The 72,089-nt window shown below is 40.9% G+C and overlaps 1 protein-coding gene across 1 annotated transcript; it reads right to left on the bottom strand.

Moving 5' to 3' along the window:
• Positions 1-12,580: 12,580 nt before the first annotated feature.
• Positions 12,581-66,748, bottom strand: copz1 (COPI coat complex subunit zeta 1). Its single transcript, XM_028798597.2, has 9 exons — positions 66,648-66,748; positions 41,617-41,685; positions 41,384-41,465; positions 35,115-35,206; positions 32,880-32,935; positions 20,418-20,495; positions 20,276-20,327; positions 18,833-18,871; positions 12,581-13,167 (listed from the first exon to the last, which is right to left on the bottom strand). The coding sequence occupies exons 1-9, from the start codon at positions 66,663-66,665 to the stop codon at positions 13,120-13,122; spliced, it is 534 nt and encodes a 177-aa protein (XP_028654430.1). The 5' UTR covers positions 66,666-66,748; the 3' UTR covers positions 12,581-13,119.
• Between the last annotated feature and the right edge of the window lie 5,341 nt (positions 66,749-72,089).

The raw sequence follows: 72,089 nt of genomic DNA, 5'->3' as shown, positions 1-72,089 counted from the left end.
CCCCTAATCAGCCGTGATGGATGGCAGGAGGAGCGGAGCCCGCGGCCGGGGAATCTGAGGCAGAGAGGGGCGTCGAGCCAACAGGCGAGAGCGGGCACATCCAGGGAGGGGCGGCGGTATGTGAGCGCAGCAGGCTTGGGGGGGTCGTATTGGCTAGGGGGGCGTGAACGAGCGCGTGAGAGTGAAGACGAGTGAGAAACTGCCAAGAAAGTCGGGGAAACTGTGAGCATACAAGTGGGTCACAGGGTGGGCTTGAGGGACTTACAAGATACTTGTGTGATACAAGTGTGTGAAACTCATTGAAAGTGTGGGCATAAATGTCTGGAAAAGGATGAGTGGGCACGCGTGTCCCCGCGTGTACGCATATGGGGGGTGAGGGACTTGGTGCCTGTGAACACGCGTGTGCAGCCGCTAAGAAAGTCGTAGAAATGTGAAGTGTGAGTAGAACTGTGGACGCACGCGCACGCGCACTCCTGTCAGGCTAGCGCTCCGCGAGACCACACGAGTTGTCCTCCAAAGTCGGCGGTTTCCTCAGATGTCGGGCCAAATAAACAGCGCCGCTTGGAGGAATCTCAGAAGAAACGAGATATGATCTCCCTGACATTAATGAGAGGGTGAGAGCGCCATGACAGACTGCCAAGGTGCCAGGGGGCGAGCCTGAGGCACGGGGTCTGTAATGTGACTCGTCTGTCATGGAGCTTCATGGAGCAGCCAATCAGGAAAGTGAAAACAGAAAAAGAAAAAAAGAGAGAAAAGGAAATCAATCAATCAGCCTGGCAGTCTGTCCGTCAGCCAATCCATCCATCAATCCATCCGTTATTAGCAGCCGCCCGGCCTGCTTCTGTGCCACCAGCCTTGTGAGTACCTGGCGCACCTCACACGGATGATCAACGCGAGACGCTGGCCGGCCTTTGTCCACTTCTTTTTTTTTACCGTCTTCTTCTTCTTCGCTCAAACCCGTGTCCCGTCTACTTTGGTGTTTCGTGTCATTTCGAATTACGACGCTCATGTTTCCAAAGCGGCCCCGCCGGACTTTCTGGGCTGTTCTGCAACGTTTTCCGTGGTGCTGGCCGACAGTACGCGAGTATAAAACACCGAGTGGATGCCGGGCATATTGTGGCTTTGCGCGTCTATGTGAAAAGAACAAGAGGAGTCAGCAGGGTGGCGCAGTGGTTAGCGCTGCTGACCCCCCAAACCCGAAATGCGACTCGATCACTCACGCATGCGAGTCCTGTTAGCTAAGCCACATTCTGGGACACGTTTAGCCAAAGTCTGGGGGCGCGTTGAACCTTGGTGGGCGTGCGCGTGCTCCGCAATAGCTCGTGCCCGACGATCCTAGATGAAACGAAAAGGGCGGCACGGTGGCGCAGCGGGGAGCGCAGCCTTCTAAGATCGGTAGGCATGTTCTCCCCGTGTCTTCCCACTCCGAAACAAGCGCTTGTTTGTTGAACTTTCGATGAAATTTCTAAACCTCCACTGCGATGTTGCTTGCTTTGCACTTCGAGTTGCCTGGGTGGGCTCCGGCCGCTTGTGACCCAGATATGGTGTAGACAGACTTCAGAATGCCTACTGTGACCCTCAGCGGTATGAGATGGGATGCTGTGGGTCAAGAGAATGGACGAACGCATTGTGAAAGGCACTCTTGGTTCTCCCAGGCACTCCCAATGCGATTTATTTAGCGCTCTCCGCTGAGCGCAGGCGCACAGGTAAAATGCAAGTATAGATTAAAATAATCGCTAAATGAAGAGCTAATACTTAAAAAGATACAGAACTGTTCATTAAAGCACACAGAAGACAAAGTAGAAACTGATTAACATAAATGGAAACTAACAATATGCGTTCTTTGATTAACTGATGAACTGCGGCCGGCTGGCAACGCAGAAGATGACATTTGTGATAAGAGAAAGTCAACGACAAAGTCAGACAACGGTCACACCTCGGCCAACTGGCCACCCGCCCCCTGCTGGTCATCCTACTGTCTGCTTGCTGTCCAGTCTGATCACAGACCCTTTCCATCCGAGGAGTCCGAGGCTCCTTTATCTGCAGGTAGCTATTCCACGGCCAGGAGAACCGCTTGGCAGTATAGAAGTGGCATCAAGTGCCACATCACGATACCTAGAAGAGAAACAGAACAGAGGAGTGCCATGTGACAAGTTTCATGTAGATTGCGGGCAGCAAGACAAGCACCGCTTCAAAAAATAACAAAACTAATAATAATGAGCGCTGTTTTTCTAGACCACTAGGGGGCAGCAGCGTATCGCAAATGAAAGGAAAGCCGAACGGCGACCTCAAATAGCGACATTGAGATTGAAGCTGAGAGGGGGGTGGGAGATGAGACGACCACAGTGACAGAAGGAAAGGCGCTTGCCGTCCAGCCCGGGATGAGTTCCTTATGGCTGGATACCCTAATGGTGTAATGACCGTCAGATATTACCGGGCCACTGAACAACTCTTCTTCTTCGTCTTTCGGCTGCTCCAGTTAGGGTTCCCACAGCGATCATCTTCTTTCATGTCTTAATTGTCCTCGTCGTCTTGCTCTGTTACCCCCATTACCTGCATGTCCTCTCTCACCACCATCTCTCAGGCCTTCCTCTTCTCCTCTTCCCTGGCAGCTCTATCCTTAGCACCCTTCTCCCAGTATACCCAACATCTCTCCTCCTCACAGGTCCAAACCAACACAATCTCACCTCTCTGACTTTGTCTCCCAACCGTCCCACTTGAGCTGACCTTCTAATGTCCTCATTTCTAATCCTGTCCATCCTCGTCACACCGAATGCAAATCTTAACATCTTTAACTCTGCCACCTCCAGCTCTGTCTCCTGTGCCACCGTCTCCAGCCCATATAACATAGCTGGTCTCACTACCGTCCTGTAGACCTTCCCTTTCACTCTTGCTGGTACCCGTCTGTCACAAATCACTCCTGACACTCTTCTCCACCCTGCCTGCACTCTCTTTTTCACTTCTCTTCCACAATCCCCATTACTCTGTACTGTTGATCGCATGTATTTAAACTCATCCACCTTCGCCAACTCTACTCCCCTCATCCTCACCATTCCACTGACCCCCCTCTCATTCACACACATGTATTCTGTCTTGGTGGTCCTACTGACCTTCATTCCTCTCCTCTCTACATAGAGCAGATCTCCACCTCTCCAGGGTCTCCTTAACCTCCTCCCTACTATCGCTACAGATCACAATGTCATCAGCAAACATCACAGTCCACGGAGACTCCTGTCTAATCTCATCTGTCAACCTGTCCATCAGCATTAAAATAAGAAAGGGCTCAGAGCCGATCTCTGATGTAATCCCACCTCCGTCACTCCTACTGCAGACCTCACCACGGTCACACTTCATATCCTGTACCACTCTTACATACTTCTGTGCCACTCCCGACTTCCTCATACAATACCACAGCTCCTCTCAGTCACCCTGTCAGATGCTTTCTTCAGGTCCACAAAGACGTGATGCAACTCCTTCTGGCCTTCTCTAAACTTCTCCATCAACACCCTCAGAGCAAACATCTCATCTGTGGTGCTCTTTCTTGGCATGAAACCACAATGCGGCTCACTAATCATCACCTCACTTCTTATCTGAGCTTCCACTACTCTTTCTCATAACTTCATGCTGTGGCTCATCAGTTTTATCCCCCTGTAGTTACTGCAGTCCAGCACATCCCCCTTATTTTTAAATATCTGCACCAATACACTTCTTCTCCACTCCTCAGGCATCCTCTCACTTTCCAAGATTCTGGTTAAAAACTCCACTGCCATCTCTCCTAAACACCTCCATGCTTCCACAGGTATGTCATCTGGACCAACAGCCTTTCCCTTCTTCATCCTCTTCATAGCTCTCCTTACTTTCTCCTTGCTCATCTGTTGCACGTCCTGATTCACTATCTCCACATCATCCAACCTTTTCTCTCTCTCGTTCTCTTCATTCATCAGCCTCTCAAAGTCCTCTTTCCATCTGCTCAACACACCCTCCTCGCTTGTGAGTACGTTTCCATCTTTATCCTTTATCACCCTAACCTGCTGCACATCTTTCCCAGCTCGGTCCCTCTGTAGCCCACTGGTCCTTTTCTCCCTCCTTAGTGTCCAACCTCTCATACAACTCATCATATGCCTTTTCTTTAGCCTCCGCCAGCTCTCTCTTCACCTTGTGCCTTATCTCCTTGTACTTCTGTCTACTTTCCTCATCTCTCTGACTGTCCCACTTCTTCTTTGCCATCCTCTTCCTCTGTATACTCTCCTGTTTTTCCCCATTCCACCACCAGGTTTCCTTTTCCTCCTTCCTCTGTCCAGATGTCACGCCAAGCACCCTTCTTGCTGTCACCCTTACTACATCTGCTGTAGTTGCCCAGCTGTCTTCACTGCCACCCAGTGCCTGTCTCACCTCCTCCTTGAACTCAACCTTTCAGTCTTCCTTTTTCAGCTTCCACCATTTGATCCTTGGCTCTGCCCTCACTCTCTTCCTCTTCTTGATCTCCAACGTCATCCTACAGACCACCATCCTATGCTGCTTTAACTACACTTTTCCCTGCCACCACTTTGCAGTCTTCAATCTCCTTCAGATCAAAGCTAAACCTACAAATGGCTGCCTGCTCTTTTTGGCAGGACAGGGAGATTGGTTTAAGAAATTCAGACCGCAAAGGATCCTCTGCCTTTCAAGCCGCACAGGAGCTGAAGTGTCAGTCCTAACGGAGACAGCAAAGAGAGGCAGCCCTGGCCATTCTATTTTGAGGACTCCGCCAACTCATTACATCGTAACGTGCCGTGTGCAAACTCGACCAATCCAGTTTGGGGTTGTTTGGACTGGAGCCCCGCCTAGCAGCACTGGAGACCAAAGGAAATGGGACTGTGCGTCACAGACAAAAAAAATCAATATACCTTTATAGCGCCTCACAGGGACCCAGTGCTTGAAGCGCCAGCAAGGAATACCAGAACTTGCCCTCTTTTTGCAGCGGAGAATTTATGAGCCAACTGGCAGATAATGTAACAATTGAAACTCCAAGAGGTCCATCGCTCTTCAATCGAGTGTTAAAGCAGCGCCACACTTCTTCAATGAGGGAAGCATTTCCCTCAACTGTTAAAACACTGCAGCCTGGAGTCTCTGCCTTGGAGATTTTATATACAGTATATATCTAAATGATAAAATAAGGATAAAATAACATCACACTGCAAAATGATCAGGAGCATCCATCCATTCTCTTCCGCTTATCCGAGGTCGGGTCACGGGGGCAGCAGCTTGAGCAGAGATGCCCAGACTTCCCTCTCCCCGGCCACTTCTTCTAGCTCTTCCAGGAGAATCCCAAGGCGTTCCCAGGCCGGCCGGGAGACATAGTCCCTCCAGCGTGTCCTGGGTCTTCCCCGGGTCCTCCTCCCGGTTGGACGTGCCCGGAACACCTCACCAGGGAGGCGTCCAGGAGGCATCCTGATCAGATGCCCGAGCCACCTCATCTGACTCCTTTCGATGCGGAGGAGCAGCGGCTCTACTCTGAGTCCCTCCCGGATGACTGAGCTTCTCACCCTATCTTTAAGGGAGAGCCCAGACACCCTACGGAGGAAACTCATTTCAGCCGCTTGTATTCGCAATCTGCCACTTTATCGTGGTGGAGGGGTTTGCGTGTCCCAATGATCCTAGGAGCTCTGTTGTCCGGGGTTTTATGCCCCTGGTAGGGCCACCCAAGGCAAACTGGTCCTAGATGAGGGATGAGACAAAGTGCGGTTCAACATAACCTCCTATGACGAATAAAATAATTTGGACAGCGTTTTCCCTTGCCCGGACGCGGGTCACCGGGGCCCCACTCTGGAGCCAGGCCTAGAGGTGGGGCTCGATGGCGAGCACCTGGTGGCCGGGCTTGCACCCATGGGGCTCGGCCGGGCACAGCCCGAAGAGGCAACATGGGTCCCCCTTCCCATGGGCTCACCACCTATGGGAGGGGCCAAGGAGGTCGGGTGCAGTGTGTGAGTTGGGTGGTGGCCGAAGGCGGGGACCTTGGCAGTCCGATCCTCGGCTACAGAAGCTGGCTCTTGGGACGTGGATCAGGAGCATTTCTATGCTTTTTTTTGCCACTCTCATGTAACTCATCCATATTCATGAGTGGGGTGGAGCCTTTCAATCAAAACACAATGGCGTGTAGATGACACTGTAACGGCAGTTTTAGAACAAACTGAAACGGACGAGGAGCATTGGACAAGCCAAACAAGAAGTCATGACGATGTGAATTGGTACGGGATTCATAAAAGCAGTGTTCATGTTTGTGATGCGCCATCTGTTGGAATGGCTAATGCAATGCTTTTTATTGCTACCTGCATTACAAAAAATACATTCCAATTGATGGTGCGCTGCAAATATTAATGCGGAAATCTACTCTAATTACTTAAATTTCAAGATTTCAACCCAACTTAGATGGGTAGCAGTTATTTTTATTTATACATATATATATATACACACATATATACATACATACATACATATATACACACATATATACACACATACACATACATATATACATACATACATATCTACACACATATATACATACATACATACATATATACACACATACACATACATATATACATACATACATATCTACACACATATATACATACATACATACATATATACACACATATATACACACATACACATATACATACATACATATATACACACATATATACACACATATATACACACATATATACATACACACATATATACATACATATATACATACATACATATATACACATATACACATACATATATACATACATACATATCTACACACATATACATACATACATATATACACACATATATACACACATACACATACATATATACATACATACATATCTACACACATATATACATACATACATATATATACACACATACACATATATACACACATACACACACATATATACATACATACATACATATCTACACACATATATACATACATACATATATACACAAACATATATACACACATACACATACATATATACACACATACCACACACATATATACACACATACACACACACATATATACACACATATATACATACATACATATATACACACATATATACATACATACATATATACACACATATATACACATATACACATACACACATATATACACATATACACATACATATATACATACATACATATCTACACACATATACACATACATATATACATACACACATATATACACACATACACATACATATATACATACATACATACATATCTACACACATATATACATACATACATATATATACACATACACACACATATATACACACATACACACACATATATACATACATACATATCTACACACATATATACATACATACATATATATACACATACACACACATATATACACACATACACACACATATATACATACATACATATCTACACACATATATACATACATACATATATACACACATATATACACACATACACATACATATATACACACATACACACACATACACACACATATATACACACATACATATATACACACATATATACATACATACATATATACACACATATACATACATACATATATACACACATATATACACACATACACATACATATATACATACATACATATCTACACACATATATACATACATACATATATATACACATACACACACATATATACACACATACACACATATATACATACATACATACATATCTACACACATATATACATACATACATATATACACACATATACACACATATATACACACATACACATACACATATACATACATACATATATACACACATATATACATACATACATACATACATACACACACATATAATATATATATATATATATATATATATATATATATATATATATATATATATATATATAGTGAGGAACATAAGTATTTGAACACCCTGCGATTTTGCAAGTTCTCCCACTTAGAAATCATGGCGGGGTCTGAAATTCCCATTGTAGGTTCATTCCCACTGTGAGAGACAGAATGTAAAAAAAAATTCAGGAAATCCCATTGTATGATTTGTACAGAATTTATTTGTATTGCACTGCTGTACATAAGTATTTGAACACCTGAGAAAATCCGTGTTAATATTTGGTACAGAAGCCTTTGTTTGCAATTTCAGAGGTCAAACGTTTCCCGTAGTTCTTGACCAGGTTTGCACAAACACTGCAACAGGGATTTTGGCCCACTCCTCCACACAGATCTCCTCTAGATCTGTCAGGTTCCGGGGTTGGCGCTGAGCAACACATAGTTTCAGCTCCCTCCAAAGATTTTCGATTGGATTTAGGTCTGTAGACTGGCTAGGCCACTCCAGAACCTTGATATGCTTCTTACGGAGCCACTCCTTGGTTATCCTGGCTGTGTGCTTCAGGTCATTGTCATGTTGGAAGACCCAGCCACGACCCATCTTCAGTGCTCTGACTGAGGGAAGGAGGTTGTTGCTCAAAATCTCACAATACCTGGCCCCATTCATCCTCTCCTTAATACAGTGCAGTCGTCCTGTCCCCTTTGCAGAAAAGCACCCCCAAAGCATGAAAAAGTATAAAAAAGCAAAAAAGTATAGAAATGCTCCTGATCGTTTTGCAGTGTGATGTTATTTTATCCTTTAGATGACAGCAGCAGTACACCATCCCAAGCATGACTCAGGCTTAACCCCATAAAGTGGATGATTACACGTCACCCAGAGTTTGACTCGGATTTAACCGTTATTTTAGAGAGAATTACAAGCCTGAGAAATGGTTAGGGTGAACTCTAAGAAGGTTAACATTTTTGAAATTGGAAGCTGTGCTGAAAAACCACAAGACAGTCGTGTAGTTCATACCACCTGCAATTCCTAAACGTGTAACCGGACCCCCTCAAAGTGACACAATCAGCGACTGCAGTTGGTAAGCCGGATGTTCCCTCTGCCTAGAAGTCACGTAAGGTGCCGCCATTTTTATTCTGCCTTTAGTCACGCACAGCTGTATGAGATTTACATTTATAAAGGAAATGTTTCTCTTTTTGCCATACTGCTCAACTCCCTCATGTCACGGCCTTATTTCTGCTCCCGTAATTGTAACCTAATAACAACAATCGAAGGCGAGCAGAGCAGATCTTGAGGCGAACGCGTCTGAGTGACAAAAGTCCACAGCTACCCCAGCGTCTGACCTGCTGTCGCGCTCATTAGTCAGTAGGGGGCTTAAATAACCAGGACCAGTGGAAAGAAAAGCAGGATGAGAATAATAATTCTTTACATTTATATGGCACTTCACACAGTGAGTGTGGAGTCACATCACACAGCACCAATGTGCAGTGCCCACCTGGACGATGCGACGGCAGCCATTTTGGTGCCAGTGTGCTCAGCACACATGAGCTGTTAGGTGGTGAAGGGGTGAGAGAGATGGTTAGCCAATCAGAGACAGGGGGATTATCAGATGGGCAATTTAGCCTGAATGGAAATCTTACCAAGTTCTCTTCATGTAGTAGCCAGAAATGCTTGGTATGTTCCAATAAAAATGTAGAAAAGTCCCTGTTGTAATTTGTACGTTGAACCCATCACATAGAAACTGGGAAAAGAGCAGCTTGATAAATCAGATTAGGAGTCCAAATCAAAAGAGAACACAAGACCTGACAAATGAGAGGGGACCACACCGCCCACTTGAATCGCTAAGCTGTCCTGATGTTTCATCCTTTGGTGTTAACCCTCTGAGTGCAGAATTCAATATCAATATGGTGAGCCCCTCACCCCCACAAAGTTAGAATCGTGAACGCTGCCAGGGCAGACTTTCTCTGTGTTTGGTTGCATTCATCCTTCCCTCATTTCTGAGCAGTGCCCCCTTGTCCTCGACGTTGTCACCACAGAGCTGGCACTAGGCAGGTGACGAGCAGTGCCTGCTCTTAACCAGCCATAGTGCTTGGAGTTCTGCGACTCATCAGACCAGAGAATCTTTCTGGCCAAGTTCTCAGCCTCCTTTAAACCGTCATATGCTTTTACCTTCAACAATATGTAACAGCAAGAAAAGAGGGAGAGAAAGATTTGGGGGTCTGCCTCGTCTATCGTAAGGTAAACGAAAGCAAAGTTAGTGAGTAGTCACAAAACACTGAGTCTAAATAGCAAAGAATGGGGAGGAGGAGAGGGGTGGGGCTTTTATAGGTGGTGTGGAGGAAGAGGCGGGTCTGTGGGGAAGTGAGGTCAGTAGGAGGGCGTGGTCTGGACAGGAAGTTGATGGCAGTTTAGCTGGGATTCCCTTCTGATGATCTGTCGAAGAGGAAAAAAAAGGTTGGTGCACTACATCAACCCCCTGAGCTGAGCCCTTTGACTGCCACCTATGCACGTGTGTGTGACAAGTGGCTCCCATCTAGTCAATCTACCTTCTCTGTTAGAGTGACCCTTTAGTCCATGGCCCTTCTTTTCCAGTTACTCAGTTTGGTGGGACAGCCAGCCAACTCTAGAAGAGTCCCAGTGATTCCAAATTTCTTCCATTTCCTAAATTTTTGAGGCCGTTGGGCTCCTAGGAACACTCCAAGCTTTACAGATGGTTTTAGTGCCCCCTGCCCTGATCGGCACCTCACCACAGTTTGATCACGGAGGTCTACAGAGAACTTGGGGTTTGTCTTTGATACGCAGAGTGAATTGTAGGACCTTCTGCACAGGGCTACACGTGTGCCTTTCTAAATGATGTCCAATGAATTCAGTGGGCCTCAGGTGGCCTCCAGTCAAGTTCTAGAAACATCTCAAAAGATGATTAAAGAAAACGGGGGACACCTCCGCACAATTTGCAGAGCAACAGTAAAGGGCCTGAATACCTCTATAATAAAAGATTTCCATTTCTGACTTTTAACACATTTGCAAAAATTTCTGAAAAGCTTTTTCTCCCATTATGGGTAACCGAGTATAGACTGATGGGCAAACACAGCAAATGTATTCATTTAACATTCAATATACATCACAGTAAAGTGGGCAGAAAGTGAAGGTGCCAGAATACTTTCTGAATCTACTGTACTTTGAGACTTACTGTTTAGGTTAACTCACTTGTTCAGATTTTGAATCCTCTATTGCTTGTTTTAGTTTTAATCAGCTGCATTCAGGTTGCATCCCATTTTTTTAGCAGTCCGCAGTTCTTAATGAGATGCCACCCGCTCTCCAGCAAATGCAGTCCGATTTAAAAATTTCTATATGCGTCACGAGGCACCTGTGTTAAAAAAAATGTTTAGAAATAAGAGAAAAGGGAGATCAAAAACAAAAAAAGTACAAATCTGTTCTGGTCCAGAAAATACATGGATAATCCATCTTAATGAAAAAGGATAAGTGTCTGTGCATGGTGGATATGTCTATCATTCCAACAGATGGCACAACACAATGTGGTGGATATGTCTGTCATTCCAACAGATGGCACATCACAAACATTAGCACTGCTTTTACAAATCCCGTACCAAATGTCAATAACAGAAGTGCATTGGATAGTGCACTGCAAATGTTAAACACAGAGGTCAACATGTTTAGACTGGTACCACACTTAGCCCACCTTAACAAAAGGATAAGGGTCAGCGTGTCTGTCTGATTGCTATGTATGTCTCTATCATTCCAACAGATGGCACATCACAAACATTAGCCCAGCTTTTACAAATCCCATACCAAATGTCTATAAGTGCATTGGATGGTGCCATGCAAATGTTAAACGTGGAGGTCAACGTGTTTAGACTGGTAGCACAGTTAGCCCACCTTAACAAAAGGATAAGGGTCAGCATGTCTGATTGATATGAATGTCTCTGTCATTCTAACTGATGACACATTACAAACATTAACACTGCTTTTATAAATCCATTGCCAAATAGCTTATAACAGAGACATGTGCACTGCGTTTGTCATTCCGAACAATAGTGCATCACAAACATTTGTAATAGTAAAATGCATTACACATTTGTCATTCCAACAGATGGCACATCATCAACATCAGCACTGCTTTTACACATCCCATACCAAATGGTGTATAATAGAGACATGTTCCTTGCAAGCTGCACTGCAAACATTAAATGCTGAAACATTGAAAATTGTAATTTCAAATCCATCTTAGGTGGGTAGCACAGCTAGAAAAGAAAATCTGCAATGTGGTAAAGAGATATTTAAATTGGCAGAATGAAAGCACCAACACGTCATAGACTTAAATACCAGGTTACAATAACAACAAGAACAAGGTGAGGCTTCTAATTAGGAAACCAGTTGAAACAAATACCTGTTGCCTATGCGGCCCCCCAGGACTGTGACAGGGGACCACTAAAGGTTCACAGAAAACAGACTCTGATTAAGGGCCAGTGACAATAATAAGTTAGTTGGGTGTCAATTTAAGGGCTTTAAAGGCAACCTGGCTAGTGGCATGAACTGTTAAGTTTGTTGCCCCGACACATGAGCTCCCCCTACTGCCTGACTTCCACACACCCCATCGAACATGGAGTTTACCACCAGTCTTTTGAGAGTAAAACATTTTTAAAACATGCAAACAGATCCAGACTTGAACACATTTTGGAGTTTCATAATCAGATTTATTTCCTAAAAGTCAGGTTTCTCAGTTCAGTTCCTCCACAGGCTCCTGTTAAAGAGAGACAGGGTGACCCCAAGAGAGGAACTGACATACACATTCAGAAAAAAAGAAATAAGACTGGAGAACATGGTGTAGAGTGTGTTTACTTAACTATTGGTGACCAAAAGCAGAATGATTTAAAAAAAAAAAAAAAAAAAAAAAATTAGTCCCACGCTGAGGCACCATCCACCACCTGTCATCTGGTCCACTGCAGTAGACAGCACCTCTGGGAAAGGAGGGCAGCCTGGCACAGTTTCATGTCAATCACAGGCCCCCTCCATCAAAACTGGAATGATTACTAGACAGACGAACATAAAAATCAAAAAACGAAAGAAAGCAGGCAGGCAGCCAGACAAGGATCTCCATGGTTTGGGTGTCTTGGGTGCCAGGAGGCCTTGCTAGCTGCTGTTCCATCAGTGCAGTGATTCACAGAGCCGCTGTTGCTCACCATGTCGATGAGGTTGCTGGCAAATCTCTTCCTATCGCAAGAGGGACCACTTGATCTGCTCCTTTGCCGACTGTAAAACCTGCAAAAGGGACAAAATTTGAGTAGGTGAGAAGGAGAACAGCATCACTCCTCTAATACCCCCATTTTCTTTTAAAAAAATTCCCCATTCTGTTGCAGCAGATGCAAATGCAAGTTAAAAGCAGGCGACAAGTCAACATCCAACCACTGCTGTTACCCATGTCCTGACTGCAGCTTGCATGTCAAGTACATGAAAAAGTGGGGGTTCAGGCACACAATTCACAGTGGGAATGTGTGCCATTATGAACAATGCTACACATCCTGTCTCTGTGCACTATCACTGAGGACTTTGAGCCAACAAATTATTTGGTAGAAGCGTGCAAAGAAATGCGATGGGGGCTCCTTTATACCAACGGCAATACATCTGTAGAGTGCCGCATGGGGACAGGGACAGCCAAGTCAGAACTTTGCTTGCTTTTTCATTTTCTTGCTTTATTGTCATTCTGGTGTGTGTTTATTTACTGTATTTACATATCTACCCATTTATATATTATTTATTTAAAGAGCTTCTGTAAAAAGCCAAATCTCCCCCAGGGGACAAATAAAGTTCTATGTATTTATGTACAGTCATATGAAAAAGTTTGGGAACCCCTGTCAGCATGCATAATAATGGACTCTCCTTTCAACAAAAAGATAACGGTGGTCTGTCTTTCATTTCCTAGGAACATCGGAGTACTGCGGTGTTTTTCCGGACAAAGATTTTTAGTGACGCAGTATTTAGTTGTATGAAGTTAAATCAAATGTGAAAAACTGGCTGTGCAAAAATGTGTGTCCCCTTGTCATTTTGCTGATTTGAATGCCTGTCACTGATTAATGCTGATTACTGTCAACACCAAATTGGTTGGATGAGCTCGTTACACCTTGAACTTCATAGACCGGTGTGCCCAATCATGAGATATAAAAGGTATTTAAGGTGGTCAATTGCAAGTTGTGCTTCCTTCCCTTTGACTCTCCTCTGAAGAGTGACAGCATGGGATCCTCAAAGCAACTCTCCAAAGATCTGAAAACAAAGATTGTTGAGTCTCCTGGTTCAGGGGAAGGCTACAAAAAGCCATCTCAGAGGTCTAAACTGTCAGTTTCAACTGTAAGGAATGGAATCAGGAAATGGAAGGCCACAGGCACAGTTGCTGTTAAACCCAACAGGTCTGGCAGGCCAAGAAAAATACAGGAACGGCATATGTGCAGGATTGTGAGAATGGTGACAGACAACCCACAGATCACCTCCAAAGACCTGCAAGAACATCTTGCTGCAGATGGTGTATCTGCACATCGTTCTACAATTCAGCACAATTTGCACAAAGAACATCTGTATGGCAGGGTGATGAGAAAGAAGCCCTTTCGGCACTCACGCCACAAACAGAGTCGCTTGTTGTATGCCAATGCTCATTTAGACAAGCCAGATTCATTTTGGAACAAAGTGCTTTGGACTGATGAGACAATAATTGGGTTATTTGATCAGAACAAAAAGCGCTTTGCATGGCGGAAGAAGAACACCGCATTCCAAGAAAAACACCTGCTACCTACTGTCAAATTTGGTGGAGGTCCCATCATGCTGTGGGGCTGTGTGGCTAGTTCAGGGACTGGGGTCCTTGTTAAAGTCGAGGGTCAGAGGAGTTCAACCCAAGATCAACAAATTCTTCAGGATAATGTTCAAGCATCAGTCACAAAGTTGAAGTTACGCAGGGGTTGGAAATTCCAACAAGACAGTGACCCAAAACACAGTTTGAAATCTACAAAGGCATTCATGCAGAGGGAGAAGTACAATGTTCTGGAATGGCTGTCACAGTCCCCTGACTTGAATATCATTGAAAATCTGTGGGATGATTTGAAGCAGGCTGTCTGCTTGGCAGCCATCACATTGAACTGAACTGGAGAGATTTTGTATGAAGAATGGTCAACAATACCTCCATCCAGAATCCAGACACTCAGAGGCTGTAGGAGGACAGCGTCTAGAGGCTGTTATATTGGCAAAAGGAGGCTCAACTAAGTATTGATGTCACATCTCTGTTGGGGTGCCCACATTTATGTACCTGTCTAATTTTGTTATGATGCATACTTTTTGTTAATCCAATAAACTTAATGTCACTGCTGAAATATTACTGTTTCCATAGGGCATGTCATATATTAAAAGGAAGTTCAGCCAATGAGAAACGTAAATCCAAAGAATTAAGAGGGGTTCCCAAACTTTTTCATATGACTGTATATACATATACTGTACATACACATGCAAACACACATACATATATTCAGACTCCTTTCGTTTTTCACATTACTATAAGCAGCCTTGTGCCTAAAACAAATTAAATTGTTTCCTTCATCAAAGAAAACTTAATACATCTGAATAACAGAGCAAAATATTTGACAAAAAAACTGAAATAGTACGCTGACAGACCCTATTTAAAGACCCTTTCATCGGCACTTAGTTGAAGCACCTTTACAATCTCCTTGGATCTGACTTGACAAGCTTTGCACACCTGGATTTGGGGATTTTTCTGCCATTCTTTCTCTGCAGGTTCTCTAAAGCTCAATCAGGTTGGATGGAGACCATCAGTGGACAACCATTTTCTGGTCTCTCCAGAGATGTTCAGTTGGGTTCAAGTCCAGGCTCTGGATGGGCAACTTAAGGACACTTCTGCCAAAACCACTCCTGTGTTGCCTTTGTTTTGAGCTGTTGGTAAACCTTTGTGCCAGTCAGATGTCCAGAGTGCTTTGGAGCAGGTCTTCATTCAGGATAATTCTATGCATTCCTCCATTCATCTTTCCCCTCCACCCTACTAATCTCCTTGTCCCAACACAACAGCATGATGCCGCCACCACCATGCTTAACTGCTGGAATGGTACTGAGCATGTGATGAGTCAGAGCTATCAGCTTCTTGGTCACCTCTCTTACCAGGGTCGTTCTCCCCCAAATGTTCAGTTTGGCCGAGTAGTTAGCTCTAAGAAGAGTTACAAATGTCCCAAAATTCATCCTTATAAAAAGGATGGAAACCACTGTGCTGTTGGAAATCTTCAATGCTGAAGATATTTCTCTGTGGCCTAAACACAATCTTGTCTCTATAAGCTCTGCAGGCAGTTCCTTCAACCACATGGCTCGTTTGCCTTCTAGACTTTCTATAGATAGCCGTTTGCCTTTTCTAAAAGGCCAATTGACTGAAACAACCACCTATGGATTCCAAACATCTCAGCTATGATCACGAGTAGTGCTGGGCAGTATGGCCAAAATTCTGTATCACGGTATTTTTCAAAATTATACTGGTTTCACGGTATTGGATGGTATTTTTTTTTCCCCATGCATGAGTGGATGTTAATCTCATTTTCCACTGCAATTACTGCAGTAGACTGGCTAAGAATAACCTATTCCACTGTCATGAGAACTGTACATTGTACAAAAAAATATTTTAATGTACATAAGTATTAATACAGGTTTGCATGGTCCCATAAAGTGATAGTTTTCAAGGGGGTGGCACTAATGAAGAGAAGGAATCACATTGCATGAAAGTTGCAGTCAAAATATAGAACTTTTTTACTGAACAAATTTTGCAAACAACTAAAACTATAATTTTGACAACATATTTTCAACCATCCAAAGAAGCATGTAGACTTAGTAAAATATCCAGAGGTGCTTGTCAAAAGTTGTATTGCACTGAACATGTCTTAGAAAAGGAATAAATAGTAAATAAGTTTTGTAAACCAACTACACTTTCTGTTAATGTTAACAATCTCTGTCCACTGACATGTTAGCTATATGGATTGATTTATTTGTTGTAGGCAGTACCTCTAGCAAACGCATCTACAAGCGACATCTGACTCGATTGTCTGCTAGCTTTTTCAGTTTTACCTGAGGACGTGGAGAGTGCCAATCTTGGTTCCATACATTCATGGTACTCCAAAGCATGTTTGCGGCTAAGGTGGTGCAGAAAATTGCTTGTGTTGCCGCCTCTGGCGACAACTTTAGCTCGACAGTATTTGCAGTAAATAGTTGTTTGGTCCACATCTGACCATTTAAAACCAAAGTATCTCCAGACAACAGACTCGGCAAAGGTCTTCTATGTCATCATACTCAACTATCATCTGCTACAGCTTCAGTTTCAAAATGTTCTCTGTCCATTTTCACCGCTCGATACCTCCACTAACGCATGTACTCCGTTGCATGCGTGTTTAGTGGTGTAGCAGTGAAAAAGGTCCCCCCTTAGACATTTTCCTGCTGTGCCATGTTCCGAACATTGTTTAGGCTATTTAAACCGGTGTTGCGGTATAAGAAAAATCCATATCATAACAAAAATAAACGGTTTTCGGTATGAACCAGTATACTTCCCGGCACTAATCAAGAGAATTGGATACGTTTGAGACTAAGCAAAATGTCTGATTACTTGTGTTAATGTGATATATTTTTTTATTAATATATAAGCAAAAACTTCTAAAATCCTATCTTCGCTTTGTCATTCTAGGGTATTGAGTGTTGTTTGACAAATGCAAAAAAAAAAAAAAAAAAAAAAACCACGCAAGCCTGCAATATAACAAAATATGAAAAAAGTGAAGGGATCCCACTACTTTGTGAATGCACTGTACACGTACACACACACACACACACACACACACAGAAACAATGGTTCATATTTAGTTCATTAGCAGTGGGAAATTATGGACAAAAATCTGTATCACAGAATAAGTAAAGATTCTGATGATTTCAGTAGATACCTGTGTAAATGTACTTGCATATACTTTTCAGAATGGAACATTTTATTAACAAACTAGGCAAACAAATTGCACTTTCCAGGATTTAACGTTTTTAGACTGTGTGTTATAAGACTTGACAACTATAAAGAAATCAACACGAATACTCAAGCACTGATGAAAATCAGCCAGTGTTCTCAGGAATCATGCAAACACTCAAACTGGCCTTAACCAAGTTTTAAACCTACAGGTTAATCATTCCTACAGGCTCAATTTTAGTGATGTCACACACGTCCGCATGGGAGGCAGCTAAAGGGCTTGAATGAGGGCAATTCCGAATTAGATCGGGATGTGGCAGAGTGTACGGATTCTTTTCTCACTTTCCTGCAGACCATTCACGGGAAATTCCACCTGGCCCTGTTGACATCACTTCCGGGTCCGAACCTATGGAGGAAGACCTTTACGGTTCCAGCCCCTTTAATGTCATGTTCGGACCTGAGCCTATGGTTGAAGATCCTTCCGATCCCAGCCCCTCTGACGTCACTTCCTATACTGACCTTTAAAAGCCTCCACCTTTTCCCTATTCCTTCAGTTCTGGACTCTGGTTTGTGCACATCAGTGCTATCATTTGTTTTCGCAATTTAGCAGCTAGAAAAACAATATACGGGTGGCTGCCCCAAACCTTGCTATGGCTCTTGTGCAAGTTTGTGACAGTGACCAATTCCAAGTGTTATGCAATACTTGACTTAACATCAGACGTTCTAAAGTTGAAGATGAGAACTAAAATCAGACCAGATGTAGTATGGTGTGATTGAGTTATTGTAGAACACATGTGCTACTTCTGAGGACTGTCTTGCCAGCTCAAGCCATTTAGTGGCAAGACACATTCATACTAATATTAAAAATAAAAAATAAAGGACTTGATAAACAAAAACAATGTCCACTGATGATTTTCCCAGTTTTCTCTCTCTCACAGAGTTGAAGCCTCTTACCTGAGTGACTGTCTGTTCTGTTAGAGGTACATCATCTCCCTATAATGCAAAGAAAACAGTGAGGCCATATGGTCATCACAGAACTGCAGCAACAAACACAGCTAAACCTGAAGGACTTACATTACATATTACATTATGTGCCATATTACATTAATATACCCTGAGCAGGACATGACAACACAAGAGGTTTCATTATCCTCATAAATATTTTCAATAGACTAGATATGGTTAAAGCAAAGGAATACTCCACCCAAGCAGGCAGGCAGTGCCTTTCTTCAATTCAAAAGCTTGAATCGGTTTCAAAGCACTCCCCAATTATTCCGCAAGTGATTTAACAAACAATATTTTAGCAAAAATACACGTGTTTGGGATGTTGTGAGCCTATGAGTGCCATACGACATAAGGATTATGCAACAGAAGTAAAGAGATTTTATTCATGAGTTTTTTGGATATTGCTTGCTGGTTGTTCAGATTTGTTAACCATAGAAGGATAGGCTTTTCATTATTTTGGTTCTTCATAAGAAAATGAGATTAAATTTGTCTTGGCTAGTGCAAAAAAATATTTTTGGGTTGTGGACGCTGAAGTTGAAAACAACGGGAGACAAAAACACCAATTTAAAATAAAAAGCAATTTCTTTAGACTTGGTGAATCAAAGAGACTATCACCCCCCCAGCTCAGTGCCACTGACTGGTCAGATCAGACAGCCTGCCTAAAAGAAAGAAATCCTCTCTTTTTATGACCCAGCTTATTCATTAACCAAAGAGAGAAAAACATGGCAGTTCATTTTGAGGTCATACACAGATTGCTGTAAGTTACGGTTACATCCTCATTTATTACATGCAGGAGTGCACAGAGTTTCTTACCAAAATAAAGAGTTATCAGGGCACTCTCATTCCTAAGAAATACGCCCTTATCAGCACACACACACAAGACCAGTTTAAAGCAGTTTCTTATAGTTCAGTACATTAGTCATAAGGAAATTACATTCTTATAGCTTTAATATCTTCATTAGATTTTGTTTGGTTAGATTAATAAATCCTTATAAAGTAACATGTTTCTTATAGTTTTAAGCAAGAATTCAGAAACTATCACATTGATTTATAATATCACAGGGTGTTCCTGTTAGTATCAAGAGATCAGCATTTTCTTATAAAAGATTGCAAGTTAATCTAATAATTCTGAGCACAAGCTTAATTCTTTTTCTACCTAACTGAAGAATAAATCATATAGAAGTAAAAAAATCACATAGCTCTCTGCAGCATGATTAATATTGGTATTTGTGAGTTAAATACTTATAATCATTACAGTTAATAATGTTTTTCTTCCTCTGGGTGAAGTATTTTTTTTTTTTTTGTAAGTGGAATCCAAATAGCCCAAACCATGTCACACCTCAGTGACAATCAAGTCTAAGAAACATGCAAGAACAGAAATGCGTAACCTACCCGCAATGCAACACGATGGACTACTTGCTGGGCGTCACTCTCAAGTATCACCCTGTGCATTAGGAAAGAGCAAGAGTCAAAAAGCAGGCCCAAACCACATGTGCCCATCATGCTGCTGCCAAACATTCTCTGCAATACTTGCCCTCCATCTACAATTTCATCCACAGCCAGAAACAGTCCCTCCATGTTCTCCAGCAGTGCTCTCTTCTCCACATTTTTCCTGTGGTACAGGAGACAAGGTGTTAGGGGCTCAAAACAGTGAAGTGGGATAAAACAGTTTAATGAGCCTACTGCAGAAGCTTACAATCACAAAAGTGGAAACCTAGCTCAAAGTTAGTTTAATGAAGGGGAGGATCAAGTTACAAACAAAAACAAAAAGCACAGAACACTCCTTTCTTTATAGTTGTTGTGAGGCTGCATTTGCTTTCATGCAGTGTCCCTATGATGGTGCCTACTGTGAAGTTAATTAAAACAACAATTAAGCTATAAAATACTGGTACAACCAACCAGGTTAAAAACCAGATGGGTCTCAGAAATGACACTTTTGCAGATACGACTCAGCACATAGAACCAAAAAAAATTTCAACTGAATTTCAGTTAGTTTTCATCTAGAGACTTCTGTTTTTATCTTATGAATGAAACAAACTAGTTTTGAAATGGATGAAATACGGTGGGTATAGAAAAGAATTCCCCCCCCCCCGAAATATTCCCATTTTTTTTGCTTTACAGCCTTAAATGAAAACACACACAAACTAATATTTTTTCCTGCTTTACTTACTCAACGCAATCTATAAGATCCAAGTGAAAGATATCACAGCTATAGTTCAGAAGAATTTTTAAAAAATCAAAAACAAAACATACTAAGATTAATAAAGGATCCCCCACCCCCCAAAAAAAACTCGATCAGGTGTAAGTGCCCACCATTTCCATTGCAGACCCTGGTTACTGGCTTCCTTCCACCTGTGATCAATTGTTATCAGTATGATTAGTGAAGCTGTTCCTGGAGCATTCATTCCCTTGCTTGGTAGTGCAACAGACAGCAAACACCTGACTATGGATGGCAAGCCACTTTGAAAAGATCTCAGGGATAGAGTTGTGGACAGAGATAAGGCAGGAGATGGAAACAAAAAAAATCTCAAAGGCTTCATCAATCCCAAGAAGCACAGTAAAGTCCATAATAAAGAACTGGCAAGTGTTTGGTACTACAAGGACTCTCCCTGGATCCGGCTGGCCCTCCAAACTGGATGGAAAAGCAAGAAGGAAACTGGTAAAAGAGGCTACCAAGAGGCCAATGGCCACTTCGAAGGAGTTACAGGACTTTATGGCAAAGAGTAGTCAATTTGTTCATGTGACAACAATTTCACAAATGCTCCACAATTGTGGCTTGTTCGGGAGGGTCACACTTCTCAAGAAAGGCCACATTAAGGCTCATTTGAGCTTTGACAGAATGCACCTTGAAGATTCTGATGCCAAGAGGATAAAGGTCTTATGGTCAGATGAGACCAAAATCAAACTATTTGGCCTGAACAGCAAACTGTACACCAATGCAGCTCACCATCCACAACACACCATACCTACAGTAAAGCATGGAGGTGGAAGCATCCTGTTGTGAGGGTGTTTCTCTGCCGCAGGGCTTGGGGCTCTCGTTAGGGTTGAAGGAAAAATGCATGGGGCAAAATACCATCAAATTCTTGAGGAAAACCTGCTACCCTCTGCCAGCAAGTTGAAGCTGGGCAGAATGTTCACCATTCAACATGACAACGACACAAAGCACACAGCAAAATGGACCACACAGTGGCTGAAGGAGAAAAAAGTGAATGTACTTGTGTGGCCAGTCAGAGCCCAGACCACTGAAAGAATCTGTGGAAAGATCTGAAGATAGCAGTCCACCAACGCTCACCATCTAATTCCGAACTTGAACAGTTAAACTGTAAAGAAGAGTGGGGGCAAATATTGAGTGGGTTCAATCTAGATGGGCAAAGCTGATAGAGAAGAATCAACAGACTCAAGGCTGTCACTAAAGCAAAAGGTGGGTCAACAAAATGACATTGACATTGGGGAGTGATACTTTATTAATCTCAGTAGGTCTTGTTTTTGATTTTTTTATCATTTTTCTGAACTGTTGCTGTGATATTTTTCACTTCGATGTTATAGGTTGCATTGAGTAAGTAAAGCTGGAAAAAATATTGGTGTGTGTGCGTTTTCATTTAAGGCTGTAAAGCAAAAACAATGGGGATATTTCAACGGGGGGATTCTTTTCTATACCCACTGTACATTGTAGTTGAAAACAATGCTAAGGCATAGTACAGTACTGTTTTCAATTACATTGTACTTGGTTTAATTGCATACTGCATTGTGATTTTAGTGAAAAAATATTGCTTCACTGTCATTTTACTAATAAATCCAGAGATGTTTTCCTAAAATCCACCTTATTAAAAGGAAAGGTGTCTGTGCGTCTGTCTGGTTACTATGTCTCTGTCATTTCAACAGATGGCACATCATAAACATTAACACTGCTTCCACTAATCCCATACCAAATGGCAGTTAAGCAGAGACCTATGCATTGTGTTTGTCATTTCAACAGATGGTGCATCACAGACATTTGTAGCAATGCATTTTATTACTACAAATATTTGTGAAGTGCCATCTGTTGGAAAGATTAATGCAATACAATTTACTACTACATGCATTACAAAACACATTTGCCAATATCAATGCCGAGGTCTAAGGTGATTACTTTGGTTTCAAACCATTCTTAGATGGGTATCATAGCTAGTGCATAATAAAGCATTATGTACTTTTACTGATTTCCCATTAATGGATGTCCTTTTGTTATAGTTCAAATCAAAAAACAGACTTGCAAATATCTACTGGAATAGAACTCATTCAAACCCCAAGATCTGCCTAAATAATAATAACATTTTAATATACTTTTTTTCTTTTAGATATGTTTGCATACAATACAAGAAGCACTAATTGCAATAGTCACGATTCTCTATCTGCATTAATCAACCTGGCCCCTCTGGAATAATTTATTATTATTATTTTTTTTTTTTTAATTTTGATCCACCTGTTCTTCAAAGAAATTTGTTGAGAATGTTCAAAGTTTAGAAATATCAAAATCTCCCAAATTAAAATAGAGTTTGCAAACTGGTCTACCTTAAAATGAAGAAAAAAGATCTGTGTGACTTCAACTACAAAGTAGTTTACTGTTTCAGTTTTATTGTGACAGTGGTTATTTTCCTCGTTTTACTTTTCTGACAGCTGCTTAGGATTCCCCAATACAATGCTAGAACAAGCAGCTCATACAGCAGCAGCGCCGTACTCCTGCTGCTTTAGGTAAATTAACCATAAAATGACATTAAAAAAAAAAGAATGGAATAGTAACGGCCCTAAGTGATACAAACATAGGATGGGTTTAGAAAGGGAGGTGCAGAGACCAAAGCCTCTGGGCACGCAACAAAGACCATGCTGTGGTATACAGTTTCTCTGGTGCACAAAGAGGCTGATTCTGCAGCAAACAGTAAGGACAGGGCAGTATAATGTACAACAGAGGGAGCTGGGGTTACGGTTTATCTGGGCCTGAACAGCCTCTTCTGCTTCCGTGTTATCTTCAGATTGGAATTTAAATCTTTAAAATTATTACCTTGGTATTTTCATTAAACAAAAATCAGTTTCTTTCCAAGTTCTTAGTTATTTATATAATTTTAATTAAAGGGAAATTTCACTTTTTTTTTTTTAATTTATTGGGTACTACTCTGTTGCATATACTTTCAAAAATGTTTAAGAAATTTGAACAGTTAGTTTAGTCACAGACACTCCACCACTAATATAAATCAATTGATGCCATTTGTATATCACTTGAGTGGGACTCTGCTGTCTAAAATGTTACTGAGCCAGCATAAGACAATTTGGGCTACATTTTTTACTGCATGACATTGTAAAGTGCTGCTAAAATGCACAGTGCCTTGTAAAAGTATTCACCTCCCTCAGTGTTTGTAATGTGGCAAAAAAAAAAAAAAAAAGGACAATCAGGAATTAAAATTGATTTTCATTTGGATTTTACACAATGAACTTAACAATACAGTCAAAATGATCTTTTGTGTAGTGAAAATACCTTTCATATATATATATATATATATATATATATATATATATATATATATATATATATATAAAAAAAAAAAACGTAAAAACTAGTTGTGAGTGTGTATGTATTCGGTGACTTTGCTATGAAACTCCTAAAAAGGATTTGGTCCAAATGATTAACTTCAGAAGTCACATAGGTCCACCTGTGTGCAATCAAAGTGTCACAAGACAGACCTGTTCTGAAAAGCCCCTGACGCTGCGACACCAGTAAGCAAGAAACATGAAGACCAAGGAGCACTCCAAATAGGTCAGAGACAAAGTTGTGGAGAAGTACAGATCAGGATTGGGCTATAAAGAAAAATATCACAAACTCTGACTATCCCACAGAGCACTGTTAAATACATTATAACAAAAATGGGATGAATATGGCACCACTACAAACCTGACAAGAGAAGGCCAGCCACCAACACTACTCACAGACTGGGAAAGGAGCACATTAATCAGAGATGCAACAAGGACACCAAGGTTAAAACTAAATGAGCTGCAAAGACCCACAGCAGAAAAGGGACAGACTGTCCCTAGGACCACTTTAAGCCGTACACTCCGCAGAGTGGGGCTTTATGGAATAATGGCCAGAAAAAAAGTCATTGCTTAAAAAAAAAACAAAAAAAAAAAAAAAAAAAAAAAAAAAACAAACCATTGAGTTTGCCCAACAGCATGTGACTCGCTCAACCAAATACACAGGAGAAAGTTCTCTGGTCAGATGAGAGTAAAATTGGAGTTTTTGTCCATCATGGGAAAAACCTAACAATTCCCATCATCCTGAGAACACCATTCCCACAGTGAAACATGCCGGTGGCAGTATCATGCTGTGTGGACAGAGAAACTGGTTAGGTTTGGAAGGAAAGATGGATGGCACTAAATACCAGGCATTTCTTGAGGAAAATGTGTTTCAGATTGCCAGTAATTTGAGACTGGGATGAAGTTTCACTTTCTAGTGGGACAATGAATGACCCTTAACATACTGCTAAAGTGACACTGGAGTGGTTTAATGGGAAACATCGACATGCCTTGAAATGGCCTTGTCAAAGCTCAGACCTCAATCCAATGGAGAATCTGTGGCATGACTTGAAAGTGGCCGGACACCAATGCAAACTACCAAACTTGAAGTAGTTCGGCCTTGAGGAATAGGCACAAATCCCAGTGACTAGGTGTGCTAAGCTAATAGAGACGTTTCCCAAGAGACCTGCAGCAGGAATTAAAGCAAAAAGTGGCTCTACAAAGTATTGACTTTGGGGAGTGAATATCTATTGCACACTCCTGTTTTATGTTTTTTTTTTTTTTTTTGGTCTTAATTATTGTTTGTGTCACAATAAAAGTATTTTGTACCTTCAAAGTGGTAGGCATGTTGTGTATATTAAATGGTGCTTAACACTCAACAATCCATTTTAATTCCAGGTTGTAATGCAACAAAAATGGGACAAACACCAAGGGGGTAAATACAAGTCACTGTAACTACATTCTAATATTGTTATTTTTGAATATTTAATAAATAATGTGGTACCTGACTCACGGATGAACTTTCATATCAGTTAACTGTTACCAAACACATTTGAATGTTACGTCATGCATACTTTTTCTAACTAGTTCTATTTACTCCCACTCTTGTAAGCGGTGTCTCCACTGAATATTGCCTAAACACAAAAAGTAACTGGGTGAAGGCACGGCGATTCAGTACCTTTAAGTAGTTAATGATGGAGTACAACAAGACGACAACTGAACCAAAAGTGCTGTTGGTTGACATTTCATGCAATTTTTGATAACAGATTGATCCAAATTCATAGCTGAAAGGAACAATCATGCGAAGTGGTACAGGATAGGACAGGACAGAGCAGAGCAGATGTTCTGCATACATGCTGGATATATCTGACATTCTGTGGTGCTGTATGCTCCAAATCACCTCCAAAACACACTACGTGTGCTGTAATTGTGTTTCCCTCCTTTGGCTCCAAAAATACTAAAGTAAAATAATAAAGTAAAATGAATATAAGCCAATAAGCACAATGGCTACATAAGGGTCTGGACAGCCACTGATCAGTACTGTTATTATTGTTCTTCCCTTGTGATCATAACACATTGCTACTTGCAGGGATCCAGGCAGGAAAAAGTTATCACAATAAAGGCTAATATTAGATTATAGATGTATTTGTCCCCAAGGAAAAATGAAAACTTTAAAGCAGCTCAAGAGAAGAAAAAAAAAAAGTATATATTACTACTAGGGGGTTTCCCCCCTGCTCGCCAACCCCACCGACCTGCGCTACATGGCAGCCAGTTCACGTTGTGAAGAGGAGGGGCTGAACACACCCCAAGGAGACGTGGTCGCTCCTCCAAAACCCCCTCTTAAATGGTGCTTCAAACATTTAAAAGCCTGTACAGCCGCTGTCTTTGTTATCTACTCTGTCTTTTATTTTTGGCCCCAGGTGTGGTTAAATCTTTTGGCACAAAGTCTCGTCTCACAGGACGCGAGTTCTTGATATTTTTTAGTTTATAATTTAAAAACGGAATAAGAATCTAAAAGTCTAACAACATTACATTAAAGTTCAATAAATTCTGAAAAGAATGATACCAAACATATATATAGGTTTTAAAATAAGCCCGATTTAAAGTGTGACAAAAAAGTCACATAAAATCGTTGCACTTTTAGATATATATATATACACACACACATATACACACATACACACTGTACATACATACACTAGGATGCTTCGCTCGCCCACCACTGGGTTTGGTTTACCGGATAAACAATTTAAAGAGATTATTTACATGGGAATTGTAACATATGCATTTAAATTTTTACTTTAAAACTTTTCTAAAAACAATATTTGTCCTTTATTTCTGGCCCTGGGGGTGGTAAAATCTCTTTCTTGCAGGACTTATAAACACTGCTCACGTTGTGAATGCACGCTAAAGAGATACGATCGGTTCAGCGGCTGCCTTGCTGCTGGCCAGCTGTGTGTTTTGCTTGTTGCACTTTGCGTCAATCATTTAAAAGCCTGTACAGCAGCTGTCCTTTTGCCCCTTCGCGTCTCTCCTGCTCATGTTGTGAATTGGGGGGGGAAGCTGAACGCACGCTAAGGATAAGCGGACAGATCAGCTACTGGCTTTGTGCTGCTTCTGCCAAGGTGCGTGTTCTGCTTGTCGCTCTGTGCATCAATCATTTTAAAGCCTGCACAGCAGCTGTCCTTCTGTCTCACTGCCTTGTCTCGCGGGACATCAAATTATCTTCCGAGAAGATCATGTCTTGTCTCTCTGCCAAGATTTTTTTTTTTTTTTTAATATATATTATATATAGAGTAGATAATAAACAAACAACACCCCCCGAACTCAAATAAAAATGTCTGGGTGATGAATCTGCAATAACATCCACTTATTTTTGAGTCCCTTCTATAATCAGGTTCTTTAGTTGGTGAAAGTTTTAAAATTCTAGCGGAATATTTTGTAACACAACAAAAAAGATTTCATCCGATTACTCAACAATGTTGAAGATAGGCAGTAAGTGTTGGTGCAGAAAGGTCCAGTCTGCAGACCTCTAAAAGTGGCTGCTCCAGCTTTAGGATCCTTCAATGTCATTCAAGGGTCTGTGGCTGTAGGTGTAAAATAGAGTCTTGGAAAAGACTGCCCCTTTTAAAGGGTCCCCTGAAGCAGCTAATTTGTGTGATGAAATGTCAGCTTGTATGGTGGGTGAGTGATCCCAAGCTAATGCAACTTGTCAGCAACAATGCAGTATTTTTCATTCACCATCCGTTTTCTGCTTACCCTGGAGAGGGTCACGGTGCAGCTGGAGCCTATCCTGGTGGTATTACATTTTACATAGCTTATGCAGTGATATGCATGCACCACACTAGGAAAATGGCAGCATGGTGGTGCTTATATGGTCTTGTGGGCAATGTGCTTGAAATGGACCGATATCAGTGATGCTCGTGGCTTCAAGGGCAATCCCTCCCCATCCCCAGTTTCACATACTAATACACACGCATGCTCTGATCTCCAAGGGGAAAGAGGAACAAGACACTTAATAAACGGAGTACTGCCAATAACTGGTTCCAGCTCAAGCAGGAATATACAGTGCATCCGGAAAGTATTCACAACGCATCACTTTTTCCCCATTTTGTTATGTTACAGCCTTTTTCCAAAATGGATTAAATTCATTTTTTCCCTCAGAATTCTACACACAACACCCCATAATGACAACGTGAAGAAAGTTTACTTAAGGTTTTTGCAAATTTATTAAAAATAACAAAACCGAGAAATCCCATGTACATAAGTATTCACAGCCTTTGCCATGAAGCTCAAAATTGAGCTCAGGTGCATCCTGTTTCCCCTGACCATCCTTGAGATGTTTCTGCAGCTTCATTGGAGTCCACCTGTGGTAAATTCAGTTGACTGGACATGATTTGGAAAGGCACACACCTGTCTATATAAGGTCCCATAGTTGACAGTTCATGTCAGAGCACAAACCAAGCATGAAGTCAAAGGAATTGTCTGTAGACCTCAGAGACAGGATTGTCTCAAGGCACAAATCTGGGGAAGGTTACAGAAAAATTTCTGCTGCTTTGAAAGTCCCAGTGAGCACAGTGGCCTCCATCATCCGTAAGTGGAAGAAGTTCGAAACCACCAGGACTCTTCCTAGAGCTGGTAGGTCATCTAAACTGAGCGATCGGGGGAGAAGGGCCTTAGTCAGTGAGGTGACCAAGAACCCGATGGTCACTCTGTCAGAGCTCCAGAGGTCCTCTGTGGAGAGAGGAGAACCTTCCAGAAGGACAAACATCTATGCAGCAATCCACCAATCAGGCCTGCATGGTAGAGTGGCCAGACGGAAGCCACTCCTTAGTAAAAGGCACATGGCAGCCCGCCTGGAGTTTGCCAAAAGGCACCTGAAGGACTCTCAGACCATGAAAAAGAAAATTCTCTGGTCTGATGAGACAAAGATTGAACTCTTTGGTGTGAATGCCAGGTGTCACGTTTGGAGGAAACCAGGCACCGCTCATCACCAGGCCAATACCATCCCTACAGTGAAGCATGGTGGTGGCAGCATCATGCTGTGGGGATATTTTTCAGCGGCAGGGACTTGGAGACTAGTCAGGATAAATGGAAAGATGACTGCAGCAATGTACAGAGACATCCTGGATGATAACCTGCTCCAGAGCGCTCTTGACCTCAGACTGGGGCGACGGTTCATCTTTCAGCAGGACAACGACCCTAAGCACACAGCCAGGATATCAAAGGAGTGGTTTCAGGACAACTTTGTGAATGTCCTTGAGTGGCCCAGCCAGAGCCCAAGCTTGAATCCGATTGAACATCTCTGGAGAGATCTTAAAATGGCTGTGCACCAACACTTCCCATCCAACCTGATGGAGCTTGAGAGGTGCTGCAAAGAGGAATGGGAGAAACTGGCCAAGGATAGGTGTGCCAAGCTTGTGGCGTTATATTCAGAAAGACTTAAGGCTGTAATTGCTGCCAAAGGTGCACCAACAAAGTATTGAGCAAAGGCTGTTAATACTTATGTACATGGAATTTCTCAGTTTTGTTATTTTTAATAACTTTGCAAAAACCTCAAGTAAACTTTTTTCATGTTGTCATTATGGGGTGTTGTGTGTAGAATTCTGAGGAAAAAAATGAATTTAATCCATTTTGGAATAAGGCTGTGACATAACAAAATGTGGAAAAAGTGATGCGCTGTGAATACTTTCCGGATGCACTGTAACTGAAGATAATCAATCTGAAAAAAACTCATTTTACCATATATCATAGGAGTGCCTTACATTTTTATAAAAAGACAGTGCCACTGTCGTCCTGCATGCACACTGTACATTGCAAGCATGCATCACCAATCAACACTCAGCTTTTGGTGTTTTTTGTTTGCCATGTTGTTTGCACGCATGATAAGAAAAGGCAAAATATGTGCTATAGCTAAGCCACAACGAAATTCAAAGAAGTAGGACTTTTTTTTTCTATAACACATCCCATTTTTGTTCAGGAGAAGGTAGAAAGACAACAACTGAGGAACTAAGTGTCTTGTTCCTCCTCCCCCTTAAAGATCAGAGCATGCGTGTATTAGTATGTGATACTGGGGACGGGGAGGGATTGCCTTTTGAAGCTGCGAGTGTCACGGATATTGGCCCACTTCAAGCGCACTGAAATGAGTCCACATTATTAGTAACTTCTAGTTTCCTGTTGACAGACATCTAATTTAATCCATTTTAGAGTTACATGCCAATACAGCATTGTGATTTACAGCAATTTTAAATAGACTTGGAACGAATCACCTTTGAATCATTGTAATAACATTACCGAATACCGCTACGTGTACTGAGTAGCACAAGTAATAACTTCACCCACCTGACAAGGGGTTGACGCTGTATACTAATGCTTTCTCATCTCCTCCCTCAGCACAACGGAAGACTGAAAGGAACTCCATCTTTGATGTCACTTCTGTGTCCATAATAATAATAATTATTTGTATTTATATAGCGCTTTACACACTACTAAAAAGGGCTTAGCAATTGCAGGTTAGAAGTGCCATGTGGAAATGCCGGGGATTGAACCCGGGGCCTCATACACCTCCATCCACCTGGACCCTCACCTCCCTGCCTTGTGAACTCATAATCCAGAAATTGGCCATGTTGAGTCATTTCTATTATGAACTTGCATCTGTAAAAGCGTCGACACAATTGTTGCACGTTTTCTTTGCTTTTTAGGTTATACAGGGTCATAAAGGTGGTGTCCCAACTCTTTAATGTTGTTTGTGTCCTATTATACAACAGCTTATTATTCATAAGCATCTCTCCACGGCCTGCTGATGTTTGGAAATGATGTGAACTTTTAAGACACTGTACAGCCCTACAACATTTATGACATTTGTACAGAAGACAAGATTCACACAAAATGCACATCACTTTAAATGTATGACATCTCAAGAGGAAAGGCTATTCAAAGAAAAGAAACACCATTACTACACGACTGTTAGTTTAAACTGCTATGACTGCTCTTTACAGAGCACTATAGCACACAAATCCCACACAAGCTCCAGTTCATATAAAAAAAAAAAAAAAAAAATCAAACACACATTCTGTCAAGACAGTGAAGACAAGAGAACAAAGAAAATGAACCCACATCAAAAAAAGACTGGATTATGTCAGGTCCTAAAGAGAGTCTATTTTGTATGCCAAACTTTGTGAGTTTAAAAACCAACATGAAATGCTGTAAACGGAAGTGAAATTAACACAACCAGTCTGTGTGGAAATAATGAGAAGACATACAGTACCTTACACCTTGAAGTACATCTAAAGTGCTACGAATTAACAAAATGTATTCGAGAATAAATCTGATATTTTGCAATCAAAGTTACTTTCACAATCTTGTCATTTATTAATTTGTCCTTAACACTTGTAGGATTGTGGGATTCCACAATGGCAGCCAATAGAGCAGTAAACAAAACAAGACTCAGTGTAACAAAAAGCCCACTTTGAAAACGTGAATGTTCCTGCATATTGCTTCATTTCTTTTGACATCATAACAAATATGTGCACATGCATATATTTTTTTAATTTTTTTTTTTTATAAATATGACCTTCCTTTTTACCTCATTCCTACTATACTGCCATGATAAACTTTTACTTACAGGACATGGTTCATGGTATCTGAATTAGAAAATACTGATTTTCAATTTACTTTCACATCCCAGGAGTCACACATTTCCAAACCATCTTATCTGAAAGGCAGTGCCATGCTAAAGAGCTGAAGACTCAAGTTTTACTTCCTGATCATTCTACCCCAAAGATGTCTAATTGGCTCCGGTACCATCTTCAACAGGCTAAAACTTAAACGTAAAAACTTCACACCGTCAACTGCCGTTAAGTCTGAAGAAAAATCTAGCAGGAGAGACAGTGCCATGATTCTGTGTTAGAAAATTATTTTAAAGTTCTTTTTTTCCGTCACACCTCAATAAAATACCATATCTCCAAAATGGAACGTTAAGTTTTCCAAAGCTAGAATACTGACTGCTTTGAAGAGAACATATTTAGTTTAAGTTTTAAAACTCTTATTTTAGGGTTTCTCTGGTGCCTAACCAGACATGACTGTAACATGCTAAGAAGAGACTTTGTTTTCTTTATTAAATTAAGTTTAACTTCACACTTCAAGGTTCTAGGACAAGACAGACAGATACATTTGAGATAAAATAACCGACTTTGAAATTTGGCAAATGTACCTTTTAAAAACCTGACCAGAAAAAATTATACGAAAACCGAAAGCCAAAAAAGTATACATTTGTTCACCCATATTTTCTATAGTGGCTTTTGATTACATTTATTGTTACCTGTACAGAGTACAACAAAGTTCTTATTTTAATGTCTAATCAACATGCAATACAACTTTTATGATATGAAAGTGGAGAAAGCTGTTATAATCTTATTCTCTACGACTGAAAGGAACTGAAGTAGGTTTCTCTTACCTCAACATCTGACTCAGTGAATCGAAGAGGCAGTTGAGGACAGACATAAGCATTAACTGCAGAGGGAAACAAACAGCTAACAGTTAAGATTACATTTGAAAGAAGTGCAAAAAAAATAAAATAAAATAAAATAAAATAAAAACACACTCCCACCCGCAAGAAAACAGCACTACTAAGGGCACTATAGCAGTGTTACCCAAACTTGGTCCTGGGGAAACCCCCCTGTGACTGCAGGTTTTTGTTCCAACCAGATTCCTAATCAGTGACAACACCTGATAGCACTGATCTCATTTAATTAGCTGGGCTTATTTTTCTCTTATTCTACATTCAGAAAAGCACAGAGTCATGATTTTTACATTTATAAGACATTTAGAAATATTTCTGCTTTTGCTATAGATTTAATACTAGAATTACCAGAGCCAACAAAAAAAAACTCGTAAATCCGGCCCACCTTAAATGCCTTCGCACCTCTCCGTCAGCGTCTTTTGTCTTCTAAATGTGTCAATAAGCCCAAGCAGCAGGCTATACCATCCCACCACCACCTCAGAATGGGCAAGAAGTTCTCCCAATTCCTGCCTTGATTGATTATCTGGGAATGAGCTACCCAGAATTGTATGGGGAAATAATTTGAAGTGTGTTCTGTGTCTACTGTCTACTTGTAATCAAGAGGTCGTGAGTTCGAAACCAGCTCCCCGGCAAATTTGCCGTTTTGAGTAGTGAACAACTCTTATTGTAAATATTATACAATAAAAACATACATTTGATTTGTGTCGAACTCACAACCTCTTGATTACAAGTAGACAGTTCTAGCCACAGCACCACAGAAGCTGTCGTATTGTTTGTGTACCTTTTGTGAAAGTGTTTATTTGATATTTGGCCATCAGCCTTATAGCATTATATAGTTCATGTCTACATTTTGTCATTTATTACTAAAACATGAAAAACGTTTCTGTCCTAACGATGTGTTTACATAGATTCTTATTGTTGTAGACACAGAACACACATCAAATTATTTCCCCTTACAATTCTGGGTATCTCACTCCCAGATAATCAATCAAGGTAGGAACTGGAAGAACTTCTTGCCTGTTCTGAGGTGGTGGGGGGATGGTATAGCAGGCTGGTTGCTGCTTGGGCTTATTGACACATTTAGAAGACAAAAGACGCTGACGGAGGTGCGAAGGGATTTAAGGTGGGCTGGATTTACGAGTTTTTTCATTGGCTCTGGTAATTCTAGTGTTAAATGCTTAACTCTCTTTAGTTGATTTCATTATATTTTGCCCTTTCCCTGTGCAGTTTTCCCCTTCATTGTATCTTATTAATGACAATTAAAAGCGAGCAGAGCAGACACCCAGGCAAACGACACTGAATAAGCCAAGGCTGTACGTACTTTAGTGTCAGACCCACTAATTAGTAAATAATGGATTAATTAAACAATTTGAATACCTGGAAAAGTAGAATGAAAATATTGTTAAAAAGAACAAAATACATTATTTCCCATATAACTGCTAGGAACATTTATATATTTATATATTTCTAATTTGTATTTTGTTCCCAAAACACAGAACTTGGGAAATAACAGTTCATTTAATTAGCCCAGGAGTCCAATTAAAAACAGAAGCTGATTGGAACAAAAACCTGCAGCCACAATGGGTCGCCAGGACTGAGTTTGGGAAACACTGCACTATAGTATTCACTGTATTCTCATTATAGCCCGATTCCTGGACTAGTGTTCCACTCACTACGGTAGGACATGCCAACATACAATAATTATGCACTGTGGTTGGATACGGCCCGATTATAACATTAGAACAATCTAGATGAGAACAGGCTATTCAGCCCAACAAAGTTCACCAGTCCTATCCACTTATTCTTCCAAAAAAAACATCAAGTCGAGTTTTGAAAGTTCCTAAAGTCTTACTCTCTACCACACTACTTGGTCTCTTATTACAAGTGTCTATCATTCTTTATGTAAAGAAAACCTTCTTAATGTTTGTGTGAAATTTACCTTCCACAAGTTTCCAACTGTGTGCCCGTGTTCTTGATAAACTCATTTCAAAGTCACAGTCTCGATCCACTGGACTAATTCCCTTCAGAATTTTACACACTTCAGTCAGGTCTCCTCTTAATCTATGTTTGCTTATAATCTTTCCTCATAATTCGACTCCTGTAGCCCTGGAATCAGACTAGTTGCTCTTCTCTTATGTGGGTGAAGAATCTGAATGGCTTTGGCCTTACCTCGTTTTCATGGGAGCTGCCAATTACATAGAAGTACAGGTCAATGTTGCTCTTGTAGACCACAGTCAGCCCATCCAGCAGAGCAATTTCACCTGTGCAAGAGTAAATAGCAGATCAGGTTATAGATCAACATAAAACAAATCTCGTACAGATTTAAACAAACCATATGGCCTTGATTATATATGACATTTCACTTGTATTGTATCATTGCTACTGCCATGCAGCATCCATATTTGCAATTGCCTATTTGTTCTATGAATTAATTTCCAAGTACGCCAAGACTGGCGGTGGCTCCTAGCCCAGACAAACTCCTTTTTGTTATTTTATAATTTTAGTATTGTCTTTTTTTTTTAAACTGACATTCGACCTGTTAAACTTGCAGCTCAAAGTTTCCTCTTCACATCTGAAAGTGACACTTGCTTGCTTTGACTGCTGTTAACCTGCTGTACTGCAAGACATCCATCAAGCAAGCTGTTGCCTCTCAGAACCTGTTTTCTGATGATGTTGTGGCTTTGGGTCTGCTAGACCTACTCCTGTCCAAGTTTCTTCCAGTTTTCAAGTTCCCCTTAATAGTGACTGGCATTATGCTCACTGACACCTTGGCTTTCTTTGCAGGTTCTCTAAAGACCAGACCTCCACTTTAAGGGTTATAATGGTCTGTTATGTCTACTTATGTAAACTGCATTATGATAGCAGTATACAGTGCAATATTGTTCAAATAATGCTTCAGAGGCTGTAGAGAAACAGCTTGATCCAACACTGCTTTTAAACAGACTGTTTGTAAGTGATCAACAAAATTTGGGAGACCTGAAGGAATTATTTGTATCAACTTGGCCATGCTCCTCCGTAGGAAAAAGTTGGACTGCCTTCTCTGAACGGGAGGAGAGTTACTGTCTCGAGTGAAGGAGTTTAAGTACCTTGGTGTCTTGCTCATGAGCAGAGGTGGGTAGAGTAGCCAAAAATTGTACTCAAGTAAGAGTAGCGTTACTTCAAAATAATATTACTCAAGTAGAAGTAAAAATTAGTCATCCAAAAAATTACTCAAGAGTAAAAAAGTACTTGGTGAAAAGACTGCTCAATTACTGAGTAACTGATCATAATAAATCACAGTCGATTCCGCTTAATTGGGCCACCAGTTAACTGGGGCAGCCGCTTATTTGGGCCAAATCTCAAGGAATGAAAACCAAAATAATAAACTAATACATAATTTAAACGCTTAATTGGTACAACATTCCGCTTAATTTGGACAGTAGCAGACGCGTGCTGCAGTCAGTTATCTATCGTCGCCCGTCGAAGCAGCACTGGTAAATTTAGATAGTATAATCTTAGAGTGGAGTAGCACGTCTGCTTAATAGTCTACCGTCACCACTACCGAACCGTATTCGGTTACCCCTACACCACCTCGCGTGTACGTATAACGTATAAGTAAAACTTTTTTTTTGCCAATTTTAGGGTTAGGGTTACGGCATGTTGGTGATAACCCTTGCCAAGAAATTATTTTACACTTTCAAGTAAAAGTGCTTTGCTGGATAACATTAAAAGCCAGCCATTTAATACAAGCCATCGTAGGCTTGCTGAGATAACTGGTGTACCAAAATATACCATAGTGCGTCTCTTACAACAAGAAAATCAACTGTGTGAGGAATGGGCATTACAGAAAAGACGAACTGTAAAGGACAAAGTACAAACTTACAAAAACAAAAGAAAGACTACACTTGATGCATTTTTGCAGCATTAAATTGTATGTACATACCTAATTATTTTACCTTAGAATTTATTATTATTTTTTTCTTCACAGCTTATATTATTTTCTTATAATTTATATTTGGGTTCAATAATTATATTTAAATATTGGAAGAAAAATTATTTATTGTTTAATTTTATGTGGAATTCGCTTAATTGGGACAAAATGTCCTAGTTCTAATGTGTCCCAATTAAGAGGAACCGACTATTTATTTTTTAGAAATGTTGTAATAAGACAGACAAAAATATAAAATAATGTGCAAATTCTGCTGTATCTAAATAATAAAATAAATGAGTAAAAATAAATAACATCTTTACAAAATAAAGATGCACAAATAACACAAAGCTCCAAAACTCAGTTTTTCAAAACAAAGCTTTTGAAGCCAATACCTACAGTAGTAACATGTATGTTTGAACAGTGCAAACTACTTCCAGTGACAAGATATACTGTACACCAGGGGTGCCCAATACGTCGATCGCGATCGACTGGTAGATCGGAAAGGTAGTGCAGGTAGATCGCGTTGCATTCAAAAAAAAATTTTTTTTTTTTTTTTAAATGTTAGTCTATCATCTATCCTTCCTATGGCATTTGTCACTTGATTGACATACAGGGTGGCCAGTCTGATATCTCTTTTCTTCTGACACACTGGTCATCCTGCACACACGATCAAACGCGCGAGCTACTGCAAAACTCCGGCTAAGTGATCTAGTTAGCCTTCCAATTTATATCGACTAAAGAAGGGATTTAAAAACAAAAAATTGTTGATTATGGGCTGGATGTGGAATTGGAAGAGGGTTTTTTTCTCTCACAATGTCAATGACAAAATTGCAGTTAATCGGAGAGCCGTCATTTTTCACCCGGCTGAATTCAAAAGCAAAGGCAGACACACCGAAGCGTCGTTCCGGGCGAGTCACTCGATCATTAAGCATAACAAGTCCTTCCATGATGGAGAGATGATAAAAGAGGCCTTCGTTTTGGCAGATGGCTAGGGAGAAATTCCTGCTGAGATTTCAAGACCCCTGGCAAGAAAAAAACGAGTTTCTCCTTGTCATTAAACATGCAGAATACAAGCAACTTAATAACGATCAATGGTCGCTAGACTTGGCTCTTTTTTTCCCCCGATCTGACCAACATGTTGAATGAGCTTAATTTACTGCTGCAAGGAAAAGAGAAAACCATGGTCAATATGATTAGCTCAGTTAATGCTTTCAAACGAAAAATGCAACATCTGTCCTCAAAGCTGCAGCGCCTTGATCTGGGGAACATCCAAACCCTCGCGTCAGAGCTGGAGACACAATGGAAGGCGTGTGTCCAACTTGACAAGCATATGCTACACAGGGCAGATTGAAAATTGTCTGTCACACTTTGACAGATGGTTTCAAGACTCAGCTTTACTTGAGCCAATCGCTACATTTAAGTGCTATCCAATTAGGGAAGATGTTGAGGGGGATTCACCCGCATCAAAAATTGCAACACTGTTTCACCTAAAACTCCTCTACAATGGAGGATGAAATTTTGATACTACAGGATGACATTCAGCTGAAGTCTGGGGCTCTTGAACAGTTTTGGAACTTACTGATGGAGGAAAAGTACCCAAACATGAGGAAATGTGCTGCCTCCTTGACTGCATTATTCGGCTCTACTTATTTACGCGAGTCAGCCTTTTCCCACATGATTATTAAATCCAAATACTATAGTAACCATAAATGAATTGAATTGTTATTGTGCCATAGGGGTTATTCAGTTATGCAAGGTATGACAACATATATTTTATGTATAAAGTATACTTTGTATGTATTTTATATATATATATATATATATATATATATATATGTATAGCATTTTTAATGTAGGTAGATCATTTTGACCTGGTCATTCTGAAAGTAGCTCGCAAGCTGAAAGCAGTGTGGGAACCCCTGCTATACACTGACAGTATAATACTGCATATTCACTTGCCCTTCAAACAGCACAGCTGATAGAAAATGACATTAGAACAAGGCAGCTTGTGCACGTACAAGGAGTCTCACTTTACCTTGACTGTCTGTGTCTGTGCATGTTTGGTTAAAACATGCTTGTTCTTCACTCAGTGAAGTGATAGTTAAGCTTCAGCAGAAGTTGGTTCTCATTTTTCATGCACAGTATTCCTTCTTTCCCTGTCCGCTTTCTGCGAGGAATTTGTCCCACTAGGACGCGACAGTTTGTGTATGGTCATGTGACTGCATGGCTACGTCTGATTTGTAAAACGGAGCCATGTGATTATTGTTGCTACGTCTGATTGGTGAAATGGAGTCTTGTGATTATTGTCGCTACATTTGATCGGTGAAACAGTCATGCAGTAGATCCACTGGCGGATTCTCTCTGGCAAAAATATAGCATACTGTATCTAATGGGAAAAAAAGTAACGATTCGAGTGTTGCCCAATGTAGCGGAGTAAGAGTAGCATTTCTTCTTCACAAATGTACTCAAGTAAAAGTAAAAAGTATGGTGCAGTAAAACTACTTTTAAAGTACAAATTTTTTTTTTTTTTTTTTTTTAAAGTTACTCAAATAAATGTAACGGAGTAAATGTAACTCGTTACTACCCACCTCTGCTCATGAGTGAGAAGAAAACTGATGGCGAGATATGCAGATGTGTGGGGGCGGTGATGCTGTCACTGGTGAAGAAGGAGCCGAGTCAGAAGACAAAGCTTTCAATTTACCAAGTGATCTATGTCCTTGCTCCTCACCTATTGGCCGTGAGCTTTGGATAATGATCAAAAGAATGAGATCACGGGTAAAAGCGGCAGAATTTAGCTTCCTCCGCAGGGTGGCTGGACTCTCTTTTAGCGACGGGGTGAGATGCATGGACATCCAGGTGTCACTCTGAGTAGAGCCACTGATCCTCCGCATCGAGAGGAGCCAATTGAGGTGGTTCAGGCATCTAATATGGATGCCTCCCAGACACATTCCTGTGGAGATTTTATGGGCACAACCAGCTGGAAGGAGTCCCCGGGGGAAGACTCAAGGCTCACTGAGATGATTACATCTCCCAGATGGCCTGGGAATGCCTTGGGATCCCACAGTATGAGTTGGTAAGTGTGGCTGGGGAAAGGGATTCTTTCTTTGCTAAGGCTGTTGCCCTCATGACCCGGATTTGGAAAAGTGGTGGAAAATGAATGAATGAACAGCGTTTTACCAGTTATCTTTGTACCATTTCAGGTTATTAAATAAGCTCAAACTGCTTATATTTCAATAAAAATGTGTGTGTTTGGGAATCACATTCTAAAACTTTTGACCAGTAGTGTATATTTATATATATATAAAAAATATACAAAAACCTTTACACTTCATTAATTCATTGAGAGGTAGAATCTATAGAGTGTCAGTAAGTAAATAAAATACATCTTTTAATAACAAAAAAAGAATAGATACAAAGTTTTAACTGAAATAAAATTAAAGCACATCCATAAACATGCATACAGGAAAATTTTAAATTAAATCACACTCACAAAAGCCATGCTTCTGTGAAGATCCCACTTTCTAACTTGTTATATACCAAGTAGGTGAGGATGGCGGGAATGCATTTATTTTGAGGGGATCACATCACAGCCTAAAGGCTGTGTCAGATTTACATCTCTAAGCAACTCACACCGAGGTTTGGGTGGAATTTGTGTCACTTAAGGGTTGCAGTTCCTAGTAATCTGTCACTCTTCCCTGTCGCTGGAGTTGACCATAAATATTTTATTAGACTGTTTGGCTTACACACCAATTGCAAGAAGGAATATTGTGCCATGCATGGAGTGCAGAGTCATTCTGGCAGCTACTCACTGCCATTAATATTAACATGAGCACTGCAATAAAGATAACCAACACACACCCTAGACAACTCCGTTGCAGTGTGGCCTTTTTGAAACTTCACAGTGATTTATTTAATTCATTTAACTTCAGGACTGGATGCCATAATACCTTTACCCTATCTTAGAACTGGTGCCTATGTATTATTGGACAAGTGATTGAGATTTCTGGATGGCCTGTTCACCACTTTTAACAGGAAGGGAAAAACTGCATTGCAAAAGGGAGGACATTGTTTAGCATTCATATTAACACTTTTGAGTTATTAATGTTTAACAATGTTGTTACTGCCGTCACTGTCTCCACACTTCCTTGTGCTCTTGTAGCGTCAGCAGCGTTATGTTGGGCTGCAACCCAATGTATTGTTTGGTCTCATGTAATACTGTCTGCTACAATAAGCACACTATATGAAAAAAAATTTTCTACCACATTAATGTGTGTCCATCAAAATTGTTCACCGTGTATAGTCAAAAAAAAATGTGTTATGATAATGTGCCCTATAAAAGGAACTATTTAAAAAAGTATGCTAGAAATTAATATTCTCTTTTACCTTGCATAAGGCAAGTAAAATAGGCAAATCAAGATGGACTTGGGTGCATTTAGGTAGGCAAAGTTACCATGAGTCACCAGTTGGTTTGCGTGCTCACACACCCATACACACACCCAGAGACACAGTCACTCTTCCTCTTCCTTACTGTCAGTGCGGTGGGTTTTGTTGAAGATGTTCTTTTCAAATGCCTTTTGCTCTTTAACCGTGGGGTATGTGTCATCATAGTACTGCAAAGACAAAATGTGCACTGGGCATTAGAAGATGTGTACTGGGGCACAGAACAAACAAGTCTAACAAGAGTGCCTTGGTGTATTCTCCACCAAGAGGTTTACACAAAAAAAAAAAAGGGGACTATGCAAGTCCCATTGCAATCTTTACCTTGGCGTATAGCCTCTCACCATCATTGTCCAGAATCAAGACAGCTTTCACTGTGTAGAGAGAGGGTTCCTGTGGGGGGGGAGGAAAAAACACAACACAGAAGGTGAAGCCACAGTTGTAATGTAGTTCACAAAACATGCCAAGATGGCTCCGAGGAACACAATTAGGGAAGGTGGAGGCAGGTAACAGTGAAGGAGAATAATACCTGGTATGTCACTGTGGTCTGCGTATTTAATCAGCTTTGAACTCATATAAATTGCCTTCTTAGGAAACATTTTTTCATATTCATTATTTTTTTTTTTTACTATTTCTGCCTATTAATATGTTTGTTTTGTTAAGTGCTCGCTTTTTCCTTTTATTATGCATTGCTTGCTTTTTATTCTTGTGCATATTTGTAAGAAAGCATTTCTTGGGCTGTGCCAGGAGAAAATTCTTTGTTCTGCAGAGAGTTCTAGAAATGAGACGATACAGTTCCAAAGTTAGACACTAATTGGTTTATGGTACCAATAGAACATCTTAATAAAATCCCAAAAAGTGTTCCCACCACCAGAAGACAGACATGATAAGAGAACTGGGGACTTCTGCACGCTCAAAATGCACTGTACAGGACCACGGTGTACGGAAAGCATCTCAGCTAACTGGCACTGGGGGGCTGACGGTAGACAGGGCAAGCGCATATCCCTAATGCAACATGACAATTCCTCCTGCCACTATAGAAATTGAGTTTTCCTGCCTGAGCCTCACCTAAAATGCTTTAATACAAGCTAAGTATAAAGATATTGTTGTGACATTTTTTTTTTTTAGCACTGTTTTTGTGTTGCCGTTGTGAGATTTCAGGTGGCACTGCAAGTAGAACAACATTTGTGGAGCTAATACCTCCAGCTTGACACAAGGGGCCGTTTTCACATTAATCAACTATTTCATCAGAATTTGATCCCAACTAAATTAAAATGTTTACTGAGCTGAACCAGCCAGTTTCCTCTTTTCACATGAAAGCCTCCAAGTACAGAGACAGATGAGTTCATACCGATGCTCACTCACACAAGGTTATTTAAGAGTCCAAATGAAGATGACTACATAATTAGTCATTTATCATTGTGAGAGATCTTTAACTTACAGCCTAAAATGTAAAAAGAACAAATAAGTCTGTGGGAAAAATACAATAAGCATGAAACACACAAAGCATACTTGAAAACAGACAGCCAGCCAAATAAAAACCTGAAGACTGCCAATTTGCCATTTAGTAAAACAAACTGGCAAGTGCAAGATGCCTCTCTGAATTGGACTGCCTGCATGTCCAGGTCAGGATCAACTCTTAAGGATGAGATAGGCGTCAGATCACCTTGACTAAGGAAAAGAAAGACTAGAAAATGAATGTATGGCTTCCAACAGATATCAGTGGTTTACCTGCGATTAAGAAATAGGTTAGAATGAAAACAGTCACCACATTTGTTTATTTTCCCAAACCAGGACAACAGTGAGCTAACGTAATACAAGTGAGGGCCTAGTCTCCACTTTCTTAGGCTTAGTGCACACTAACACTGTCAAACGTGAAAACACAGTTTTCATTTAAAAAAGAAAAAAGTTTTAGTGAATTTTCAGATTATTTTCTAAATGTTTATTTAACACACCGAAATGCCACAAACACGTAAATCTGTCTTCTTTGGCATGCACAACTCATCAGCCAAGAACGAACAAATCCAAAAATTCTGGGAAAAAAGAAATTGGACTTCTTTGAGGACATACCATGAAATATCAATCAATCCAATTTATTTATAAAGCACACTTAAAATCAACAGAAGTTGCACCAAAGTGCTGTACAAAGAAAAAAGTAAGGGGACTGTAAAACAACCAGTTTAACAAAACAGTCAGTAAAAACTCCTGAATATCTGTCCCCCCTCAACCTACCACAGACCTCACCGACCATAAAAGGCAGATGATAAAAAGTGGGTTTTTAACCGAGGCTTAAAAACCTCAATAGAAGGAGAAGCTCTGATAAGGAGCGGCAGATCGTTCCGAAGTCTTGGAGCAATAACTGAAAAAGCCCCATTACCCTTAAACTTTAGCCGTGAACTAGGAACTGCAAGGAGTAATTGAGCAGATGACCACAAAACTCTCGTTTCCAAGAGGGAAAGAAGGAGGTCGCAGAAGTATTTACGGGTGACGCCAATGTTCCCTCTAAGGAGTAGCATATAGTGAGCAAAAAAACATTGTTTACGAGCGACATTTTGTTTAAGCCAAAAATTTATGAGCACCAACTCCGATGGTCGGAGTGAGCGATCGTGCGTTAAGTACGAGCAACGCCATCGGAATGAGCGATCGTGCGGGAAGTATGAGCGACGCTCTGAATTCGTGTAAACGATTGCTCACGCGCTCAGCTTAGAGGGAACATTGGTGACGGCATGCAAGGCCTTATAAACAAACAAAACTTTGAAGTCAATCTGAAATCTCACCAGCAAGCAATGGAGGGAGGCCAATACAGACGAGATATGCTCTCCTTTATTGGTGCTAGGCAGAAGTCTACCAACTGAAGGCACAACAGGACAGATTTGGGCAATCCCACCTAAATACAACTGCATTTAAAGGTTATAAATGAGCATAAGAAAAAAAAAACAACAGATTAGATGTTCACTGGATGTTCAAACTGTTCTTTATACTGTTTCCAGTTAATCCAAAATGCTGCTGCAAAAACTGTTATAAGAACAAGAAAATACGAACACATAACCCCAGTTCTTAAATCCTTACACTGGCTTCTGGTTAGGTTTAGGGCAGATTTCAAAATCCTCCTTTTAACATATAAAGTCTTAAATGGCCGAGGTCCGGCTTACTTATCTGAACTTATGACTTACAAACCAGAGTGCACATTAAGATCTCAAGGTGCTGGCCTGCCTTATGATTACAAATGATTAATAAAACAACAGTGGGAGGTCGAGTTTTTAATTACAGGGGATCCTAAACTGTGGAACGGTCTGCCTGCTACTATAAGAGATGCCCCTTTGGTCTTCGCTTTCAAATCCCAGCTGAAGACTCACAACTTCAGCTTAGCACACCCTGACTAGAGCTGCTGATTAACTGTACAGACTGCATCTCTGCTGTTAGTCATTAGCACTAAAACAAAAGTAATATGACAGTTATGATTTGTTACTAACCCTCACTTATTCCATTTTTTCTTCTCAGTACTCAAATGTGGCACTTGGTGTCACAGCCCACCTGCCAAGTTGTTTTGCCGGCCTAAGGTAAAGTCATCTCTGATGGAGGATCGCAGTAATCATCGGGTAGAGGGGTCTTTTCATTGGATTGGCTGGCCAAGCTCTGACTCAGCTATGGAATGGCCAATAGGGGGAGGTAGCTTGATAGCAGAGGTCTCCAGGACTCTGAACAAATCCAAGTCGTATTATGTGATATCATCTACTGTTGAATTCTGCTCGGTACTTCTAATATTCCTATTGCACTATTATAGTGTATTGAGGATTACTGGTGTTCTGTGCATTGTATTGACCCCTTATAGGATGGCTGAACGCACGCTAAGGAGAAGCGGTCGGATAATCTGCTGGTGAGCTGCGTGTTTTGCTTGTCGCTTGTCATTGTTTTAAGAGCTGGGAGCACATGAAGCATGTCTGCCAAAAGCAATCCAACAATTGCTAGGTTAGATGTCCTTGGATTTGTTTTAAATTATGTATCTTTGCTCCTCATGCACGATCAGGGAATTGAGGTCAAATCAACAAAGTTAACTTTCCTTCTAGCAAAAGCGTATCGAAAAGTGCTGTAAGAAGAAGATTACTGATCTCTATCGATCACTAGAGAGAGACTGAGGCTTTCAAAATAATAACAACAACAAAAACTGCATTAACGTGCGATAAAATAAATTGTCGGCGTTAACTAATTAATGTGTTAACTGAATATCGAGTTACCTTTCCCGGCCCTATTTTTTATATATATATATATATATATATATATATATATATATATATATATATATATATTATATATATATATATATATATATATATATATATATATACACATATATATATATATACACATATATATATATACACACATATACACACACTGCTAGAATTTTATATATACATTTGACTGGGACAATGTACAAGTAAGATTTAAGTCCAGTACCAAAAGTGCCACAGAGCTGGCTGAATCTTGGCTATCAAATGAGAACGCCATCAACAGACATTTGGACATAAACCCAGCATATGCAAACTTAAGAAGAACATGTTCATAATAAAAATCTTTACAACCAATAACCCCCCCCCCCCCCACCCCCCACATAACTTTTGCTATATATTGTCTTTGATTCTTGTAAGTCTAAACATTATCCTCTGATGAAGGCCCCTGGTAGGGGCTGAATGCTCAGGAATAAAAACTACTTTATGATATTTGATTCATTTTCTCCCTTTGTGGATCTCCAGCTGCAAATATGCAAACCGTATCACAGACCTTCTCTTCCATATATATATATATAAATTCTAGCGGTACTTGGGCAACTGCTACTTAAATGTAAGAGCCATCACAATGGCATTCAGGTGCACTTTATAAAAGTGAAAAATGTGCACATCTGTTCTAGACGGAAGACAAGATGGCTGACAGGGTGACCAAATACTTGTTTGGACAGCCATAAAGCCAGCCATGACAGGAAGCTAAAATTCTTATGAGCCATGCACACTAACACCCCATTGTCACATTATTATACAGGATGAGTGAAAATTATATTAACATTTGAATGGTGGAAACAAGTTATTCAGAAAACATACTTCATATGTGCAAGATGATTTACAGGAATGTCTCAACCTGTTTGCCATCATGTTCAACACATGTACCATATGTGTCACATAAAATTGTCCACAAAAATTGCATAGGTATATACATAGCAGTACCATTAGTGTTAACATAATTTTGACTCACCCTGTATATTATTTTTATCTCAAGGTGCATCTACAAAGCATGAAGATCTTATGCCGCTGCAGCCCTCAAATGAAGCATCTGAAAACACAGCCTTCCCCAGAATAGGACTTCTCTGTGTGTACAAATTAACATCACCAAAAGAAAAGTGGAACTGCACATGTTTAGCACTGCCAGTAAAACTTATATGACAGCCACATGAAATCGTCAATGACTGCTTACACACGCTAAATGCTGTCATTGTTTTATTTTTTTCCCACCTGGCTTTTTGGTCTTTGAGACCAGAAGACATGAAGTCACTGTCCATCTCTTTTATATAAATTGAGGCACTGTGAATCTATTTGTGTATGGCAAATGAAGCAACTGAAAGTACTAAATGATGAATTGCACTGATCTTTAGGGGTTTCTAATCATGATTTTTAATTAGTAGATGTTTTCAAAGTAACCTAAAATCTGTATATAAGAAGAAAAAAAAAGTTTGTGAGTTTTTACAAAGAAACTACAAACTATACAGAGAAAAATGTTGAAGTCACAAGATGTGTAGGACGTAGTTAGTTAAAATAATAATATAAAAATGTGACTGTGCAAAGTAGAGCGTGCTGACTCCAACTTCGTAAGCAGGCAGCACTGAGCACCAGTCGAGCGCGGTATCCACTGATCAATGAATACCAGATGGGATTAAACTACATGGCAGTCTTGCTCCTCCTTCACAGAGGCAACACAACTGTAATAAAAGTGGGCTGAAAATTTGTACTCCCCGTTTTAGGCAATGTGTATCAAGCAAGCAGCAAGACATATGAGATGGAGACACCCTGTGTTGGTGTACATACACTTAAGGTGAATTCTTTAAATAAGATAAAAAGTGAAATCATATGTCTGTAAACATTGCTGGAAAAAAATTAGATGTCTTAAATGATATGCAAAATGTTTAGTTTGTTAGTATAAAATCTGTGGAGGGTTTGTAAAGTGAGTGTATATATAAACTTCTGACGTCAACTATAACTTAATGTGCATTGGTGATGGAGATTTTAAGTCCTTATAACGATAAAAGGAAAAATAGAATTTTGGCAATTTATTTTCACTTGTATTAATGAGAACGTCTCGGGGATCGCCGGTTCTGGAGTGAATCGGGACACCATCAGAAACATTTAGGATACTGGAGATGTGTTTAGAAATCTTTCTCTGTTAATCAAAAAAGCGCGAAAGTGGGATACACAAAACCATCTGCAACTACTCTGTGGAGTGGTGTGGCTGTTTAGGTTTACTAATGAAGAGAACAAGCTGCCAATTCAACAATACGAAAAGGCCGACAAGCAAAACCGGATCTGCAATTGCAACTCGTCTTTGGAGTATCACAATGCCGAATTTGGTGCAAGGTAAAACAAACATTCATTCTTCTACGATCAAACATCAAAGTTCTACAAATAAACTTTAATTACACTCGAATAGTGAAGTTCTATCCGACCGCCCTAGCCTGTATGGAGGCTTTCCAGCATGGCGAGTTCAGCCACAATCTTGGCCCTTTTATGTTCCCCTTTATCAGTTCAATCGTTTTATGACAGACACGAGATGTCAGACAGACGACCCTCTCTTTTCTCTGCAAGATCCACAACACCCATTTTCCTTCCCTCCCTCCCTGTGGATGCCTTGTACTTCTAGGTGACAGCTCACACACAGCACTGCTCCTAAAACTCAAGTCAAAATGAAACCCACTTGATTTTGTCGGGGTGTGTTGCTGACCAGTCTGAGATACTGGTGATGTCAAAACTACACAACAGGCAGGCAAGGGAGATGCATCCCCATCGCCTCTGACTTGTCAACGTAAGTAATTCAACTAGAGCACAGGGAGACAGATGGAAATTTGTTCCGCAAACAACTTTGGACAAGGAATAGTTTGTGGGTCTGCACTCTTACAAAGAAAAGGTGCCAGGGTGGTTCTTCAGAGTGATGCCATAAGGGAACCACTTCTGGTTCCCAAAAGACCCCTCTCATTTATTTGGATGTGTAACAGGCTCCATACAGTGAATAACCATAAACAGACGGTAACAGACTTATGAAACACCAAATTAGTCATGAATCAAAAAGGTGTTAAATATTCACTAAAAACAACACCTCATTTATATTGGCCAATGAACTGAACTGTGATTGGTCAGTGTTACATAATGTTTTATACATAAATCTCTACCTCAGTTTATGGGTTGGTGGGACATTCTTTTTATTGATAACCACCGCCAGAATGTGTGCAATACTGGCATTATGCAGTGGAGCAAAGCCCATCTGTCTTGGATACTGTTTCCCAAACATCAGTTTAAAATGCAGTAGATATCCCCACACGGGAAAACCTATCAGACATTAAACCGACAGCAACATTACCACAGACATGACTGCATCCAAAAAAATCTGATACGCAAATAATTGAAAAGGACTCTTGCTTACAATAACACAGCCCAAGTCCAGGTTTTCTTAATCTGTTAGTGTCCTGCTAGGTAGCCTATCATCCATTAAAAAATTCAATTTTTTTTCCTATGCATTTGGGGAGCTTTTCAAAGCACAAGAACCAAACCAAACGTCATATGCAGAGAACCTGTCCCAGAATAGAATGGTGCTTGGCCATGCAATAGTTCACAACAAGGAACCACACAACCCAGTAAAAAAAAAAAAAAAAATTAAAATTCCATTAAAGAACCATTACTTTTAAGAGTGTGGATGTTATTTTTGGTGAACCGGAGAGACGAGCTTTTTATGGTGAAAGGCCCGTTCTCTTCACAATTGTTCTAATGTTCTAAATGAGGGGTCCTCAACTCTGGTCCTAGAGGGATCCAGTGGCTGCAGGCTTTCACTCTAACCCTTTTTTTAATAAATGTGCTGTTTTTGCTGCTAATTAACCTCTTTTGAATTCATTTTAATTGGCTTCTTGGTACAGCTGTTTCCCTGAATTTGTTCATCGTTCCTCTGAATTGCTTCATTTCTTTCCTTAAATGGCACCCAAACAGAAATGAAATGTGAAGCGAGTGAGCCAACAGAAGATCAGCCAAGTCAGGGCCTCAAATTCCAACCAATTTCACTCCAACCAGTTGCTTAATTAGGCACTGATTCTTGTTGTTAATTAAACCCATTACTTAATTCCATAGCTTGTTGCTGCTATCATTGTGCAATAGCAAGACAATTCCGAAATTGTTGATTTGCTCTTTTCTAAAAGCTCTGGTCAGATGTGTTGGGGACCAGAGCAGATCAGCATTCCAGAGACCTTCACCTTTCTTTACTTTCAGATACTGTATGATGGTCACAGTTTGCTGGTCCTGTTTTGGCTCATTTTGTATCTCATTATTGTCAGTCAGTCATTGTCCAACCCGTTATATCCTAACATAGGGTTAAGGGGGTCTGCTGGAGGCAATCCCAGCCAACACAGGGCGCAAGGCAGGAACAAATCCTGGGCAGGGAGCCAGCCCACCGCAGGACACACACACACATACACCAAGTACACACTAGGGACAATTTAGGATCATCAATCGACCTAACCTTATTGTCCTTTGGACTGTGGGAGGAAACTGGAGCACCCAGAGGAAACCCACGCAGGGAGGACACGGGAAGCGAACTGCGCCACCGTGCCGTCCTTTTCATTATTGCTTGGCCACTAATTAAGGAAAAAGAAACAAGGGGTCCAAGTCTTAAAGAGCAAGTCAAATTAAATTAATTCAAAGGAAGTTAATTAGGAGGAAAAACAGGTCACTAATTAAGAATAGGGTTGGAATGAAAACCTGCAGCCACTGGGGTCCTCCAGGACCAGAGTTTGGAACCAATGTTCTAAATGATGTCTGTGACAGAAAACCACTAAAAGTCGTGTAGTGTGACAAGAAGAACACAGCCTAATATATACGGCTATGATGTCAGACAGACCAACTTACCTGGATTTTAAATGTCCCTCCCTAACATACTCATAGTTGGCTTTGCATTTTTACTAACACTAAACTTTCTCCCCACCCAGTTAGCTGGCAGCAGGTTGTCCAAGTGAGGCTCCAGCAAATTCCCAGATGCAGCTAAGCTCCCGAGACAAAGTTCTGTGATGCACTGACTTCCCCAGATTCACAGTCTGAGTGTATAACAGAACTTCACCTCAAACACTGCCCTCCGAAAGGTGTCTGCCACCATCTTATCTTCTCCAACCTCATGGACGTCTTCAGCATTTTTTTTCCCCCCCTCATCCACCACTGCACCTACATGGAAGAGCCTGCTGTCTCCTGGAAACTGGATGAGCACACACTGGTTGAAACTGCAGTGTAGTTGGTGAGGGGGCCAGGAGTATACCGACCTGCTTCAGTTTCAGCAATCTGGGCAATGGGCCAGCTGCTCTGGTAGTTGGTCTTTAATAAAAGCAAAAAAAAAAAAAAATCAATTTAAAACCCTGGAACAGAATACCCTGGACTTGGTCATTTGTATTCCTAATGCGGAAACAATGCAGGCCTTCAAAAAACACAAGTTTAGTTCAGGTTTGTAAAAATGAGCTCCTACAAAATCGCCAGTGACTCAAAGTCCCCCCTTTGTTAAAAGATTTGTTTTATCAGCACAGAGATCTCATTTTAGAAGAGGACTCGGGAAGCTCAGTTCTTGGGCATTGGTCTTTTTTTATCACTTTTACTCCACTAGTTAATAGAAGTCATATGCAGCCACACTACGACAACAACAAAAAAAAAAATTCAATTATAAAGACTCGATTGTGTGCACCAGACATCAAACCTGCACTGTGCTTGGTAAGCATCTGGAGGAATGCACACATGAGCAATGATTAAAAAGAAGTAGCCGGAAACTTATCTTTGCAAGAGAACTACAGTAAGAGGAAGAATGTTGCAAGAGTGGGATTTTAAAAAAAAAACAAAAAAAAAACAATGTTTTCATATTTAAAGTAAGATTCCTTAAATAATTGAAAAACTGCCATTTCACAACTTGCCCATGAGAAATAAAAAAAAAAAAAAAAATTACTTGTGAATCATTAGGCACAGATGTCTGCCTGCATATTGAGCAAATAAATGGCTTACCACACCTAAAAACATCCATGTAAACAGCCAAATTACTATTTCATAAAAAGTTAAAGATTAGTAAAGCTTTAAAGATTGGATTTATGTGACACACACAACCAAAAATCTACAAGGTGTATGGGTTCCAAAATGTTAAGCTTCTGATTGATTTCAATGATACACCTGTAAATGTCTAAGGACATTGCTCAATTAACTGAATTCGCACACCTGAATAGAGTAACCATAAAGGAAAGTTCTAGGAATGTGCCCTACGATAAAAGGGCAAAGGAGTGACCATGCACGAGAACGTTACGTTGCCATCTTGCCTGAATTCAAGATGTAAGACAGCAGCAGATGTCATATTCTCACATGCACATGTGACAGTGACACTGTTTATTGTATGTGCAAATCAATGTGCAACACGTTGCCACTCTACAGCACTAAGAAAAGTAATTTAGAAAACTTCTGTGGAAATGAGTTTGTTTACTAGCAATAGTACAGAACAACATTTTAAAGGAGAGTACCAAAACCGTAGACTGTGGATTAGTTATGCTGAACGCTGACACTTATCATGCAGTACCAGCCATTCCCTTGTGGCTCCGCCTGTGTAGTAATGAAACAGGACGATCTTTAAAAATCAATAAACAAAAAAGGTATCGCTAGCTAAGCAGAGGCAAAGTTACGCTACAAAACGCAGAGGCAGACCGACTCCCCACTCCTGACGTCACTTGTCCCTCGTCCCGCAGCCTCTGTCTTGGATTAGCGCGAATATATCGCTCCTGCAAGCGAACTATGATCCTTAGTGCATTGAAAGAAGTTGTGAAATCAACCGGAATGTTCCAAGCAAATTCTAGAAAAAACCCAAACTAAATCCATTAAGTAGTTCTCTCGTGAAAAGCGGACAGACAGACGTTGCATTATCTATCTATCAGGGGTGCCCAACTCCAGTTCTGGAGGGCCACAGTGGCTGCAGGTTTTCATTTTAACCCTTTTCTTAATCAGTGACCTGTTTTTGCTGCTAATTAACTTCTTTTGAATTAATTTTGTTTGACTTGCTCTTGAAAACTCAGACCCCTTAATTGTTTCTTTTTCCTTAATTAGCAGCCAAACAATAATGAGATAGAAAATGAGCAAAAACAGGACCAGCAAACTGTGACCATCATACAATATCTGAAAATAAAGAAAGGTGAAGGTCTCAGGAATGCTGATCTGTTCTAAGAAAAGAGAAAATCCACAATTGCTGCTATTGCGCAATGAGAGCAGCAACAAGCCGTGGAATTAAACAACAGGTTAAATTAATGACAAAACTCAGCGCCTCATTAAGCAACTGGTCGGAGTGAAATTGGTTGGAGTTTGAGGCCCTGACTTAGGTGGTCTTCTGTTGGCTCACTCACTTCACATTTCACTTCTGTTTGGGTGCCATTTAAGGAAAGAAATAAAGCAATTCAGAGAAACGATGAAGAAACTCAGGGGAACATTTCTTAAAAACCAAATCAATTAAAGTTCAAAAGAACTTAATTAGCAGCAAAAAACGATCACTAATTAAGAAAAGGGTTAGAATGAAAGCCTGCAGCCATTGAGGCCACCCTGAGAGAGAGAGAGAGAGAGAGAGAGAGAGAGAGAGAGAACACACCAGTTCAAGTGCTATAGTCAAGAGCAGAACAACATGCAGAACTAATCTAAACAGAATTCCACTCCCACCCACTTTACAGCTACAACACACACACTGTGCCCTCCATAATGTTTGGGACGATGACATCTTTTTTCCTTGATTTGCCCCTATGCTCCTCAATTTAAAATTGCAAATCAAACAATTCAGACATTGTAATTAAAGGGCACATTGCAGACTTTAGTTTTTACATGCTGTGACCAAAATATATGCAAAGAACCTTAAACGACTTTTTTTTTTGTTTAAATTAAGCCTCGTTTCAGATAGGTACATTACAGAAAAAAATTAACACGATGACAGCTTATACCGTATATAGTTGCATATAAGTCGTGTCTTGAAACCCAAAAGAGTCTATCATAAAATCAAACCCAGAATCATACGCCCGTTCAAAAATACATTTATTGTATTTTTTTTTTTTTAACATCTTCTTGCCTCCTCTGATCTCACATCAGCAGCGCAGTTACCAATTTCTTTCGCCACTTTAACAGCATTTAATTTAAAACCAGCTTCATATTTTCTTCTAATCAAACGCTTCATCGTAGATAAGGGATGCTCTTATGATGAAGGTGTATGAGGGTGTGAGATACAAAAAACACAAAACAATGCAAACGTCGCTTCGGAATAGTTTGGGTATTACTGTGTGGTCACATTGGCATAATACATAGAAACAATAAAGGCCGTGTGCTCCGTGGTTACTCTCTCAGGAGGGCGTTAGCATATCATAATCTCTTGGACCAATAGCGCGAGTTTTCCGCTTTCGACTTATATGAACGACAATATAAAATACCAGAGATTATACGGTAAAATCAAGCTCCAACTTATCCGAGGGAGAACTTAAAAGCGAGTATATACAGTAATTATGAAGAAACATTTTAGTTTATGCCATATGTATTACGGATATATTTCTATCAGCTAAAGTACGTACTTCAAGGAAATTTTACTTTAGCATTTTTATGGTCACTGAACAATAAGTGTATGGATTTTAATTTTGTTAAAAAAATTAAAAGTCAACACCTGTGGTCTATAGTTTAATTATAAAAATACACTTTAAAATATGAAATACAGCTTCTATGCATCTGGTTATTCAGGAGCTTAGTGTAAAAAGCTTTTTTTAAAGAGATAAAGGGGAAAAATATTTTAAAAATAAAATACAAATCAGAATCAACAGATCAAGTAACGTGATTGGTATCAGCCTTAAAAAATGTGATCGGAGAATCCACAGTAAAAGATTACTGTGATTTGGTCTTTCGAGAGGATTCCATATCCCTGGGTGTGAAAGGTTGTTGCAGAAGAAGGAAAGCCCCCAGTTATCGCACACAGCTTGCCTTCTTTTAAAATAACCAAATCTCATATCACCGTTTTTATGTTTTCGAAAATGTCATGTATAAGCTATTTTGTGGGTGCAATCTGAAGACTGGTCAATGCTCAAAAATGTCCTTGGTTTGAAGAAAAAATAAATAAATAAATGGAACCCATTCAGTAAGTTTTTAAACTTTAATTTTTCATTATGCTCCATGGATTTCATTATAAAACACAAGGGCAGGTTATGCATTTTTTTAAATTTACAGACGCAACGCAACTTTGCATTGAAAATGCATATACGGTATATCCTCTTTGAGAAGAAATAATTTTGGCTTGAAAAATACCAAACATATCCTTTAATAGATAAACCTTTGACTTGAACTGGGATATTTAAATCTGCCACCACTAGGATTGCAAAAAAACAAAAAAAACAAAAAAAAAAACGACTTTTTATCTTTCGAGTCTTCCGGGAATGTTTTAAAACAAAAGCAACTCTTATAAACTTCTTTCACGGCCATTATTTTTTGTAAACATTAAAATTACAAAAGATATTAATTTAGTACATATTTGTATTTTATGTATTTTTTTTGCAATGGCATGCAATATTAATTTTTGTAAAATAGTTTGGATTTGTTTAATCGAAATAAAAATGTATATATGTTTACAGAGTGTTTCATTTAAGTGATGCACTATTGATAAATATCATTTTGCTACAAAAATGTTTAAATTAGGAAAAGTCAGTTTTGAACGCTGATAACAATTATTCACTTTATTTTTCAAGAAACTTCCAATGCTCAAAACGTCTGGGTGTGGGCATTAGAAGTTACTGGGGTGGGGGAGAAATATCATGGAGGCAAAACGTGCTGGGGTGAAGTGTGAGAGGTGAAATTTCCGTAAACCGCATGAACGAACACTTACACTTTTGATAGCCCTAATTAAAATACATACCTTCATATAATCAGTACAAAACAAATTAGGGTGCAGTCTCACACTATTGCCTAAATTTCACCACGTTCAATGACATCTCAATGTGTGAATCTGGTGCTCATTTGTTATAAAGGCAAGGATGGATTCTTGTTGATGATAAAAAAGTGCCTGAGAACATCGATCCAGGCTACCAGAGCTAGCAAATTGTCAGTAATGGAAGGTATGGTGCCCACCTGTGTTAGTCATTGGTTAATTATACAAAGTACTACGAGGAGATCCGGATGGCACAGTGGCAGTGCTGCAGCCTCACAACAAGGGGGCCAGGGTTCAATTCCCGGGTCGCCTCTGTGGGAAGTTTGCATGTTCTTGCAATGTTCTCCTACAGACCATAGACATGCGGGTTGGGTGGACTGGCAATACTAAATAAATAGGTCCTGTTGTGTGTTGCAAAACAGTAACTCTTGATCCCTAAAATCTTCGTACCTGACCCTTGGTTCAGTTTATCGATAGAATACAAAAGGCACTTATGACTCCATTATACAGTGCATCCGGAAAGTATTCACAACGCATCACTTTTTCCACATCTTGTTATGTTACAGCCTTATTCGAAAATGGATTAAATTAATTTTTTTCCCTCCGAATTCTACACACAACACCCCATAATGACAACGTGAAAAAAGTTTACTTGAGGTTTTTGCAAATTTATTAAAAATAAAAAAAACTGAGAAAGCACATGCAAATAAGTATTCACAGCCTTTGCCATGAAGCTCAAAATTGACCTCAGGTGCATCCTGTTTCCCCTGATCATCCTTGAGATGTTTCTGCAGCTTCATTGGAGTCCACCTGTGGTAAATTCAGTTGACTGGACAGGATTTGGAAAGGCACATACCTGTCTATAGAAGGTCCCACAGTTGACAGTTCATGTCAGAGCACAAACAAAGCATGAAGTCAAAGGAATTGTCTGTAGACCTCTGACACAGGATTGTCTCGACGCACAAATCTGAGGAAGGTTACAGAAAAATTTCTGCTGCTTTAAAGGTCCCAATGAGCACAGTGGCCTCCATCATCCGTAAGTGGAAGAAGTTCGAAACCACCAGGACTCTTCCTAGAGCTGGCCGGCCATCTAAACTAAACGATCGGGGGAGAAGGGCCTTAGTCAGGGAAGTGACCAAGAACCCGATGGTCACTCTGTCAGAGCTCCAGAGGTCCTCTATGGAGAGAGAACCTTCCAGAAGGACAACCGTCTCTGCAGCAATCCACCAATCAGGCCTGTATGGTAGAGTGGCCAGACGGAAGCCACTCCTTAGTAAAAGGCACATGGCACCTGAAGGACTCTCAGACCATGAGAAAGAAAACTCTCTGGTCTGATGAGACAAAGATTGAACTCTTTGGTGTAAACGCCAGGTGTCATCTCTGGACATCTCTGGAGAGATCTTAAAATGGCTGTGCACCGACGCTTCCCATCCAACATGATGAAGCTTGAGAGGTGCTGCAAAGAGGAATGGGCGAAACTGGCCAAGGATAGGTGTGCCAAGCTTGTGGCATCATATTCAAAAAGACTTGAGGCTGTAATTGCTGCCAAAGGTGCATCGACAAAGTATTGAGCAAGGCTGTGAATACTTATGTACATGGGATTTCTCAGTTTTGTTATTTTTAATAAATTTGCAAAAACCTCAAGTAAACTTTTTTCACGTTGTCATTATGGGGTGTTGTGTGTAGAATTCTGAGGAAAAAAATGAATTTAATCCATTTTGGAATAAGGCTGTGATATAACAAAATGTGGAAAAAGTGATGCGCTGGGAATACTTTCCGGATGCACTGTATAAAAGAAATCTATCAAAAACACCCCTGGTGATACCAAGCAAGATGCATTTCTTGCCCAGTACTCACAGATATGCTAAAAATTCTTTGTTCAGGCAAGATTTATTATTATTACTACTACTAGGGGGCTCTGCCCCCTACACGCTTTGCTCGCCCACCCCAAGGTTTGGGTTTACTGGATAAACAATTTAAAGAGATTGTTATTTTCATGGGAATCGTTACATATGCATTATTTTCATTTTTACTTTAAAACTTTTGTAAAAATAATATTTGTCCTTTATTTCCTGTCTCGGTGTGGTTAAATCTCTTTCTCGCGGGACTTATAACGCTGCTCGCATTGTGAAGGGGTCTGAACTGTCTTACTGCTGCTGGCCAGCTGTGTGTTCTGCTTGTCGCGCTTTGCATCAATCACTTGAAAGCCTGTACAGTAGCTGTCCTTTTGTCACTTTGTGTCTCTGCCGCTAGTGTTCTGAAGGAGGGGGGTATGACGGCTGAATGCACCCTAAGGAAATGCGCTCAGATCATCTGCTGGCTTGCTGCAACTGCTGCTGGCGAGCTGCGTGTTCTTCTTGTTGTTTTAAGAGCTGGGAGCACCTGAAGTGTGTTTGCCACAAGCATTCCAACAACTGCTAGGTTAGATTTCTGCGAACTTGTTTTAAATTGTAAGTAGGGCGTGACGTGCAAAGGTCACCGTCTCATGGGTTTTGCTTCCTAAGGTTGTAATGTCTAGTCTCACGTGTCATCAAAGTGTCTCTGAGATGATCTGCTCTCGATCGCTTCGTTATGAGAAATTGATATGAGAAATTCGCTATACGAGCTCAGTGCTGGAACGAATTAAACTCGTATCTCGAGGTTCCACTGTGTGTGTGTGTGTATATATATATATATATATATATATATATATATATATATATACAGTGGAACCTCGAGATACGAGTTTAATTCGTTCCAGCACTGAGCTTGTATAGCAAATTTCTCGTATCTAGAACAAACGTCCCCATTGAAAATAATGGAAATCCAGTTAATCCGTTCCGCATCCCAAATATATTAACATAAAAATCATTTTTCCTAACAAATAACACTGATAAATTATATATACTGTAGTCTACCTTTAATAAATAACACTGGTAAATAATATAACTGATTATTAAAAGAATCAAAACAGGTGTCCAAAGTGCAGTAGAGCATTCAATAAATCTTTAAATAAATAACCCTTAAAACAGTTGTGAAGTGGAGGTTTAAAGTACATAAGAATAACAATCCTTTAACACGAGGTTAAAACGTCAACAGGAAGCAGTCTTCAAAAAACAGATGACAATCCCCGGTGCTTCTTCTCTGTTAGCGTCTCACCTGCTTCTCCCATGCGGGTTCTGCAACAGGCGAGACACTTAATGCAGCTGACCTTCTCTACACCGTCCTGCTTCAGCTGTTTGGCTCGCCTGTTCAGCTACACGCGAGCCTGTACTCGCTCGCTCTCTCGCACCGACTTCCTACTGCTGCGGATTCCTGCCTCCTCCTGCAACCTCCGTTCTCTCTCCTCTCCTCTCTTTTCTTTTACTTCTTCTCCCCCTTAACCGGCTCGTGCTTCTCTATATATGCGGGGAAGACATGGCAGCTGCTAGGGTTACCACTTTTAATACAAAAAAATAAGGGACGCATACGTATTGATTCAAAACGGGACACGCAATTTCGTTCTCAAATACTGGATGATTCCGTATTTTAAAGGACGGGTGGCAACCCTGCCCAGCCCATCAGCCACAGGACAAATCATGGTTGTGGGCAGTTTCCCACCTGTGCACTTAGGTGAGAAACGCAGACACCGCAGATCGCCCTGCGGCTCGCTACAGCTACCACGCCCCCTCGCTAAGCCGCGAGCTATACCCACAGCCTGGCACGTGGCTCGTTACGTGAGCCAATGCTCGTATTTAGATCTGAATTTTTCGCTCATACTTTCCTCGTATTTTGAATTTCTCGTATACAGAGGTGATCGTATCTCGAGGTTCCACTGTATATATATATATATACATATATATATATACACACATACACACACCTGTACTGTATATAAATAAAAATGGAGTAAAAATTCAATAAGTACATCCTACCTGTAGTGTACTTTGCAGCCAATTCATAACAAAGCATGCGGTTTTCAGCAGTCACTACATGTGCTAGACAAAAGTTTGTTAGAACAATATTAGGCTTCAATGACATGACGCACGATGATGTTAAAGACCTCATCGATAAACATTCAAATCCTCTAACAGACGAGGATTTGATTGAACTCACGAAGTCTGCAATTGAGGAGGAGGAAGAAGAGGGTCCAGGGAAGAAAGACGACGAAGGCCCATCACTTGAATGGCTGGCAGTAGTTGTGAGAACGGCCAAACAACTGCAGGCAACGATAGATGATTGGGATCCCGAAATGCTTCGGGCGGCAGCCACTGAAGTCTATAAAAACCTCCTCGCCCAAAAGAAGAAGCAACGCCAGCAACTGCCTATAACGATATTCCTTACCCCAACAAACAAAGAAGACACGCCTACGTCTTCAGCGGAAGTTACCATCCAGCAGCAGGAAGATACCCCTCCTAAACCACCTGAAGGCGAGCCTTCAGAAAAGCTGTAAATACTCTGCTTTGCTGTGCAGTACGTACTCATCACCTTCATCACCTACATAAGTACTTCATCGTGTACTGCACAGCTAATTCATCATCATCATTCAAGTTATGGAGTTTATCTTCACTGGTCAGTACCCATACCGAGCTTAAAATGTTTTTATTTTTTACATATTCCATTATGCATACAGAAAGAGAGAGATGTGTATAAATACATATACATTACATATTACTATTATTATGTTACTCAAATCCTTAGCCCGACATCCACATGTGTTTACAAATTGTGTTTTAATAAGTTTACATGTGTTTAAAGCGTGTGGGAGGGGTATTTTAAGGGTTAAACTATACAAAAATATGTTTATTTATATGGTCTTTCTATATCACGGACTTTCACCTATTGCTGATCGGTCTGGAACAATGGTGATGGACAGGTTGACAGACGAGATTAGACAGGAGTCCCCATGGACTGTGATGTTTGCTGATGAAACTTATCTGTAGCGATAGTAGGGAGCAGGTTGAGGAGACCCTGGAGAGGTGGAGATATGAGAGTGGATGAATGAAGGTCAGTAGGAACAAAACAGAATACATGTGTGTGAATGAGAGGGGGGTCAGTGGAATGGTGAGGATGCAAGGACTAGAGATGGTGAAGGTGGACGAGTTTAAATACTTGGGATCAATTGTACAGAGTAATGGGGACTGTGGAAGAGAAGTGAAAAAGAGAGTGCAGACAGGGTGGAGAAGAGTGTCAGGAGTGATTAGTGACAGATGGGTATCAGCAAGAGTGAAAGGGAAGGTCTACAGGACGGTAGTGAGACCAGCTATGTTATATGGGCTGGAGACGGTGGCACAGGAGACAGAGCTGGAGGTGGCAGAGTTAAACATGCTAAGATTTGCATTGGGTGTGACGAGGATGGACAGGATTAGAAATGAGGACATTAGAGGGTCAGCTCAGGTTGGACGGTTGGGAGACAAAGTCAGAGAGGCGAGATTGCGCTGGTTTGGACATGTGCAGAGGAGAGATGCTGGGTATATTGGGAGAAGGATGCTAAGGATAGAGCTGCCAGAGAAGAGAAAAAGAGGAAGACCTAAGAGAAGGTTTATGGATGTGCTGAGAGAGGACATGCAGGTGATGGGTGTAACAGAGCAAGATGACGAGGACAGAAAGATATGGAAGATGATGATCCACTGTGGCAACCCCCTAACGGGAGCAGCCTAAAGAAGAAAAGGCCGATGGGTCTGGAACGTAAATTCCGCGATAGGCGGGGGATCACTGTACTAGCTAAATTTTGTATGCAGAAAATGACGCTGTCCAGAAGAATATCAACATTTATCTCTTTTGAACGCACCGACTTATTTAATTCTAAAACTAAATTAGCAAGTCTGCGATCCTGACAAAACAAAACGTTAGATAAAGTTATTACTCTGTTAAGGCTTTAAATATTTTGGAACTGATTTTTAGGCTTTTTAATCCTACATATAAAAAAAGAAGAATATATGCGTTGGAATTTGCAAAGCATTTAATAAAAAGGGACTACCAGGAGATCCATATTAGGCACCATCATTCTACAAGCGGGCTGCTCGTTGGCGTGAAGAGACCAGGGTTCATGTCCCTGTGTGGAGTTTGCATGTTCTTCAAATGTCTGTGTGGGTCTCCTGCGGGTGCTCAGGTTTCCTCCCACTGTCCAAAAACATAAATTGGGCCTGGAGAGTTAGTTAGTTAGTTTGTTTGTGTGCTTGTCTGCCCTGCAATGGACTGGCACCCTGTCTGGAGTTTGTTCCTGCCTTGCACCCTGTGCTAGCTGGGATACGCTGCTGCCAACAGATCTGGATTAAGCGGGCTAGAAAATGACACGACTGTCCAAGGTTTGTTCCTGCCTTGCACCCTCTGCTAACTGGGATGGGCTCCAGCACCCCCACCCCACAACCTTGATTTGGATAAAGCGGGATAGAAAAATGACATGACAATCTGCAAGCATACAGTGCAAGCCAGTTTAACAGCTTATGGCGTTGCCGAATCAAATTCTTCTCAACAGGAGTAGGAGCCTCACAAGTCAGCATCACCATACTGACACCCTGTATGTCTGATAGAATAAATGCATCCAGCTGAGCATCAGGCCTCAAAGAACACCAACGACTCTCAACTCCGACATGTACTTCTATGAATGAAAGACATTGTCACTGCATACTTGGTGAAGAGCTGCCCCAGTATGACCCACCCCCCCCAGTGCTGGAAGGTATACCAGTTCATTGTTACAATTTGGATTTCTTATACTGCAACACCGGTTTAAATAGCCTAAACAACGTTCGGAACGTGGCGCAGTGGGAAACTGTTTAAGGGGGGACCTTTTTCACTGCTACACCGCTAAACACGCATGCAAAAGAGTACACACATTAGTGGAGGTATTGAGCGGTGAAAATGGACAGACAACATTCCAAAACTGAAGCTGTAGCAGACGATAAAGTTGACTATGATGACATAGAAGAAAAAAGGAGCCACGTCTGTTGTCTGGTTTTAAATGTTTTTAGTTTTTAAAACTATCTTAAAGACAGACCTCAGTATGTGCGTCTTGGGAACTGCACGTCTGACATTGTAGTCAGCAACACAGGAGCGCCACAAGGGACTGTACTTTCTCCGGTCCTGTTCAGCCTACATACATCAGACTTCCAATACAACTCGGAGTCCTGCCATGTGCAAAAGCTCGCTGATGACACTGCTATCGTGGGCTGCATCAGGAATGGGCTGGAGGAGGAGTATAGGGACCTAATCAATGACTTTGTTAAATGGTGCGACTCAAACCACCTACAACTGAACACCAGCAAAACCAAGGAGCTGGTGGTGGATTTTAGGAGGCCCAGACCCCTCATAGACCCCATGATCATCAAAGGTGACTGTGTGCAGATGGTGCAGACCTATAAATACCTGGGAGTGCAGCTGGATGATAAATTAGACTGGACTGCCAATACTGATGCGCTGTGCAAGAAAGGACAGAGCCGACTATACTTCCTGAGAAGGCTGGCGTCCTTCAACATCTGCAATAAGATGCTGCAGATGTTCTATCAGACGGTTGTAACGAGCGCCCTCTTCTACGTGGTGGTGTTCTGGGGAGGCAGCATTAAGAGGAAAGACGCCTCACGCCTGGACAAAAGCTCTATTGTTGGCATGGAGCTGGACAGTTTGACATCTGTGGCAGAGCGACGGGTGCTCAGCAGACTCCTCTATCAATTATGGAGAATCCACTGCATCCACTAAATAGTATCTCCAGACAGAGGAGCAGCTTCAGCGACAGACTGCTGTCACTGTCCTGCTCCACTGACAGATTGAGGACATCGTTCCTCCCTCAAACTATGCGACTCTTCAATTCCACCCGGGGGGGGGGGGGGGGGGGGGGGGGGGGGGGGTGGGGGTAAACATTAACATTAAACATTATACAAAGTTATTGTCTGTTTTTCACCTGCATTATTATCATTCTTTAATTTAATATTATTTATTGTATCAGTATGCTGCTGCTGGAGAATGTGAATTTCCCATTGGGATTAATAAAGTATCTATCTATCTATCTATCAATCAACTATTTACTGCAAATGCTGTTGAGCTTAAGTTGTCACCGGAGGCTGCAACACGAGCAATTTTCTGCACCACCTTAGCCGCAAACATGCTTTGGAGTACCATGAATGTATGGAACTAAGATTGGCACCCTCTACATCCTTGGGTAAAACTGAAAAAGCTAGGGGACACTCGAGTCAGACGTCACTTGTAGATGCGTTTGCTAGAGGTACTGCCTACAACAAATAAATCAATCCATATAGCTAACGTATCAGTGAACAGCGATTGTTACCATTAACAAAAAGTGTAGTTGGTTTACAAAACATATTTACTATTTATTCCTTTTCTAAGACATGTTCAGCGCAATACAACTTTTGATAAGCACCTCTGGATATTTTACCAAGTCTACATGCCTCTTTGTATGGTTGAAAATATGTTGTCAAAATTACAGTTTTAGTTGTTTGCAAAATTTGTTCAATAAAATGGTTCTATATTTTGACTGCAACTGTCATGCAATGTGATTCCTTCTCTTCATTAGTGCCACCCTCTTGAAAACTATCACTTTATGGGGCCATGCAAACCTGTATTAATACTTGTGTACATTAAAAAGTTTTTTTTGTACAATGTACAATTCTCATGACAGTGGAATAAGCTATTCTTAGCCAGTCTACTGCAGTAATTGCAGTGGAAAATGTGATTAACATCCACTCATGCAAATACCGTTGAAGACCGTGAAACCGGTATAATTTTGAAAAATACCATCAAATAGGTGGAGTGGTGGCTCCAAGGCTAGGGATCTGCACTGGCAATCGGATGGTTGCCGGTTCAAATCCCGTAAATGTCAATAGGGACTCTGCTGTGTTGGGCCCTTGAGCAAGGCCCTTAACCTGCAATTGCTGAGCACTTTCAGTAGTGAGAAAAGCGCTATATAAATGCAAAGAATTATTATTATTATTATATAGAATTTTGGTCATACCACCCAGCACTACCCTCACCCATAAAAAACAAAGACCTATAAAGGTCACCTGTGAGTGGGGTGGAAAACACCAAGGGTCCTTCTGATCTCCATGTAGATTTTAAACAAACTGAACAGCAGCATTTGGGAGCAACACAAGTTACTGGTAGACGACTTAAACCACCCCAGCTTACAAAAGCCGAATATGTACAACTGTTCAAACAGACCTGACAGTAACGCATAAAGAACAGTTGTGGCCAAAAGTTCTGAGAATGACACAAATATAATTTTCACAAAGTTTGCTGCCTCAGTTTTTAGGATGGCAATCTGCATCGACTCCAGGAATGTTCTGACGAGTGATCAGATAAATTGCAGTGAACAGCCAAGTCCCTCTCTGCCATGAAAATGAACTTCATTACAAAACACCACTGCATGTCAGCCCTGCCACCAAAGGACCTGCTGATGTCACCTCAGTAATTCTCTTGTTCACACAGGTGACAGTGACGAGGACAAGGCTGGAGGTCACTCTGTCACGTTGATTGAGTTACAATAGAGAGGTGAAGGAGGCTTCAGGGCACCCAAGAGAGTCCAGGAAGAGCCAGGAATGTCTCCTAAAGTTTATTCAGCTGTGGGCACCATCAGGGCAGAGCTGGCACAGGAATGGCAGCAGATAGGTGGGAGTGAGGCAAAGACTTTTGGAGGATGGCCTGGTGGGCGTCAAGAAGGGCAGCAAATAAGCCAAGCAAAACATCAGGGACAGACTGATATTCTGGGATTTAACTGCTGGGGGAAAGTCATTGTCTCTGATGGTATGGGGCATCCGGAAAAAAGAAAAGGTGAGCAGCGCTACCATCAGTCCTGTGTCATGCCAACAGTAAAGCATCCCGAGATCATTCATGTCAGCCAAGGCAGTAGGCTCACTCACAATTTGGCCTAAAAACACAGCCAGGAATAAAGAATGAGACCAAAACATCCTCCGAGAGCAATTTCTGCCAACCATCAAGAACAGTTTGGTGACCAACAGTTAGATGAACAATCCAGCATGATGGAGCACCGAGCCAGAAGGCACAAGTGACAACTCAGTGGCTCTGGTCACAAAACATCGAAATTTGGGGTCCATGGCTAGGAAACTCCCCATTGAGAACTTGTGATCAATCCTCAAGAGGCGGGTGGGCAAACCAACCCCCCAACCAAATTCTGACAAACTCCAAGCATTGATTCTACAAGAATGGACTGCCATCAGTCAGAATTGGACCCAGAAGTTAATGAACAGCCTGCCAGGGCGAATCACAGAGGTCTTGAAAAAGAAAGAAGGGCCAACACCGCAAGTATGGACTCTGTGCATAAACTTCATGTCACTGTCAATAAAAGCCTTTGAAACTTCTGAACTGCTTGTCATTCTACTTCAGTGTACCAGAGAAACATCTGACACAAAGATCTAAAAACGCTGAAGCAGCAAATTTTGTGAAAACCAACACTTGAGAGTCATTCTCAACACTTTTCGCCATCACTGTATACAGTAAAGTGATTTCAGAAACTGGAAATGATCAAAGTAGGCTTGGGATTTAAAGTCCAACATACTCATCATAAACTTTTATCAGTGCCAATACGTGGGGCAAGGCACTGCATGCACCCAATAACTCAAACTTTTAAGAAATTACTTACATAAAATAATAAGCGTTAGTTGATAGGAATCGTGTACTTAATTAAAATAAAGTTTTTGAATACTGGCCCCAGAGAGGAATTATTCTTTACAAGAACGCAAAGGTGAACATTACTTTAACATGATGTTTACAAAGTACAAATGAAATTGTGTTTGCAAGACGAACACAACACAACACTGTTGCTGGGAAAATACAAGTAGAAAAAAACTGAGAAAAATATCTACATCTTAATTTATCACCTTATACCATTTCAGGCTACATTCAAATATTCCCAAAACACGTGCAACTGTCGCTGTCTTTCGTAGCTCATAAACTGCTAAACGCGCTGACAAGCGTCCGCCTCTCGTGCACTTTTACTCGGCTCTCTCCTCCTCGGCTACTCTTCCTAATTTAGGCCTCGGCTTCAAAGAAACAGCGGGCCCGACTGTCATACCGCCTTTTTAAGTTCAGCCTTTCTCAACAACAAAAAACTGTACACTTATACGAAAACACAAGACAGTTCCAGGGGGCTTACTTCAATGCTCTTAAAACGCTTCACGAATTGAAAGAAAAAAAAGCGACCCAAGACACTTTCTCCCACTATCACGCCAATGGTGCCGTACCAGTATTAAAGCGTCCATCTTCCACTCTTGCCGACGTGGACTTGGCCAAAAAGGTAAGTCACTCTGATTGGTTGGTACTACCTGTCATTCGAAAAATTTGCTTAGAGGGAAAGGGCGGTCAACAGTGAAAGTCCCGCCTTATACGACGAGGTTGAGGCATTCGATTGGCTGGATGTTAGCATTAATCGGCTTACTATTGGTTTTTATTTAGAAGACCCACCCATCTGGTTAATATTATTGGTGACTGTTACTGCCAGTTACCTGACAGATTTTTTTTTTTTTTGTTAACTAAACATTATTTTTTTACACCAACACAAGTAAAAGTTTACATAGAGAACACATAGGTTCTATTAAAGTCACCATTTAATAAAAAAAAAAGAACAGTATTACGATGTAACCAGAAAAAATAAAGTGAAAGGGTCATATTCAAATTTAAACAACCCCTGATGAGGCACTCCATTGAAACCACCAACAGGTGAGGTGAAGAACATGGATGACCTCGTTTCAGTGACACCTGTCAAGGGGTGGCACGTATTAGGTAGCAAGTGAACGGCCAGTTCTTGAAGGTGATGTGTTGGAAGCAGGAATAACGTGCAAGCGTAAGGATCTGAGCGACTTTGACAAGGCTAGATAGATAGATAGATAGATAGATAGATAGATAGATAGATAGATAGATAGATAGATAGATAGATACTTTATTAATCACAAGGGGAAATTCACATACTCCAGCAGCAGCATACTGATACAAAAAACAATATTAAATTAAAGATTGATAATAATGCAGGTAAAAACAGAACAATAACTTTATATAATGTTAACGTTTACCCCCCGGGTGGAATTGAAAAGTCGCATAGTTTGGGGGAGGAACGATCTCCTCAGTCTGTCAGTGGAGCAGGACGGTGACAGCAGTCTGTCGCTGAAGCTGCTCTTCTGTCTGGAGATGACACTGTTTAGTGGATGCGGTGGATTTTCAATAATTGATAGGAGCCTGCTGAGCGCCCGTCGCTCTGCCACAGATGTTAAACTGTCCAGCTCCGTGCCCACAATAGAGCCTGCCTTCCTCACCAGTTTGTCCAGTCGTGAGGCGTCTTTCTTCTTAATGCTGCCTCCCCAGCACACCACCGCATAGAAGAGGGCGCTCGCCACAACCATCTGATAGAACATCTGCAGCATCTTATTGCAGATGTTGAAGGATGCCAGCCTTCTAAGGAAGTATAACCAGCTCTGTCCTTTCTTACACAGAGCATCAGTATTGGCAGTCCAGTCTAATTTATCATCCAGCTGCACTCCCAAGTATTTATAGGTCTGCACCCTCTGCACACAGTCACCTCTGATGATCACGGGGTCCATGAGGGGTCTGGGCCTCCTAAAATCCACCACCAGCTCCTTGGTTTTGCTGGTGTTCAGGTGTAGGTGGTTTGAGTTGCACCATTTAACAAAGTCCTTGATGAGGTTCCTATACTCCTCCTCCTGCCCACTCCTGATGCAGCCCAAGATAACAGTGTCGTCAGCGAACTTTTGCATGTGGCAGGACTCCGAGTTGTGTTGGAAGTCCAATGTATAGAGTGGGGCAAAAAAATATTTAGTCAGCCACCAATTGTGCAAGTTCTCCCACTTAAAAAGATGAGAGAGGCCTGTAATTTTCATCATAGGTATACCTCAACTATGAGAGACAAAATGAGAAAAAAAAATCCAGAAAATCACATTGTCTGATTTTTGAAGAATTTATTTGCAAATTATGGTGGAAAAAAAGTATTTGGTCACCTCCAATCAAGCAAGATCTCTGGCTCTCACAGACCTGTAACTTCTTCTGTAAGAGCCTCCTCTGTCCTCCACTCGTTACCTGTATTAATGGCACCTGTTTGAACTCGTTATCAATATAAAAGACACCTGTCCACAACCTCAAACAGTCACACTCCAAACTCCACTATGGCCAAGACCAAAGAGCTGTCAAAGGACACCAGAAACAAAATTGTATTGTTGGTATGGAATGGTTAGTACCTACCAAAGGGGGCCCAAGAAAGGATGACCAGTAAAAGGGTCATGGGCACCCACAGCTCACTGATGAGCAAGGGGAGTGATGGGTAGCCTGTCTGATCCAATCCCAAAGAGGAGCCACTGTGGCCCAAAATGTAATGCTGGCCATGAGAGCAAGATGTCAGAGCACACCATGTGTGGCTGCTTGATCTGTAGCTGCAGATAGATCAGAGTGTCCGTACTGACCCCTGTCCATTGCCAAAAATGCCTACATTGGGCATGATGATGGAACAATGGTGGCCTGGTCTGATGAATCACACTTTTTGTTTTAGATCATGTGGATGGCCGTGTGTGTGTGTGTGTGTGTGTGTGTGTGTGTGTGTGTGTGTGTGTGTGTGTGTGTGTGTGTGTGTGTCATTCACCTGGGGAAGAGATGACAGCAGGATGTATTATGGGACGAAGGAAACCCGGTGGAGGAAATGTGATACTATGTAAAATGGTCTGCTGGCTTTGTTCATTTTAACTTTTAGTTATTAATTGTTTGTAAAGTCCTGTGGTCGATGAAACAATTGCAGGTCCACAAGTAGAAATGTTGGGACGCCCCGTTTAATCCAATAAAACAAAATATGTGCTCGATGGTGGCAAAACAAACAAAAAAATGGGGTTTCCTTGACTTAAGGAATCTCTCTTGAGTTGTAAACTCTGCTTTAGTCACTGTAGCTTGGAGCTCCATCCTGCGGTGTACTCTTGTATCGAATGACACCTTCTTCCAGGGTCTGCGGGGTATGTAGTTGTGGGACTAGAAGGGGCAGAGCCACATACCCTCACTGGGTGTCTTCTCAATACTGTGGATGGAGAATGAGGTTAGTACTCAACCCGGGATGGTAGTACATACCTCAGAAGATCCTGGAGGATGAACCTCTGACGTGCTGATACCGGTGCCTGAAGATTAGTGCTGCCATCTTATAGAGCTGGGGTCCACAACTCCAGTCCTGGAGGGCCACAGTGGCTGCAGGTTTTCATTCTAACCCTTTTCTTATTTAGTGCACTGTTTTTGCTGTTAATTAACTTCTTTTGAATTAGTTTGAAGCCCACCTCTCATGTGGCACCTCATCAAATGCTTTCTGAAAGTCCAGATCAGTAACATCATCTGCTCCACTTTGATCATATCAAGGTTATTATAGTTTTGCCTTTTTATATTAGTTTTTATTTCTATATTTTTTCTGACCTTACTTGGAAATGCAGTTTAGTTTTAGTTTTCCTTCATCGTTTATTTTTAGTTTTAGTTTAGTTTTTATTTTACAAACACATTTCTATTTTATTTTTATATATATTAGTTTTAGTTTTAGTAATTATCGTATGGTTAAGGTTTGAGAGATTTTTACTCTAAATATCTACAGCACACAACATATCCCTCTCCAACGACAATGTGCTTATAATGAATGCCTTCAATATTTCATTCAAAAATCTCAAACACCTCAGCTTTGTTATTTTTTGCCAGCCATATTGATCTATGATTCAATTTGAGGCACAAACAATTTATATACAGAATTTTGCACCTGCAGGCCTGGAAAGATAAGATAAGAAAAGAGTTTCTACTGTGTTCGGACAGGTGTGACCATGAAAATCACGGGGGTTAAGGAAGAACAGGACTCTTAGGCTTGAATAAGTGTGCAGACCCCACCTAGCTGTATTGAGGGAAACAAAGAAAAACAAGCATGTAGTGCGAAAGTTAGGGGCAGTGAGACTTGAAAAGCCCACCATAAGAACAGTAAACCTTTAATGAGCAGAGCAAGAGCAGGTAATAGGAGTATGGGCAGGCACAAAATGGCAGCATTTGAGATTAAGAACAATATATACATTATCTAAACCTGTTTATCCAGAGCAGGATCACAGGAACCTGGAGCCTAACCCAGCAGATTTGGATGCAAGGCAGGAAACCTCCCTGGTATGCAATATGTATGATATGGCTGATGTTAAGAACAAAAAGAATATGATATTTCAACTATCTGTTTTGAGAGAGAGAGAGACAGAGAAACTTTGAAAAAACAGATATTTTAAAGCATAATTCTGCTACTGGATTATTGTCACAATATCACGTATTTTGAGCTGTGAATATAAACTCCATCCATCCATCCATCCATTTCCCAACCTGCTGAATCCGAACACAGGGTCACGGGGGTCTGCTGGAGCCAATCCCAGCCAACACAGGGCACAAGGCAGGGAACCAATCCTGGGCAGGGTGTTTAGCTTTTCACCACTGGCAGACTCTCTTCACCTACCTACCTGCAGTCCGGTAGAGACATTGCCAACTCAGGGATTTTACAAGGTTTGTATTGCTTCATTGTTAAACGATGTTTTTAAAGCAAAAGTGATTGGTCAGCAACAATATGCTGATCTTGTATGATAACATTGTCAGTCTCTTGATCAGAGCCGTTTTATTTTAAAAAATCGGGAGTGGTCTCCCCTAGAGTTTCTCGTGTATATGGGGATGGATATTTGAGGAGTAAACCGCAAGACAATGATTATATTATGTACAACCAGCAAGCCCGCGATTCTCGAAAGAATCACAAATCCAAGAATGGCAATCACTTTCTGTTCCCTCCGATACTTGGAGGGATGAAATATCATGGAGGGTGGGTGCATCCTGGGAAAGTAGATTTAATTAAATAAACATATTTGTTGTGAGCTGTGACTCAGTTGTAGGCGTCTTCGTTTATTGTTTTTAGCCATGCAGTTTTGTTTCTGTGTTTCTATGGCTGTGTCGTCAGCGAGAAGTCATTTGCTGACGGCGGCGGATTCGCGTGCTGAAGTGGTCATGTCGGCTGATCCGGGCATGGAGGGCCACGTTACTAAATGAACGTGGTATATGCGGTGGTGTGGGCGGTCGCATTTGGGCGGCTGTACAACCTGGTGTGCACGCTTTACCTCAGGTATAGTTTATAGGTCATAGCCATGGTATAGTTGTCATTTAATTAAATAAACATATTTGTACTAAAGCGGTGTCTTTGTGTGGGCACCCTCGTTCATTCATTTTATCCATACAGGCTCGTTTTTGTATTTCCGTTAGTTGAGCTGTTTCTTTTTGGAGCCGTGACTCCGTTAGCTATAAGTCGTTTACTGTTAGGAATTATAATCGCACTTACGTTTAATACGGAGCGTTCGTTTATTGTTTTCTTTCATCTGGTGTCGTTTCTGTGTTTTCTGTGGCTGGACTGTTAATAATGTATTACTGAAATACTGTAATGTAATGCAAATATGCTGTGTAGTCTGGACCTTTGTGGATTCCATACTGTAATACTGTAATGTGATTCAAATATGCGCTGAATCGTTTCGTTTGTGTTTTCTCTGTGGCTGTGTTGTTAGCTATGGGCTCAGATTTGTATTTCCGTTAGTTGAGCTGTTTCGTTTTTGAGCCGTGACTCCTCTGCCTGTGGTGTTTCAGAAGCGCGTTGTAGGCGGCAG

This window comes from Erpetoichthys calabaricus, chromosome 3 (genome assembly GCF_900747795.2).
Source record: "Erpetoichthys calabaricus chromosome 3, fErpCal1.3, whole genome shotgun sequence".
NCBI classification, from domain to species: domain Eukaryota; kingdom Metazoa; phylum Chordata; class Cladistia; order Polypteriformes; family Polypteridae; genus Erpetoichthys; species Erpetoichthys calabaricus.
The sequence above is the reverse complement of the archived record's forward strand: the minus strand, read 5'-3'. Positions and strand labels throughout refer to the sequence as shown.

Coding starts and splice junctions, on each gene's coding strand:
- copz1 (XM_028798597.2), bottom strand. Junction 35,207..41,383: donor CAAAACCCACCGCACTGACA/GTAAGGAAGAGG, acceptor ACTCTTGCACAG/GTGAAATTGCTCTGCTGGAT. Junction 13,168..18,832: donor CAGAACAGACAGTCACTCAG/GTAAGAGGCTTC, acceptor TCCCTTTTGCAG/GTTTTACAGTCGGCAAAGGA.